The sequence below is a fragment of the Eubalaena glacialis genome, chromosome 1, assembly GCF_028564815.1.
Source record: "Eubalaena glacialis isolate mEubGla1 chromosome 1, mEubGla1.1.hap2.+ XY, whole genome shotgun sequence".
Classification (NCBI taxonomy): Eukaryota; Metazoa; Chordata; class Mammalia; order Artiodactyla; family Balaenidae; genus Eubalaena; species Eubalaena glacialis.
The window spans coordinates 190,762,728-190,834,816 of record NC_083716.1 but is presented as its reverse complement, the minus strand read 5'-3'; positions in this window follow the sequence as shown (position 1 = coordinate 190,834,816).

Genomic DNA, 72,089 nt, shown 5'->3' with positions numbered 1-72,089 from the left:
ACACATTGATTGCAAACGCCCATGGAACATTCTTCAGAATAAATCACATTCTAGGCCACAAAACAAGTCTTGGTAAATTTACGAATATTGAAATCATATCAAGATCTTTTCCAAACACAATAGTGTGAGACTAAAAATCAACTACAAGAAAAAACTATAAAAAACACAAACACACTGAGTCTAAATAATGCTACTAAACAACCAATGAGTCACTGAATAAATCAAAGAACAAATTAAAAATTACCTTAAAACAAATGAAAATGGAAACACAATGATCCAAAATCTACAGCAAAAGCAATTCTAAGAGAGAAGTTTATAGTTATTAAGCCTACTTCAGCAAACAAGAAAAATCTCAAATAAATAATCTAATCTTACATCTGAAGGAACTAGCAAAAGAAGAAAAAACAAAACCCAAAGTTAGTAAAAGGAAAGAAATAGAAGTCAAAGTGAAAGTAAATGAAATGGAAACTAAAAAATAATGGGAAAGATCAATGAAACTATGAATTGGTATTTTGAAAAGATAAACAAAATGTATAAACCTATAGCCAGACTCATCAAGAAAAAAAGAGGGCCTAAATAAATAAAATCAGAAATGAGAGAGAAGTTACAACTATCACCACAGAAATACAAAGGATCATAAGAAATTACTATGAACAACTGTATGCCAAAAAAGTGGACGACCTAGAAGAAATGACTAAACTCCTAGAAACATACAATCTCCCAAGATTGAATTAGAAGCAATACAAAATATGAACAGGTTGATTACCAGTAATGAAATTAATCAGTAATCAAAACCTCCAACAAACAAAAGTTAAGGATCAGAGGGTGTCAAAAGAAAATTCTGTCAAACATTTAAAGAAGCGTTAACAACTATCCTTCTCAAACTATTCCAAAAAATTGAAGAGGAGGGAACATTTTCAAACTCATTCTATGAAATCAGTATTATCCTGATACCAAAGCCAGACAAAAACACAAGAATAAAGGAAAATTACATGCCAATATCACTGATGAAGACAAATGCAAAAATCCTCAACAAAATATTAGCAAACATAACACATATATATGGAATCTAAAAAAAAAAAAAAAAAGGTTCTGAAGAACCTAGGGGCAGGACAGGAATAAAAACGCAGACATAGAGAATGGACTTGAGGACACAGGGAGTGGGAAGGGTAAGCTGGGACGAAGTGAGAGAGTGGCATGGACATATATACACTACCAAATGTAAAATAGATAGCTAGTGGGAAGCAGCCAAATAGCACAGGGAGATCAGCTCGGTGCTTTGTGACCACCTAGAGGAGTGGGATAGGGAGCGTGGGAGGGAGACGCAAGAGAGAGGAGATATGGGGATATATGTATATGTATAGCTGATTCACTTTGTTATACAGCAGAAACTAACACACCATTGTAAAGCAATTATACTCCAATAAAGATGTTAAAAAAAATATATTAGCAAAAAAAATTTAACAACACAGTAAAATGATCTCCACCATGATCAAGTGGGAGTTAGCCCAGGGATGCACAGAGGGTTCAGTATTCACAAATCAATCAAGGTGATATACCACATTAAAAAATGAAGTGTAAAAAACATATGATCACCTCAATAGATGCAGGAAAACTTGTGAAAAATTCAACATCCATTTACAATAAAAATTCTCAAAAAATGGGATGGAGGGAATATACTTCAATGTAATAAAAGTTATATATGCCAAACCTACTCCAATGTTATACCCAATTGTGAAAAGGTGAAAGCATTTCCTCTAAGATAAGGAACAAGACAAGGATGCCCACTCTCACCATTTTTATTCAACACAGTATTAGAAGTCCTAGCCACAGCAATCAGACAGGAAGAAGAAATAAAACAAATCCAAACTGGAAAGGAAAAAAGTTAATATTCACTGTTTGCAGATGACATGATACTATATATAGAAAATCCTAAACCAACAAAAAGTTATTAGAACTAATAAATAAATTCAGTAAAGTTGCAGGATACAAAATTAATATACAGAAATCTGTTGTGTTTGTGTGTTTGTATATGCTAACAATGAACTATCAGAGAAGAAACTAAGAAAATAATCCCATTCACAATTGCATAAGAAAGAATAAAATACCTAGAAATAAATTTAACCAAGTATGTAAAAGACTTATACTCTGAAAACTACAAGACACTGATGAAAAAAATTGAAGAAGACACAGACAAATGGAAATATATGCCATGCTTATGTACTGGAAGAATATAGTTAAAAAGGCCATACTACAAGGCCAATGCAATCTACAGATTCAATGCAATCCCTATCAAAATACCCATGGCATTTTTCACAGAACTAGAACAAAGAACTCAAAAATTTGTGTGGACACACAAAAGACCCTGAACAGCCAAAGCCATCTTGAGAAGGAAGAACAAAGCTAGAAGTGTCATATTCCCTGATCTCAAACTATCGTACAAAGCTCAGTAATCAAAACAGTCTAGTTCTAGCATAAAGACAGGTACACAGATCAACAGAACAGAATAGAGAGCCCAGAAATAATCCCACACTTATACGGTCAGTTAATCTATGACAAAGGAGGCAAGAATATTCAGTGGGGAAAAGACAGTCTGTTTAATAAATGGTGTTGGGAAAACTAAATATTTTCTACATGCAAAAGAATGAAGCTGGAAGAAAACATAAGCAGTACACTCTTTGACATTGGTCTTAGCAATATGTTTTTGGGTATGTCTTTTCAGGCAAGGGAAACAAAAGCAAAAATAAACCAATGAGACTACATCAAAGTTAAAAGTTTTTGCACAGCAAAAGTCACTATTAAGAAAATGAAAGTACATTCTACTGAATGGAAAATGTATTTGCAAACAATATATCTGATAAAGGGTTAATATTCAAAATATACAAAGAACTCCCCTTTTATATCCCCATATATACAAAATATACAAAGAACTCCCCATATATCTCAACATCAAAAAAACAAACAACCTAATTAAAAAATGGGTGGAGGACCTGAATAGACATTTTTCCAAAGAAGAAGACATACAGATGGCCAACAGACTCATGAAAAGATGTTCAACATCACTAATCATCAGGGAAAAGCAAATCAAAATCACATTGAGGGACTTCCCTGGTGGCACAGTGGTTAGGAATCTGCCTGCAAATGCAGGGTACATGGGTTCAAGCTCTGGTCCAGGAAGATCCCACATGCCATGGAGCAACTAAGCCTGTGCACCTCAACTGCTGAGCCTGCGAGCCACACCTACTGAGCCCATGTGCTGCAACTACTGAAGCCTGCGTGCCTAGAGCCCGCGTTGTGCGCAGCAACAAAGACCCAATGCAGCCATAAATAAATAAATAAATAAATTTTAAAAAAAGTAATGTTGCCATATATAATATGAGCCTAATTAAAAAACAAAACAAAAACACATTATCACCTCACACCTGTCAAAATGGCTATCATCAAAAAGACAGGTAACAAGTATTGATGAGGAAAAGGAAACACTCTTGCACTATTGGTAGAACTGTAATTGTTGTAGCCACTATGAAAAGTTGTATGGAGGTTACCCCCAAAATTAAAAATAAAATTATCATATGGTTGAGCAATTTCACTTCTGAGTATTAGATCAAAGAAAACAAAAGCACTGATTTGAAAAGGTATATGCACTCCAATGTTCATTGTAGCATTATTTACAATAGTCAAGATATGGAAGCAAACTAAGCACCTACTGACAGATGAATGGATAAAGAAGATGTGGTATATACATACAATGGGATATCACTCAGCCATAAAAAAAGAAATCTTGTCGTTTGTGAAACATGGGTGTTTCTAGAAGGTATTATGCTAAGTGGCATAAATCAGACAGAGAAAGACAAACACCATATGACATCACTTATATGTGAAATCTAAAAAACAAACAAAAAAGCAAGATGAAAACAGATTCATAGATCCAGAGAACAAACTAGTGGTTGCTGGGGTGGTGGTCGGGGGGGAATAAGTGAAAGGGATTAAGAGGTACAAACCTCCAGTTATAAAATAAATAAGCCATGGGATAAAATATGCATCATAAAGACTATGGTCAATAATACTGTAATAACTTTGTATGGGGACAGATAGTTTCTAGACTTATCATGGTGATCATTTCATAATATATGCAAATGTCAAATCAAAAAAGAAACAATAAAAATTAATAACTGAGTAGTCATAAGATAATGTAGGTTTAACAAAATAGTATTGGAACATATTAGAAGGAGGCAAAGTGGCAAAATTTAATCTGGGCCATGAAGAAAGGATAGGAGTTTGCTTAACTGAAAAGCAGAGGAAGAAAAATCCAGGAAAAGTTAACAGTATAAACCAACACAGAGGTAAGAAAGTATGGATCATTGGCAGAGAATCCAGGAGAAGGAATAATATTCAAGAAAGTCTCAGCATCAGAAAAAACAAAGCATTCATAAAAAAATTCACAGTAAGAAACTGACTTGCCAAATAATTTTTTAAATACACTAGTTGTTTAAAGGACAAGAAACACAATATCATCAATATTGCAGTCTATAGCTTGCCAGTTCATGTGTGGACACAGGAGTTTTCCCACATGATTATTATACTCATGAAGATCATTATCTCTCTTTAGATATTAACATTATTAATATTATCCCTGAAAAGTCAGGGATACATGTGTTTTGTTAGCAACCCATGGAAATGCCAAGGTGTCATTTCTTTCGGAGTGGGAGTAAGACAGAGTGACTGATTTTTTGTTGTCGTAGTTACTGTTCATTTCAGGGAACAAAGTGCAATATCTTCCTAACTGAGGGGTATGATTTGTATCATGCTCACCCTTAATAGCAACAGGGCAAGATGTCAGTTTTGTTTCTGTAAGAGCACTGGTTATTGTTGAATTAATTAAATGAATAACCAGTGATCAGATTGGAGAGTTATGTTGATACCAGATTGTGAAAAAAAAATCTCAACTCCAGATTCCCACTCTCTGAAGGCCTTACAGTTTTCTATTATTAGAATCAGAATCCACAGACACTTTGGCTTTACAAAATTTCCCTCAGGTTTCTATACTCCGTATACAGCAGGTTGCAATTATTAGTTTCTCACTTTAGTGACACAACATCTTGGTGACTGAAGATAGCGTATAGAAAGATGAACATAGCTCCAGTGAACCCTGAACTGAGTACCACAGGATGGTTTAGGCTGAAAAGAGCTACCCAACAGGTAACATACTGCTTCCAGGGTCCACTAGGGGAAACAGCCAAAATGAAATGAATGGAGTCTTATTTATCTTACATTTCAATTTTTTGGTTGAGAATATATTTCCTATAAAACAAATGTCTAATTACATGTTGTCTTTTGAAACTACTCAATCAAACCTTTGGATAAAGTTTAAGAGCCTAATATATGAGAAAGAATGTGTTCCATTTATTTTTTTGAAAGTTTGCAAACAGATATTTTGTCTCGAGAGTTTTATTAATGTAATGTTTTTAATTCTCTCCACCTACAAGCCTTAGGCCAGCTATTCTTGTAGATTAGCTCCTGATCCACAGGAAATAAATCCAAGTACTAGGCTAGAGTAGGCCTTTGCCTCACTTATCAAGGTTTTTCTTGTTAATGGTGAGTACTTGTTTTCTCCTGCTGCTTTCCTTGCTCCTTTATTGCTGACAGATCTTCAGGTTTCTCTTTGCCTGAATACTTGACAAAGACGTTTGCTCTACTTGCAGGATATTCAAACACATGGTTCTTATGCACTTGCTTGGTCTGTGACCTTCTGCCTAACCTGAACCTTCCTTTGTGTAGTTTGTTACCAGCTTATCTACGTAACATTGAGCTGTCTTCCTCTCCTGACCCCCATACTTCATCCATTAATTTTTTTTTTTCCTTTTCCAGACTGTGCTTCTGACCTTTTCTCACCACTGTTTGTGATGCCATGAACCCAGGTTCTAATGCAAGCTCTTCGACCTGAGTAATTGAAAAAGAGACCACCACCACTACCACTCAGGAATTAACATAAATGTTTATAATGAATGTTGTTTAAGAGACAGAGAAAAGAATGAACCACTTGGGACAAGATAAAGAAATAGTTATTAATACTCTATGGATTTACCTAATTATTTTGCTACTTGTGCTATTTTCTTTTTCATGTTTCTTACTAGGCTTGCTACCCAAAGCTGCATGTTTTCCCTTCTTTGCAATCTTCAACTCCCAAAGGACTCTAGTGTCACATTTGCCACCTCTGCGGAAAAGCACTAATTAGGTAATTCCCAACTCCCTTTCATTAGAAACTCATCTGTTATTCTGTCTTGAGCTTCCCTGCCTCTGAAGAAATACCTTCAAATCTCTCTTTACCATGCGTGCTGTGGCCCCCTTAACTGATCTCTACATGACTGATTCCATGGGAATTATAGACATTAGGGAGGAAAATAGTGCCAGTGTAGCAAGGAGAATAATTCTTCTCATAACCAGCAAATATCCTTCTGGGTATTGTGCTCTTGCCTTGAGTTTGCTGCCCTCACTGCAAAGGAAAAGGGTTAAATTCCCCTTTCACTGATTTCACAATTACCTATATTCTCTAAAGGGACTAAATATCTTTGTTTTCACCCTCTCAACTTTCATGCATTTTTGAATTCAAAACAACAGGATCCTTTTTTTATGACTTTCTTTACTTAGTGGTTTTTGTCGGACTCTTCAGGTTATTCACATTTTTCTTTCAATTTAATTAATTGACATAATTAAGGGTCCAAAATAAATCAAACAAAATCTATGCCATATACATTGACCTGAAAAGAGGATTTCATTAGTGTTCAATATATAGTCCTTGTTAAACAGTAGGAAACAATTCCTATCAAAATAATGGACCGTGATCTCTAGCAGGAAACCTTTGAAACTAGTCATTCATTGCTCAGTCAACAATGAGTCTCCTCCCTGTGGATGCAAGTCAGTTCACCACAGTCTCCCATTGTGGCTAAGAATGGAGCCTCTAGGATCAGATTCTCTGGGTTTGAACTTTGGCCCTGCCTCCTACTCTGTGACCCTGAGCAAATTACTTAACTTCTCTGTGCCTGTTTCCTCCACTTCACAATGAGCTCCTAATGTGACTATGTGGAACAGATGATGAAAAGCACTTAGAAGAATACCTACCATATAGTACATTTTTGATGAGTGTTAATAATGAATCTTTCTGACCAAGGTGCTAGTGGAAGTCAGGTATGTGGAGTTTTCCTAATAAAACCAGGGATTCTCGGTCTCCTTTTGCTGTCATAACTGAATTTTCACCCAGCTAATCCTTAGGAGCTGATGACCCCAAATACTTTGCTTTGTGTTATGGTTTGAAATATGTCCCTCCAAATTTTGCATTTTGAAGTCCTACCCTCTAGTACCTCAGAATGTGACCGTATTCGGAAACAGGGTTTTTAGAGAGGTAATCAAGTTAAAATGAGGTCATTCGGGTAGGCCCTAATCCAAAATGACTGCTGTCTTTGTGAAAAGAAGAAATTTGGGGACAGACACACACATGCATCTACAAACCAAGGAACACCTGGCAAACTATCAGAAACAAGGAGAGGCATGGAACAGACACTTCCTCATGGCTTTCAGAAGAAATCATCCCTGCCAACAGTTTGATCTTGGACCTCCAGCCTCCAGAATTGTGAGACAATTTTGAAACAGGAGGCGAGGGGGCAGGTCACAACCTTTAAAAGAATGATATAGCCATAGGACATGACAAAGACTGTTTAGAACCAACTAGGTCCAAGACGGCAGAAGATTCGACTTCCGGTAGGCCTTGAGACTCATTATATGCTCATTGTAATACATTAGCATGCTAAATGACACACCCACCAGTGCCATAAAGGGCCAAAAAGTGGGTGATGGCCCAATTCCTGGAAATCCCCGCCCCTTCCCCAAAATAGTTGGAATCATCCTCCCACTCATTAGCCTGTGAAATTACCCAGCCCATAAAAACTAACCACACCATATTTCATGGTCTCTCGCCTTCTAAGCTGGCCCTCAGTCTGTCTGTGGAGTATGTCTCTCTCTAAATAAATCCACTTCTTACCTTTCACTTCGCCTCTGAATTCTTTCACAACGAAGTAAGAACTTAAATTCACTGGGAACAATTTCTGTTAAGTCATCTAGTCTGTGCTACATTTTTACGGCAGCCACAACAAACCAATATACCTTGTTACCCCATTTCTCTTAGTGTTCATTTTCTAGAGTCTGCTACAGGTACCCTGAGACAGAGGCTGCCCAGTTGCACATTTTTATTTTGGGAGAAGGGGCAAAGCCTGGGACTGAAAAATAGAGAGCTCAGTCAGAATGGTAATATGCAAGTTTCCCCCTAAATAACACAGTGTGTTAAATATGGACCACAGCTGGGTCCAGCTAAGTGTATAGATTAAGTATGAGATTAATAATGCTAAAAGTTCACTCTATACCAGATGGTTTCCATGGCCCTTAGTGATGCCTCAGTTTATACTCATTAAAATAATTTGTTTGGCTTAAGTTTGAAAGGTATTGGATTCTACTACTACAAGAAGGTACAACAATCTCTAGCTGGAATACTTTATATGTAGGAATTTTATAATTAACCTGAAAATAGGGCTTGGAGCAGGAGAAGCATGATAAAGTCTCAGTTTCCTGGAGGGAGGAAATAAAAAGACCACTTAGATAAGAGAAGGGAAAGGGAAAGCAAGTTGTATTAAGGACAAAATTAAGCACTTCACTGTCAACTGACATTGTCAAGTATAGAATTTGTAAACATAGATGAACTTGCTATATAAAGACAAAAAAAATTAGAATAATGTAACCAACAGTGTTACAGTAGGTTTTCTGAAATGACTAATGATAAGTTGGTTTTATTTTCATTTTGTTTTTGTCTTTGTGTTTCTGTATTTAATGACTTTGATTCTCTACAAAGAACACACATCTTCCCCCTTTGGGCTTTGAAACTGTAATTGCTAACTGGGTACATAGGGAAAGAATCAATTTAAACTAACTGGGTCATAAACCACATACAGGTTTCCAAACCAAGGGAGCCAACAGTTTAAAATTGCACTCCAAGGAGATGACTAAATCACAGGTAAAGTTTTGTAAATGGTTTTAAGAAATATTCAGATTTAGTACAGTTATTACCACACAAAGTATTCATTTGCTACTCTTATACTGAGCCACCCACTGATGTCTGCTAGTGACAGAGAAGGGAAAATGAACATTAATAACTTGATCCTAAGGGTCAATTTGTCTCAATTAAAAGTATTATTTGCCCAAAGTGTGCTTTTATTTCAAGACTGTACTTGGGCTTTAGAGGTATTCTTGTTTGCATGGCAACCATTAAAGGTATATAGATTCCAGGCCTCCAGAGCCCTGAAGTAGATGAACTTTATAATTTTAGTCATCAAAACTTCTCAAAACTTTTGTAAAACATTCTAAATCATTGCTTTGCTCTTCAGCACTGTTCCTCAACCCATTATATCACCTGAATTAATTTTAAAAATCTCAGTGCCCAGGGCTTGCCATAGACCAATTACAGAAGAATTTTTAGAGATGTAACATCAGCACCCATGAGCCAGCCCATTAGGGTCTGAGATGCAATGCTCACATTGACTACAGGCTAGAAATGCCCTCAGGCCAGCAACACTGGGACCATCTGAGAACTTTTTAGGAATATAGGCTCTCGGGTCCCACTCCAGACCTACTAAATTGGACTCTGCTCTTTAACATGGTCCCTAGGTGGTCTGTATGCACATTAAAGTTAGAGAGATCCAATCTAGATTAAAGGACCTTGTAACAAAGTTATCTGAAGACTTCCCTAGAGTAATCAGAATGCCCTGGAAAAGCAATTAATTTAAGGGATTATTTTTTCCAGTTTGTACTGCTCAGTCCTTTAGACAACTTGCTAGAAATCCAGACATTTGAAGGATATTTTCAGATATAAAAGGTCAAATACCCTCTAGTATGAAAATCCATATACTACAAGGGATTTCATCTAAGCTTCAAAATGAGTTGACATTAACTAATTCTTTGCCAGGGACACTTGGCAGAGAATTGAGCTTACTTGTACCCCATTGGCTATTTATAAAACACTACAGCTCTGTATTTTAAACATGAATTTTCTTCTCATATACCAAGTCTAATATATTCCTTATATTCTACTTACCTATGTGGGGCATATTCTCATCAGTATTTATAAAAATATATGAGTGATAAAGCCATTAACCACAAGATGAAACAAGGTGACTGACTTACTGATCAGAAATAGTTGGCAATGTGAAAGATAGCTTAAATAAAGGTGTGTTTTTATGGTGGACTCATTTACTTTGAGGTAAGAGTTAAAAAGTTGCTGGAGGAATAAAAATGCATTAGGATTTGAATTATATTACTAGAAAAATTATTGTATAATGAGCTTCTGTAAATAATGTGTTAAGTCAAAAAGCAATAGAATGGACAAAAGCAATTTATTTTTCATAAAGAACATCAAAGTTGTGAGTAATTAACATAAGTTCCATGACAACTGTAAATGATTCCTGCTGTAATAAATTAGCCCATATGCAGCTAACAGAATGTATTCAGAAGGTCCAGTTAGCATAATTAATAATTTCTAAGAAATGAACTAATCTTTTTGACAGGTAAATAAAATGATAATTTGTTGATTATTTCTTCAAAACACTTAATTTTCCTATAATTAGCAGCCATAGAAAATTTAATGAGTAAAAAAAAAAAACCTGTTCATACTCTACTTGTAACAATACATTAAATTCTAATGAAGTAAAATGTTAAAAGAAAATGTGAAGATCTGCTATTACAAGATTAAAAAAAATACTGGCCACAGTTCTTCACTCAATAGGACTCTTAAGTGTGCCCTTTTCCACCTTGTAAGCTCACTCTCCCCTAATTTTAAGTTACTCTGGTTACTTATATAGCCAGGGTTGATTCTAATACAAAAATCTTCATTTTTCCCCCCTCCCTGTTCATATAAAAAAACACCTTCATTTTGTAGTGCTCCTTTCCTGTCTCAAATTTTGTGTCCAATATATCAATATTTTAGCAAGTCATTTTACACTATTTGGGTTCTTAGAATATGCTAGCACAGCCACAGCCTGGTTTCATAGCTGAAACCCATACATCCCTTAAGTTGCTCTCTGTCACTTCTTTCCCTGTGTCAGGGCACACCTCTGTCTAACATCTGTGACACTACATGGCCAAAACTGTGACTTTTGCTTCAGACACTGGCATTACTTCTTGGTTAAGGATGAATGACCTCTCTCTTAGTATAACATGCAGGAAAAGCATGTCCCATGACAAAACGGGCCAAGTTTGCCACTATTACAATTCTCTAGATTTAATCATGTAATCTGAGTCTCTGTTACCACAGAGGAGACTTTTAAAATGAACCTCCTCAGGAAGGGGTGGGTGAGTGGGATGAATTGGGAGACTGGGGTTGACATATATACACTACTATGTGTAAAATAGATGAGAAACTAATGAGAAACTACTGTATAGCACAGGGAACTCTACTCAATGCTCTGTGGTGACCGAAGTCGGGAGGAAATCTAAAAAAGATTGGATATAGGTATACGTATAACTCAGAGGTCCCCAACTTGCAGGCCACGGACCACTACTGGTCCACAGCCTGTTAGGAACCGGGCCATGCAGCAGGAGGTGAGTGGCGGGTGAGCGAGCGAAGCTTCATCTGCCGCTCCCCATCGCTCCCCATCACTTGCATTACCTCCTGAACAATCCCCCACGCTCCCGTCCATGGAAAAATTGTCTTCCACCAAACCAGTCCCTGGTGCCAAAAGGTTGGGGACCGCTAGTGTAACTGATTCACTTTGCTGCACAGCAGAAACGAATACAACATTGTAAAGCAACTATACTCCAAAAAAAATTAACAAAAAATGAATGAATAAACAAATAAAATGAACCCCCTCAAAAGATGTTCACATCCCAATCCTGTAAAAGTTATTTCATATGGCAAAAGGGATTTTGCAAATATAGTTAAGGTACAGATCTTGAGATGGGGAGAGTATCCTGATGTATCCAGGTGGACTCAATGTAATCACAAGTTTCCTTATAAGAGAGAGGCAGGAGATCAGAGTGAGTAGTAAGAGATGTGACTACAGAAGCAGGAGATTGAAGTATTGATAACAGGGAGCCACGAGCTATGGAATGCAGGTAGCATTCAGAAGCCCAAAATGTTATGTAAATAGATTATCTCCCAGCACATCCAGAAACTGATACCTTGACTTAAGCCCTATGAGACTCATTCTGGACTTCCAACCTCCAGAAATGTAAAGGAATAAATTTGTATTGTTTTATGCCACCAAGTTTGTGGTAATTTGTTTCAGCAGCAATGGGAAACTAACACAGAGGCCCAGTAAGTGGAAATTGCAAGGTAACCAAAATCAACAGGTGATATCATGTTATTTCAGAGTTGTTTGCTTGTTTTTTCAAAGCATTTGAAGCAAGGAGAAATAGATTCTAGAGTTACCTATAAGTAAGTCATGGGAGAAAATACAGTGAACCCTTGAACAACATGGGTTTGAACTACATGGGTCCACTTATACTTGGATTTTTTTTTCACTTAGATACATGCTACAGTAATACATGATCCATGGTTGTTTAAATCTGTGGATGCAGAGCTGTGGATACAAAAGGCCACCTGTAAAGTTATACACAGATATTCAACTGCATGGAGGGTTGGCATTCCAATCCCTGCATTGTTCAAGGGTCAACTGTATCTGCAAAAGACATCTGATGAAAGACTATTATTCAAAATATATGAAAAACTCTTAAAATTCAACAATAAGGAAACAAAAAACCTAAAGAAATGAGCCAAAGACCTTAACAGACGCCTCACCTAAGAATATATACAGATGGAAAATAATCATTTGGTAATATGCTCCACATCATATGTCATCAAATTAAAACAATGAGATACCACTACACACCTGAATGGCCAAAATCCACAACACTGACAATACCACATGCTGGTTAGGGTGTGGGGCAATGGGGACTCTCATTTATTTTGGTAGGACTGCAAAATGATACAGCTACTTTGGAAGACATTTTGGCAGTTTCTTACAAAACTAAACATACTATTACAATACCATCCAGTGGTCACGCTCCTTGGTATTTACCCAAAGCAGCTGAAAACTTACATCCACACAAAAACCTGCACACGTGTGTATAGTAGTTGTATTCATAGTTGCCAAAACTTGGAAACAGCTGGGATGTCATTCAGTGAGTGCATGAATAAATGAATTGTGGTACATACAGACAATGGAACACTATTCAGCACTAAAAAGAAATGAACTATCAAGCCATGAAAAGTAGTGGAGGAAACATAAATGCACATTACTAAGTGAAAATGCCAATCTGAAAAGGCTACATATTGTATGATTCCAACTATATGACATTCTGGAAAAAGCAAAACTGTAGAAACAGTAAAAGATCAGTGGTTGCCATGAGTTGGGGAGCGAGGGTAGAGAGGGATAAATAGGCAGAGCACAGAGGATGTTTAGGCCCTGAAAATACTCACTATGATACTATAATGGTGGATACACATCACATACGTTTGTGTAAACCTGTGGAATGTACAACACCAAGAGTGAATTCCATTGTAAAGTATAGACTTTGAGTGGTGATGATGTGTTAATGCAGGTTCATCGATTGTAACAGATGTATCACTCTAGTGGTAATGGGGTGTCTATGCACATATGGGAGCAGTGGGTCATATGGAAACTCTCTGGTTTTTCTACTCGATTTTACTGTGAACTTAAAACTGCTCTAAAAGATGAAGTCTATTAAAAATAAATACGTAAATACCTCTAAAAGAGGAGTCAGACTTAGATTCATCAGCTTCACTACTTATTAAGTATATAAATTTGGGCACACTACTTAACTTCTCCTAATATTTAAAATGAGAAAAATATAAATTATATCACGGGATTTTGGAGATGACATTTTTGAAACCCCATGCAATTATATATCTATTATTCACAGTATATCTAGTTTTACAGCATTTATCTATGTGTCTTTCTCTGTTTTAATAAGGTACTTTTTAAAAACATGTATTATTTTCAAAACACATCTGTTACTTGTGGAAGTCACTGATCTCAAATTGTTCTCGTTTGTCTTTTACATTCTATACAATGATTCAATAACACAAGCAGTAGGCTTCAAAACACTGGATTCTTTTAAAATTCACATTTGCTAGAGGACTTCCTTTCTCCTCCCATCATTGTCTAATGAATTGAGGATAAAGCTATAAGGATAAATATGAAAATTAATTCGATGTTTCAAAGTTCTCTAATTCATTCAAAAGACATTATAAATATAAGAAGTAATTTTCTAAATTTTTAGTTTAAATTTGTAATCTTTTGATACTATTTATTTCAGTTACTTAATTTTGTTTCATTCACAAGAATATAATGTATGGGAAATCAAGCAACAAATAATGTTTTATACTAAAGCTTTATATCATTCTAACAGTTTAGAGAAAATGCCTTTTTATTATATTGTACAGCTGATTTTCTATTCAATTTTCTATTAATTAAGATAGTTACTTATGTAAACATGATTAAAATACATTTAAGAGTGAAAAGGGATGTCTAACATAATAGATTCAAAAGTTTAATTAATTTTGCTTATTTAGTATCAACCTGTTTTTAATCACCTGAAGAAAGTTACATTTTTTTACATTTTATTAAATTTTCTTTATATTGACTAATTAGTTGTGAAGAACCATAAAAAATGATTCCACTTGATACTCTATCTCCTCTATATAAACTTATTGATTACAATTTTGAAGTTCTCAAATATACATATTGTATATTGTTTCTGTCTCATAGTCAACTGAACTCTTCCTTGTAGCCTAAATCCATAATTCTTATTCTTGCCATCAGAAAAAAAAGATAATTCATATACACAAAGGCATTACTAAGTCATGTATCAAAAGAAAAAATAAATAAAAAGAGAGGCATTTTCTAAGATCTTTAACCTGGAGTAGTTCTCCCTGCTGGACTTAATAGACCTTTTCCTGCCAGTTAAGGGTTCCTTAACTCTATTTGTCTCTGACTCTGTAATAATAATTTACTTATTTTAATCTTTTCTGGCTTAACACAATGTTAAATTTACTTTCTATTCTTTTACTGTTGTATTTATTTGAGTTCTATTAACCAAATCAGTAGGTGTCAAACCAGGGGACATAACAGAATCAACTAGAAGCTTTAAAAGAAATAATTGATGCTTATTCCAAGACAAATTAAATTCTGGATAATTTGAGTGTGACCCAGGCATCTGCATCTCATAAAAGCACTTCTAGTGATTCTATGATCACATAGGTATTAGAAGAAGTGCTTATGACATCAGGTACAATTATTCATTTTGAAATATTATTTTTCATACCACAACTTTTTAATTATATGTAGAGTTATCTGATAAAAGCACTTTGATAGCCACAGTTTAGTAAAAAAAAAAAAAAAAAAAAAAAAAAAAAAGTTTGGGGAAGAAATGTAGAAAAAATTAGCTACATAAGAGAAACATATAAAGTATATACTATGTGGAGTCATTTTCCACTGAAGTTTAGTTTTGAGTCAAAGCTGTTAAAAAATAACCCATTTGGATCATTTTTCTACCATAATTTATTAAGACAAATATTTATACTTTCTGCAAATATGTTGTTTTTCTTTACTTCATATTTTGAACCAAATTTTAGTGTGTGATATCATTTACCAATATCTCTATAACACAAGAAATTAACATGAGAGCAATAATCAGAAACCTCAGAATTATACACATATGAATAATAATTGATAAGATTCCAGATCTATTTGAAACGCAATTATAAATGCTTAATAGGCAAGCTTCAATATGTGAGGTAATATTAGTCTCTCTGTTTTTGCCTCAATCAAAATTGTCATTAATCTTCAAACATCTATTTTCTCATATAAATTCAATAACTGTGGACCTGGGACTTTCCATATCCACAAAAAGGACAACGAATTATCTGATTTTTTAAATGGGTGCTGCTCTTGCTACCTCCTGAACTTTCTTACCTGCGTGGCTATATGTCTTTCTTGCTCCAGTTAATTCTAACTTTGCACACTGTGATTGACACCTAGTTTTTAAACAATTTAAATGTATACATATTTAAATGTATACCTCATTCTGGAATCTCTCATTTATATCTCTTTTATTGTCATCCATGTCCAAGCTTCAATTGCCTGAAAACTGGTTTAATTTAGATTTTACAATTAAGTATTTAGTGAATACCGTATGCTGTGCCTTGTACTGGGTGTGGGAAGGCATTATTAATACCCACCTAAATAACACTATGACTTTGAAAGCAAGGTGCTTTGACACTAGATTTTATTTATTTCAACTATCCTTTACAGTGTTTTTCTTACTTGACTAAAATTTCCAGATTTCACAGGCTTAATAATAAAAAACTGTATTTATTTTAAACTTGCAAAGCTATATTACCACCTTGTCACAGCCTTTAGTGACATCTGACAAGATAATTATGATCAATGCATCAGCAAAGAGAAAACAAAGTTTTAATAGACTGCTTCCTTAATCAAAATCAAAAGTTACTTCTATTGACTTGATTTTCAAAAAAAAAAAAAAAGATTACAGGAAGATGTAAATTAAATCTAACATAACACTCTTAATTGGGAAATAGAATGTAAAAGGAGTTTGAAACATATTTAATTTTTTGAAAACTGGAAATTTATATTATACCATTTATATAACTAGTAATACTAGTACCGGACACTGAGGAGATAATGAACATGATATCAAACATTTATTGAGAGCTTATTATGTGCCAGGTATTTTGCTCGGGACTTCACTTATTTAAACACTATAAAACATTATGCATGGATGTTATTCTATGCCTACTTTAGAAAGAAGTTTTTTGAGGTTTAGAAGGAAAGGTTGAATAAATTTACTAAAGTTAGTAGGTTGTAAATTGAGGATTTAATTTTAAGCAATATAATTCTAAAGCCAATATCAGTCATTATCAGTACTTCCTTCATCATTCTTAACTGATATTTATTTACTTTGATATTTTCTCAGTAAGTCAAGAAATGTTGTTTAGCTGAAAATCTATTCTTTTATTTTAGGGGAAAAAGTAAAATCAGAAGATGAGAAAAACATATCACGTAGAAAGCTTGCTTCAATAACTTTCTCCTTTATCAGGTATCAAGTTAATCCTGACATGGTGTCTGATTTTCTAGGGAGCCTGCAAAGAGGATTTTCCTTTCATATCTAGGGCCATTGACCTGCTTTGTTGCTTTGCTTTTTTCCTCCCCAGCAGCTTTGTAGTCAAGCGGAGAGAAAGTCATACTAAAGATTAGTATTACATTCCCAAGCCTGACCTTAGTTCCAAAATAAGAGATGGCCTTAAGTTAGGAAAAAAATAGAGTGACAGTGACTTTATAAGTTTGGGAGCTCCTCCATTAAATTCTATGAAGAAATTGTGTCGATGAAAAGAGGAGGAAAATATAGATTATAAATATAAATGGATAAATATATATGTAGCAGGGAGCTCCTTCCTGATAAGATAGGCCCTCAGAACTGTATAGCTTTGATAAATGTAAGATAAGAAAACTATTAATTTTAAATTGTATATAGTATTTATTTCCCATAAAATCCATCTACTTTATATATCTGACAAACCACCGTACTAGATTCTTTAACAACACAAAAATTAAAATTTATCAATATGTGTTAAATGGGAAAAAAGATGAGTCAAAGTTTAAAAGAAGGGAAATGTTTAGACTAAATGTCCAAAGGTCTGTTTTAGCAGAGCTATATAATACCACAACTAGTTATTTCTCTAGAAAAATGTGGACTAGAGACTTGATGACCTATATAAAGTGCTATTTAAAGCCAAATTGTCTCTGGCGATAAAAGACTAGCTTGTATCAGACCAACCGTCCTGGAGTGAACAACAATAAAGTCTCAACAATATACAAAACTAACCAACCAACCAAAAAAAAAAAAAAAAAAAATGTGGTTTGAAAGTGTCTGGGTAAAACAATATAACCAGAAATGGATAGGCTAAAATCCTGGATAGAAGGGAAGCATATTAAGGTGAACATTTACCTCTTATATCCCCTCAGGATGTATTCCAGTACACTAGGCTGGGGACTGAGGCCAATCAAAAAGAGTGCTTAGGGTTTGCTGGGCTGAAGAGACAGAGTTTAGAGCATACAGATGTGTCTGGAATAACCAACATACCCTACAGAAAGAGATCGCAGGGGCTCAACCCAGTATTCTACCTGCAATCATTTGTCAAGGTGACTTCCCTTCTCAAGCATTCTGTGACCTGAGAAAAATTAAGAATGGAGCTGGCAATGTGCTAAAGGTCTGAGCAGAAAGTCCTATAGTCTACAAATGCATAAGAGTTAGAGATTGAAGTTCAGAGCATGAATAAGTAGAGAGTCCTACGAAGCAGCCCAGTCTTTCAGTTGAGACCCCTTCAGGGATATGCCTCAGGAGTAAGTGCAAACCAGAGAAAGAATATCCCTCACAAAGTCTGAAACCCAGCCTTGATTGCACTAAGATGACCTGCCAGTATTCTAGCTTTATGAGAAAATTAAATTCTTTTTGGAGGGATATACCATCATTTAGAGTCTTAGTTTCTCATACAGAATGTTTGAAATTCAAAAACATATTTCACCACTCATGGAAAACAGGATTAAATGACCAAAATACAAGGAATAAGTAGAAAAAAGAAATAAAATCATAAGAGATCCACATACTGGAGTTATCAAACTCCAATGGTTGAAAATGACCATGGATGATATGTTCAAGAAAACAGAAAGATGGAAAATTTAATTACATAACTGGAATATATAGAAGTGAATCAAATGGATTTTCTCCAACTGAAAAGTATGAGATAACAATAAAATACAATATAAACAGAATAGACACAGGAAAAGAGAGAATTAGGGAACTGGAAGAGGACTGAAAAAATTATCAGCTTGAAGTACAGAAAGAAGATATAAAAAGACAGAAAACATAAAACGGGCACAAGTGACACATAAAATAAGGTGAAATGCTCTAACACACATGTAAATTTAGGCCCACAGACTGAAAATGAAAGAAGGATGCAGCAATTTTGTTGAAAAAGTAGATCAGATTTTTCAAAATAGTTAAGAAACATTACACATTTCAAGCAGTGTAAATTCAAAGAAATAAGCATTTGAAGTATCACACAGTGAAACTGCTAAAAAATAAAGACAAAAAGAAAATATTAAAAATAGCCAGAGTTAATCAATGGCATTTTTCACAGAACTAGAACAAAAAATTTCACAATTTGTATGGAAACACAAAAGACCCCGAATAGCCAAAGCAATCTTGAGAAAGAAAAACAGCTGGAGGAATCAGGCTCCCTGACTTCAGACTATACTACAAAGCTACAGTAATCAAGACAGTATGGTACTGGCACCAAAACAGAAATATAGATCAATGGAACAGGATACAAAGCCCAGAGATAAACCCATGCACATATGGTCACCTTATTTTTGAAAAAGGAGGCAAGAATATACAATGGAGAAAAGACAGCCTCTTCAGTAAGTGGTGCTGGGAAAACTGGACAGCTACATGTAAAAGAATGAAATTAGAACACTCCCTAACACCGTACACAAAAATAAACTCAAAATGGATTAAAGACCTAAATGTAAGGCCAGACACTATCAACCTCTTAAAGGAAAACATAGGCAGAACACTCTGTGACATAAATCACAGCAAGATCCTTTTTGACCCACCTCCTAGAGAAATGGAAATAAAAACAAAAATAAACAAATGGGACCTAATGAAACTTAAAAACTTTTGCACAGCAAAGGAAAACATAAACAAGACAAAAGACAACCCTAAGAATGGGAGAAAATATTTGCAAATGAAGCAACTGACAAAGGATTCATCTCCAAAATTTATAAGCAGCTCATGCAGCTCCATATAAAAAAAACAAAGAACCCAATCCAAAAATGGGCAGAAGACCTAAACAGACATTTCTCCAAAGATATACAGATTGCCAACAAACACATGAAAGGATGCTCAGCGTCACTAATCATTAGAGAAATGCAAATCAAAACCATAATGAGGTATCACCTTACACCAGTCAGAATGGCCATCATCAAAAAATCTACAAACAATAAATGCTGGAGAGGGTGTGGAGAAAAGCGAACCCTCTTGCACTGTTGCTGGGAATGTAAGTTGATACAGCCACTATGGTGAACAGTATGGAGGTTCCTTAAAAACCTAAAAATAGAACTACCATACGACCCAGCAATCCCACTACTGGGCATATACCCTGAGAAAACCATAATTCAAAAAGAGTCATGTACCACAATGTTCATTGCAGCTCTATTTACAATAGCCAGGACATGGAAGCAACCTAGGTGTCCATCGACAGATGAATGGATAAAGAAGCTGTGGCACATATATACAATGGAATATTACTCAGCCATAAAAAGAAACGAAATTGAGTTATTTCTAGTGAGGTGGATGGAGTTAGAGTCTGTCATACAGAGTGAAGTAAGTCAGAAAGAGAAAAACAAATACTGTATGCTAACACATATATATGGAATCTTAAAAAAAAAAAAAAGAGTTCTGAAGAACCTAGGGTCAGGACAGGAATAAAGATGCAGATGTAGATAATGGACTTGAGGACACGGGGAGGGGGAAGGGTAAGCTGGGACTCGGACGAAGTGAGAGAGTGGCATGGACATATATACACTACCAACTATAAAACAGATAGCTAGTGGGAAGCAGCCGCATAGCACAGGGAGATCATCTCGGTGCTTTGTGACTACCTAGAGGGGTGGGATAGGGAGGGTGCCAGAGAGAAGCAAGAGGGAGGAGATATGGGGATATATGTATATGGATATATGACTCACGTTGTTATACAGCAGAAACTAACACACCATTGTAAAGCAATTATACTCCAATAAAGATGTTTAAAAAAAAAATGAAAAGGCAAGCCACAGATTGGGAGAAAACAGATGTAAGATATGTATTTGACAAATGACTGTTATTCAGAATATATAAATAAGTCTTAAAATTCAGCAATAAGACAAACAACCCAAATAAAATATGGCCAAAATTTTAACAGACGCTTCACTAAAGAAAACAAATGAATGGCAAGTAAGTGCATGAGAACATGTTCAACATCACTAATCATCAAGGAAATGCAATTTAAAGCCACAAGAAGATACAACTATATACCCAATATAATAGCTAAAGTTTAAAAAGACTGACAATACCAAGTGTTGGTAAAGAGTAACTGGAATTTGCATACACTGTTGGAGGAAATGTAAAAAACTACTTCACTTTGGAGAACTGTTTAGCAATTTCTTATAAAAGTAAACATACACTTGATCATATCACTCAGTCATTCTGTACATAAGCATTCACCAGAAAAATAAAAACAAATGTCCCCAAAATAAAGAAATAAAATAAATAAAAATAGCCAGAGTTAAAAGGTAAATTACTTTCAAAAGAGGAAAATAAGAACAAAAGCTGACTTTTTAATAAAAATTAGGGAAGCCAAAAGGCAATCTTCAATTGCTGAAAGAAAATGAATAACCCACTTATAATCTTAGCCCCAGGGAAAATGCTTTTTACCAAAAAGTAGCAGAATAAAGAGGTTTTCAGAAAAAGAAAGAGAAAATATACTACCAATAAACCAGTTGTAAAAACAATATTAGGGCTTCCCTGGTGGCGCAGTGGTTGAGAGTCTGCCTGCCAATGCAGGGGACACGGGTTCGAGCCCTGGTTTGGGAAGATCCCACGTGCCGCGGAGCAACTAGGCCCGTGAGCCACAACTACTGAGCCTGCGCGTGTGGAGCGTGTGCTCCGCAACAAGAGAGGCCGCGATAATGAGAGGCCCGCGCACCGCGATGAAGAGTGGCCCCCACTTGCCGCAACTAGAGAAAGCCCTCGCACAGAAACGAAGACCCAACACAGCCATAAATAAACAAACAAACAAACAAACAAAGAAGTGGAGAATTGTTAAAAAAAAAAATTAAATGATTTTTTTCAGAATAAAGGAAAATAACCTTGGTTGCAAGAAAGAAAATAATAACTAAAAGGGTATTAGGGTAAATGTAAATGAATATGTCTATTTAAAGCATTAAAAATAACTTCTTGTGGCTATCAAACATATGTAGAATTAAAATACAATGAACCCTTGAACAACACAGGGGTTAGGGACTCTTCTTGCGGTTGAAAATCTGCATATAATTTATAGCTGGCCTTCCACATATGCAGCTTCTTCACAACCATGGTTCCACAACCAAGGTTGCACCAACCACAGATCTTGCAGTACTGTAGTATTTATACTGGGAAAAAATCCATGGATAACTATTTATCCCATGCAGTTCAAACCCATATTGTTCAAGGATCAACTCTACTTCTCACACTCATACACACACAAGGCATAAAAGCAATAGGGTGGTAAGTGGACCTAAACTATTGTAAGATCCTAGGATTGATCAGGAAGTGGTAAAAATATTTATTTATAGACTCTGATAAATAGTAAATATTATAAGTAACCTCAGCAATAATATTAAAAAGTGTATAACTAGTAATAAAAACAATATTTGATTAATTCTCGTTCTGATACAGTCTAAGTTAGTAGTATTCTCTGTATCAGGTATCTTGCTCATTATCATCCAATCTTCCGTAAACTAATGTTAAATGTCATAGTCTCGTCTCTATTTTTGTTGTCAGGCTGAAAAGAAGAGGTAAGAGTGACTGAAGGAGCAATGGGGCATCCCCTTTCTGACATTAGTGTGGTAGTAGCAGCCAACTGTACCCAGAAGTAGAATAAGTTGTGTCCAATAGAAAAGCAATCTAATGTTCAGTAATAGTAGTTAGCCAAGCAGAATATATAGAATTTTTTTTCCTTGCAACAACAGCTGGAGGGTTCTCAGAAATAATAGACGGTCTCTTTGAGAAGCCCTTCTCATAATTCATTCAGCCATTTATTTCTTCATTCAACAAATATTTATTTGAATGCTTATTATGTAAGAGGTGCTGTTCTATGATCTATAGGTTTTGCAATGAATAAAGCCTCAGGCAGAAGGTAGGGATCAAAAATAAAAGGATAATCAAATAAATATGTAAATGTCTGTTGGCCATAACTGTCAGAAGAACAATAAAACAGGGTGAGGAAACAGCACGCTGAAGCAGCCTGGGGAGAGTTGTTCTTTTAGGTGAGGTAGTTGAGAAGGCCTCTCTGATAAGGTGGCACTACTGCAGAGGCCTGAATCAAGTGAGATTTCTAGTTATAGGGATGTCTGAGGACAGAGCATCCCAGGCAGAATGGAAACATCGAGGACTTGATAAAGTTACATTTCGTGTGTTTGTGGAGACAGCATATAGCAATAATGGCTGAACCCACTTTGTTTGTGGGGAGGAGGGATGGGTAAGATAAGTGGGGAAGAAGGAGCCAGAACCGGCTGGGGTTTATATTCTAAATGAGATGGTCAGCCACTGGAGGGTTTGTACACATTTGTATAGCTGTTGTTTGAACAATGGATTGTGGAGGGAGTAACAGTGGGGGATGAAAGCCATTTCAGAAATTACTACAGTCCAGGCAAGAGACAGAGTGGTAGCTGTAAAGATAGTAAGAAATGGTTAGATTCTAGATAGAGTTTAAAGATGCAATCCACAAAATAGGCAGAAAGATTAGATGTGAGTGGGAAAGAAATATGTAAGAATCAAACCTAGATTTTTGTCTTCAGGAATAGTAAGAGTGATTTGGGAGCAGACTGAAGGGAAAATTACAAATTCTTTTTTGGATATACTAAGTTTGAGACAAGGACTAAATATTATACATGTATTCAGTACTTAAGTACTGAGTGCCTTTTCCATGACTAATACTTTTCTGGGTGTTGGGAGTAGAGCAAATTATAGGAGCGGTAAGGTCTCTGCTTTATCAAGCCCTTTAGGCAGAGAGACCTATAAAAATATAAGTAAATAGCACATAAGTAAACAGGACAAAGTCAGACTTGCAGTTGATATGAAGGACATCTATAATGTGACTAACTCAGTTTAGTGAGAATGAGTTACCATTTAATTTACCTTTTACTATTGGTTGTTAACATTTTCTAGTATTTTGACAATGATCATGTAAAAAAAAAAAGCCTGCAATTTGAAAAACTAATTCTGTAGATTCATTTCAATAATTATATTTTATGCTTTTACCTCTTTCTTATCAATGAATTATCATTATCTTTACTATTTTTATGGTTTTTATTTCAACCTTTTAATTTTTTTTAGTTTTTTATTAACCACTTTGATCCAAAGTTTAGAAGACAATTTATAATATATACATAAGCAAAAAGCTATAGTTCTATCACATTCATAGAGATTTCTGATCTTGATGAGATAAAGACATACAAATTTAGTTAAAGAAAGTTCACTTAGTAAAAGTAAAACCATACCAAACAAAAATACATACCATATTTTGTGCAGACTTCCCTATTATTATATGTAAAATATAGACACCAATTCATTCTGTTTATAAACACAGAAATTTTGGTTTTTGGGGAAACATAAACTGTTATTTGAGACATATGACATGTTCTAGAAAATATTTCTTCAGCAGTCAGCATAGTTTCTAACTGATGCAGCAATATTTTTCTCCTCGGTGGTAAGCATTGTCATTCAGCTTTCTTCCCTCTTTTGAAAATTTTGTGATGATTCATAAATACATACATTTGACCTGTGTATGTTATAGTTTTAACCATGTCTTTTTTAATCTTTCAACGTTATATAACTCACACTTATTATGGGGCTTAAACTGATAACAGGATAAGGTCTGAGTATTATTCTTTGCTTGAGGAAATAGAAAGGCAACAGGATACGTCAGGATTCACTGATGTAGTCGCTGTTGTAATTTAAGATTATAAATTGGAAAGGAGGTTTTCAGATGGAAAACCTACTTATTACTTCTCTCTTTCAACATCTCAAAAGAATAAATGTCTTAGAGAGCATATAATGCCTCTTATCTTACACCCACCTAGACTTGTTTTCACCAAGGTAAACAGGGGCCCTCAGGTATGCCGGAATTTAACAATAAATTTGAATTTAAAATTAACACTTCCTTTCTTCTGCATAAGTGATGGTATATGCCATGAATGGGACTGGACAGGGTTAGAGGAGATGAAAGGAAACAAGAGGTCATCATGAGGCTGATCTTTCTTTTCTCATCTCTCAATGCTACCCAGACCTGCCTTTAGACCCACAAACAGAATGTTTTTAGAAACTAAATAAACAAATATGTAGTCATCATGCAGAAGAAGCCACATATACAGAGCACTTGCATTAAAAAAAAAGAGAAAACTAGAGATTATGAAACAATTCTGACAGTTAACAAACTAAGGCCCTTCATGTTTACTAATAACTTCTCTAAAACAAGAAAGTGGCAACCCAGTTTGCATGAAAGAAGCATTGGGTTACTCATTGAAAATAATCCAGGGACTTCCCTGGTGGTCCAATGGCTAAGACTCCACGCTCCCAATGCAGGGGGCTCAGGTTTGATCCCTGGTCAGGGAACTAGATCCCACATGCCGCAACTAAGAGTTCACATGCCGCAACTAAAGATCCCGCGTGCCACAACTAAAAGATCCCACATGCTGCAGTGAAGAACCTGCATGTGGCAACAAAGATCCCACGTGCTGCAACTAAGACCCGGTGCAGCCAAATAAATAAATATTAATGTATAACTTAAAAAAAATAAAAATAAAATAATCCAGTGTCACCAAAGATTTCCTGCAGTAAGAGTATCTATCATTCCTTACTGAGAAAGAAGTGAGATTGCCATGATAAATCATGCATTTATTTTATAGGTCACTGTATACAACTATATCTATAATATCATATCTATAATTCTTAATTTCAATGTATAGTTTCAGTTATTCTCAAACTTTATTTTGTCTTATCTATAAAGTATCTAGGAACATTTCAGAAATTATTATAAATGCATAAAATTGATTAAAAATACATGACTTATTATAAATACTGTGGAATCTGTTGTAAAGCAGATATATTATAGAGTTCATGGCCAAAGAGCAGGAAAAAGTGACTCCCTTCTTGACAGGCTCTGAATTAATTAATTGGTTCTTTTCATAAGGCATTGAGCCAATGACTCATAAATTCATGAGAAAACATTAGTCAGATGCTTTCTACTTAAAATAATGTTAATATTTATTTTATGCATTGAGTTTTAGTCCTTTTTTAATAGATTTCATTCCTATTCCTGTGGCCACTTATATAAATTTTCTTTGAGGATTGTTACTCTGGTAATACCAGTTATGCTTCAGCATTAAGTATAGGGAATGATGGGCAGTACTTTTCAAAGGTGTGCTGGCATACCAGGTAAAAAGTATCCATTATAGAACACTGCCGTTATGAAGCACATTCCTTCATTGATTCCAGCATTCGCCTACTCTTTATAATCATTTTAATTGCAAACTTTCCATGTGCCATTATGATTATACATAGTCATGACTCATTCTTTTTTATTAAATTATTTTTCCATGCACCCATTTAGCATTAGCATTCTGCATCATTACAAACTAATCAATTTGACTGATTTTCCATAAGTTTCCTCAGAAAATAAATGCTACAAGCTCTGTTTGTCTCTAAATACTGTATCTTTATGGATTCAGTAATTACTGTAAAACACCATGGGAGGTACCTCTGTACCCAAGTTCAATAAAGCCATAATTTACAGTTCCTTTCTTAGAAGAGGTCCTTCTAGATAATGAAGTGATAAATTTGATACTGTAGGACAAATGACACCAGGTCATTTTTAGTGATTTCCCCAGAATAAATTGTTTCATATTTTGGCTTATAAGATATATATATGTGTGGGTGTATATACATATACATATATAATATATATTTTAAAACAAATTTCCTATAAAGGCAAATAAAATTATGTTAGAGTTTTCCTCTTTCTTGTTTTTTGTTTTATAATTACTTTATTCCCTTCTAATTTTATTTTCTGTTAAGGCTACTAAAGTGAAATTTTAATATAGTCAAAATCAAAACACTTATAGTCAAAATCAAAATCAAAATTTTAATATAGTCAAAATCAAAATTTTAATATAGTCAAAATCAAAATTAATAAGGATATTAATATTTTTTATTTCCTTTTTTTCCTCAAAAGTAACAACTCTACCACTATGTTTTTATACTAAATAAGTTTTTTTCTGGAAGTCCCTAACCTGATCATTAAAGATTGGGTTTTGCAGAGGAGTTACTTCTTTTCTGGAGCAACTGACCATAAATGAAAGTCTTTAAGCTAATATCACATATCTTCTTATAGATTTCTTACTTTTGGTCATATTTCTTATAAGTATCTATAAAAATGAAAATATTTGTACATGAACATCACTATTGAAAATGAAATCTAAATACTTTGTATCAAGGAAATATTTAAATTGAAAAGAAGCATTATAGCCTTAATATATGATAAAAAGTAAAATTTCAGATTTAATATAATCTTATTGATATATATATATATATTTACCTTAAATGTATTCTTCTTTCCACTAAAATTTCTCTTGCTAATAAGTTTTCTCCAAATTTTTTAATGTCTTCACTGGTTTTCACCTTTGTGCCCTTTTCACTACATTTGGAATAACTTCTGCAAGCTTCTAAAAGCCAATTTGTTCTCTTCCCTTAATAATCTCCTCTAAATTTTTACTTCACTTTTCTGATTAATTGTATCCCTATTCTCTAAATATTGAGGATCATACTCCTTTTTCATCCTTCTTCTCCTAGTCTATATATTTTTTAATAACTATACTCTTTAATTTTACTACCCTCATTGAACCTTATTTCTTTAACTTGTCTTTTTTAATTTCAATGAAAGTAGATGGGTCATAAATACATATTAAGCATTTTCTCTATGATCAGTCATTTTCAGTCACACTTCTTATTTTATGATGTTTACCTTCAGTCTACTCTCTTTCTAGTCATAGTCTAAGCAATTATCTTTTTATTTACTGAAGTTTACACTTCTGGCTAAGGTGACCATATAATTTCTCTCTCGAGTTGGCAAACTTTTGAGAGTGAAGAAAGGGACTATTAATAATTATATAAGGATAGCTGAATTTAACCAGATCTGTCCCAGGCAAATGAGAACATATGTTCATATTATTGGGTTGGCCAAAAAGTTCATTCGGGTTTTCTGTACCATCTTAAAGAAAAATCCGAACGAACTTTTTGGCCAACCCAGTACGTATGAAAGACTATAAAGAGTCAAGAGTTAAGCCTTGCTTTATCTCATCTGTGCTCACTTACCAATAGCTGTAAAAATTGTCACTTCTGATTTACGTGGGGGAAAAAAGACCACACACACACAACCTCTTAGCCCGAAGAAAATAGATACAGCTTTTCCTTTCTTTTCTTCACATCAACAAGTTTAGAAACAGAAATTTGCTGGGCAGAGAATAGGAAAATTAAGGAAGAGCTAGATGAAAAGATCATGATGTCATAGAAAGCTAGAGGAAAGCTTCCCTTATTCTGCAAAGTAGGGAATCACAGCAAACAGATGTAGTGTAATGGAACTCTTGAACCAGGTATGGTCATAGATCTGTCGATAGAACAGATGGTTCTAAGCGTGAGAGAACTATAGTGATATATGTCTTGCTGGGGTAAGAAGCTTGGTTGAACTTCAGGTAATGTCTAATTTTTAAAATGGCAGGTTTGCATAAATAGAGCAATAATGCATCAATTAGGGCAAGAAAATAGGAAATAAGAAAGTGGTTTCATTGCTAAAACTGAAGCAAAAGGCAGCAATGTGGTCCCAGGATCACCTGATCATTAAATAATGAAAAACACCCATTAGTATTGTGGACTTAATAGCAAGCTACAGAAATGTTTACTTGAAATCACCCTAACTCAGAACAAAAATTGTGCATAGGCTAGAACGGGTCTGAGTCAGCAAGTAGTGACTTAATCATGGAAAATATCTACAAGGGCTTAGAACTAGGCACAGCTTTACAATGAAGCTTGGCCACCAGAAGGTACTAATTTCCTGTCATAATTGGAATTCATGGGAGTTTAGAAGGCTATATTTTAAAAAGATTTTATTTATTTAGAGCATTCTAGGTTTACAACAAAATTGAGAGGAAGGTACAGATATTTCCAATACACTCCCTGCTCCAAAATTTGCATAACCTCCCTCATTATAAACATCACTCGCCAGAATGGTACATATTTTTTTTTTTTTTAACTGAGATGAACCTACACTGACACATCATAATCATCCAAAGTGCACAGTTTACCTAGTATTTCACTCTTGGTGTTGTACATTCTGTGGGTTTAGATAAAAGTATAGTGACATACATTCATCATTATAATATCATACAGAGTATTTTCACCATCTTAAAAAATCTCCGTGCTCTGCCTATTCATCTCTCCCCTGACTCTCACTCCTAGAAACCACTGATCTTTTTATTGTCTTCATAGTTTTGCCTTTTCCTTAATGTCATATACTTGAAATAATATAGTATGATTTCTGACTGGCTTTTTCATGTAGGAATATGCGTTTAAGTTTCCTCCACGTCTTTTCACAGCTTAATAGCTCATTTCTCTTTAGTGCTAAATAACATTGCACTGTCTGGGTGTACCACACTTATTCATTCACCTACCAAAGGCCATCTTGGTTGCTTCCAAGTTTGGGCAATTGTGAATAAAGCCTCTATAAACATCTGTGTGCAGGTTTTTGTGTGGACATAAGTTTTCAACTCTTTTGAGTAAATACCAAGGGGTATGATTGCTGGATGCTATGATAAAAGTGTGTTAATTTTTTAAGAAACTGCCAAACTATCTTCCAAAATGGTTGTATCATTTTGCAGTCCCACCAGCAATGAATGAGAGTTCCTGTTGCTTCACATTCTCATCAGCATTTGGTATTTCAGGATTCTGGATTTTGGCCATTCTAATAGTTATGTAGTGATATCTCATTGTTGTTTTAACTTACATTTCCCTGTTTATATATGATAGGGAGCACCTTTTCATATGCTTATTTGTCATCTGTATATATTCTTTGGTGAGATGTCTCTTTAGATCTTTGGCCCAGTTTTTAATTGGGATTTTTTTTTTCTTATTGTTGAGTTTTAAGAGTTCATTGTATATTTTAGATAATATCAGATGTGTCTTTTGCAAATATTTTCTTCCAGTCTATGGCTTGTTTTCTAATTCTCTTGTTATTGTCTTTCACAGAAGAGAAGTTCTTAATTTTAATGAAGTCCAGATTAACAATTGATTTTTCTTTCATAAATTATGTCTTTGGTATTTTATCTAAAAAGGCATCACCATATTCAAGGTCATCTATGTATTTTCCTATGTTATCTGCTAGGAGTTTTAAAGTTTTATGTTTCATATTTCAGTCTATTACCTATTTGAGTTAATTTTTGTGAAAGTTGTAAGTCTGTGTCTAGACTTATTTTTTGCATGTGGATGTCCAGTTGTTCCAGCACCATTTGTTGATGTGACTGTCTTTACTCCAATGTATTGCCTCTGCTCCTTTATCAAATATTAGTTGACTATATTTATGGGGGTCTATTTCTGTGCTATTTATTGTTTGATCTTTTTATCTATTCTTTCACCAAAACGTCACTGTCTTGATTACTGTAGCTTTAAAGTAAGTGTTGAAGTTCGGGTAGTGTCAGTCCTCCAACTTTGTTATTCTCCTCCAATGCTGTGTTGGCTGTTCTGTGTCTTTTGCCTCTCCATTTAAACTTTAGAAACAGTTTGTCAATATCCATAAAATAACTTGCTGGGATTTTGATTGGTATTGCATTGAATCTATAGATCAAGTTGGGAAGAGCTGACTTCTTGACAATACTGAGACTTCCCATGTATGAACATGGAATATCTCTCCATTTATTTAATGTTAAAATTTCATTTATCAGAGTTTTGTATTTTTTAATATAGATCTCTTACATATTTTGTTAGATTTATATTTAAGTATTTCATTTTGGGGGGTGCTACAATAAATGATATTGTATATTTAATCTCAAATTCCACATGTTCATCGTTGATATATAGGGGGGAAAAAAGCTATTTTTAAATTATTTTTTTGAATAGCTATTTATACCCAGGTCAAAATTTGTAAATTATTTTTCTCATTAAGCTTCTTCCTACTGAATTTTATAGAAGGCTATTATGCCTTTGCACAATATTTTGCTCATCTTTATTATTATGAATCCAGAAAAACTAAAAGTTCTATGCTACACAAAGAAGAATTTCTATATATTCAGAGGTTCTCGTATATGTATTTTTATGTAAATATATTTAATATAGAGCTTATATATTTACTATATGTAATTTACACTTATTTCCTATCTCACAAAAAATGAAAAATAGATTATTTTGTAGTTTTTCCTAACACTTTAGACCTATTTGAATGTTTTAAAGATGGTTTGCTCTTTTGCCTGCTAACAAAGTCTGTGGAGTTACATTGTTTTAAGACAAAATACAAAGCAGAATATAATACTATGAATTTTCCTTAATCATTACTATTAAGATCTACATAAGTGTTGATAGATACATAAACAAAGTATCTAATAACAAAGGTGTAATGATTTGGTGCAAAAATAGTGAAAATCTGTTTTCTACAAATTGTTCTAACTATTGACATAAAAAACACACAAAAAATTATATACATTACTTCATCTCACTAATATTCATGAAATACCATCTGGGAATGCCTTTGTTATTTGTGCAATTGTATGTTATTCAAAGATAAGTAAATATTTAGTAATATAATTATATCGCTTGTAATATAGTTTAAAATGATGCAAAAATAATGAATAAACAAACATCATGGGTTGTTAAACAGATGTATTCTAAATTTTTGAGGTAACTGTAAGTCAGTGTACTTGGGGCCTGCATAAAATAGAACATTTTAATGACAAATGTTGAGATTTATAAGATTTTATTTTGGGTAATACAAAAGGAACCGTACAAATTATGAGACCTTAGATTTGAACAGAGACTCAATGAAGATTTAGTTAAATTTATCCCCTGGTTGAGAAGACAGATCTGGAAATTCAAGGAGTCTCAAATCTTTGGCAAAATCATACAGTCATTCAGTAATGGGATCAGGTTTAAGACATGGGTAACTGACCCTTTTTCCCTATTTCTTGTTATTTACATTTTAACTGCTGCCTCACATTTAATTTTGATTGATATGAATTTAAATTTGCTTCTGCTAATGTCAAACTATTTCAGTATAGATAGCTGATTTCATTTTAAATCTCTCTCTCTCTCACACACACACACACACACACACACACACACACACCCCTAAAGTATCTGTATTAATGAGCAATCGATGATAAGGAAAAACTAAATAAATCTAAAAAGAAAACCATCAGCAGTTAATTTATTTAATATTTATTTTACTCATATTATTAAACTAGATTTCCATGATATCTGTTGTATTTGGTGATGATGATATGCTTATATTTATAATATAAGGGGTTTTGTTGTTTTGTGAAAAAACAAATATTAACTTTTGAGCTACAGTTGACCCTTGAATAATGTGGGTGTTTGGAGAACTGACCCCTCTGCATAGTCAAAAATCCACGTAAAATTTTTGACTCCCCAAAAACTTAACTACTAATAGCCTACTATTGACCAGAAGCCCTACCAATAACATAAATAGTTGTTTAACCATATTCTGTATGTTATATGTATTATATACTGTATTTTTACAATAAAGTAAGCTAGAGAAAAGAAAATTTTATTAAGAAAATCACAAGGGAAAATACATTTACAGTACTGTACTGTATTTATCAATGCCATAGGTTTACATCATCTGTTTACAAGGTGAACCAGGGAAAATACATTTACAGTACTGTACTGTATTTATCAATGCCATAGGTTTACATCATCTGTTTACAAGGTGAATCATCTGTCAGTCCCTACATCGATATTGTCTTATATGATACAAAACACTGTAGATGGTATACATAATACTAACCCTAGACATCAAAAATGAAAAGATAATCTGAAAAGAAATTCATATTTATTTACAGTTATAATGATTTATGCATTGATAACAAAGCAGCAATATGATTGTTTAATGGTAGCCCAGTATAATTGATATGATTGCTTCACAGTAGTTAGCATATGTACTAATGAATGAATAATTATATAGAATTTTTACAGCATACAGTATTACAGTCATATTTATTATAATACAGCATTGGAAATATTGTTACTTTTTAAAAAAAATCACCTGTGATGAAAGGCTGATACACAGTTTCTCCAATTATGAGAGAGAGGCATGCTGTATGGTAATGTAATTCTTTGAAAGTAAAATTATAAAACAGTAAAAAAAACTAACACATTATTAATTTTATATTAACTATCACTCACCTTATACCTATGTAAGGATAGGCTATCCACTTTAATACAACTCTTGCACACGATGTTCTATACCTATATTTTTGTGTATTTATTTTTAAAAATCTGCATATGAATGGACCTGTGCAGTTTAAACCTGTGTTGTTTAAGGGCCAACTGTATTTAGAACATTAGTCTCTGCTCTTCTTTTGCCAAACACCATCAATAGTTTCTCAATTCTGTATTTTATGTTCCTTATGTATACTCAGGTTAACAACAACAGATTACTCAGTGCACTGTGTAACGGGGAAATATTTACAGTTCATTGATGATATATTATATAAACCTATTTATTACACCCTGATATAATTTTTATTTTAAATTTTAAGTGAAGGAAAACTACTAAGTCAGAATTAAAACATTAGAATATTAAATTTAAATATTAAACCTTGTTCACACATATCCATGTTTTAGAAAGTCATACTTTGAATACATTAGACATGTAGAAAAATGTATATTTTTATTATTCTGACATTTATTACCAAAGAGTAATAGATTAAAAACTCAGATTCTGATACAAAAATAGATGCATTGACCTCATTCTGAAAAAAACTTAAGATTCTATTAGGAATATGTAGCTTGATCAGAATCCAATTAGTGGCAGTCTAAATATTTGTTCTCTTAAGGTTTTTGTGGAAGTAGATGTCACTTATATTTAAATTTATTATAAAACATCTATCAATGTAGAGAATGTTCATGCTAGAAATGTGAAGTCCTGATTCTTTTATAAAGTATACATAAACACTTCAAACAATGTTTCTTGAATTATGCAAGGCACTGAGCTCACTGCAAAGTAGTTTTAATATTATTGTTTACTGTGATATACATAGATAAAGTCATAAAGAATAACTGCAATTATTGAATCTCAAAAGGTATCATACAGGTTAATTAATCATCATTTGACAGATAACTGTATATCACTTGGAATGTTGCTATCTGGAAAGAAAGGGTTAACAAATTGTTATGGAGTTTTCCCCCTAACTCCAGGGATATATAAAAAATTGATCTTTAGTTGTGTCCTTGAAATATTAAGTAAAAAATTTATAAGTATTCCTATATTAGATCCAAGATAAATAAAATTTCTGCCTAAATTACTATGTACCAGAACAAGCATCCATACTTCATCGTCAAGATCATTTATATTGTATATATATTTGTAAAACAAAATGGTATTTCATTGTGTTCTACTTTGAACTCAAGATTTTCACGTCATTTCATTTATTTCTTAAAACAAAAACATTTATTCCTTATTTTAAAGGTTCTTTCTGATATAAGACTTTTCCCCAAATCTGGAGGCCACTGAAATAATCTCAATACTTAATTTTGTTTTATATATATGACATATATTATAGAAAATAAATCACTCTACAAATTGCTCAATTGGTCTTGCCCAGTTTGAAAGATTAATATCATTCAAATATTTAGGATTAAAATTAGAGTAAGCATAGATTTTTCTTAATATAGGTTAAATAAATAAAATTTTCAAAAAAGCAAATAAGCCACCTTATTAGAGAGCAAAAATGCACATTCTTGCTAGGGAGATGTATCAGAGGGCCTTTAAAATCCTTTCTGCTTTTTAATTAAAAATTATACAACTCTTTCATTAATGAATTTTACAAGAGAAAGCAGAATTTTAAAAATCCCTACCTCTCTAAAATTCTCAGATCCTGAGCAGTTTAAAATACAATAGAAAAAATAGGCAGAAGACCTAAATAGACATTTCTCCAAAGAAGAAATACAGATGGCCAATAGGCACATGAAAAGATGCTCAACATCACTAAGTATTAGAAAAATGCAAATCAAAACTACAATGAGGTACCACGTCACACTGGTAAGAATGGCCATCATTAAAATGTCTACAAAAAACAAATTCTGGCGAGCCTGTGGAGCAAAGGGAACCCTCCTATACTGTTGGTGGGAATGTAAGTTGGTTCAGTCACTGTGGGAAACAGTATGGAAGTTCCTCAGAAAACTAAAAATAGAATTACCATATGATCCAGCAATCCCACTCCTGGCCATGGATCCAGACAAAACTATAATTCAAAAAGATACATGCACCCCTATGTTTGTAGCATCATTATTCACAATAGCCAAGACATGGAAACAACCGCAATGTCCATTGACAGATGAATGGATAAAGAAGATGTGGTACATATATACAATGAAATACTACTCAGCCATAAAAAAGAATGAAATAATGCCATTTGCAGCAACACGGATGGACCTAGAGATTATCATACTAATTGAAGTAAGTCAGAAAGAGAAAGACAAAACCATATGATATCACTTACGTGTGGAATCTAAAATATGACACAAATGAACCTATCTATGGAACAGAAACAGAATCATGGACATAGGGAACAGACAGGTGGTTGCCAAGGAGGTGGGGGTTGGGGGAGGGATGGAGTGGGAGGTGAGGGTTAGCAGATGTAAGCGCTTATATATAGAATGGATAAACAACAAGGTCCTACTCTATAGCACAGGGAACTATATTCAATATCCTATAATAAACTATAATAGAAAAGAATATAAAAAATGAATATATATATATATGTAACTGAATCACTTTGCCGTACAGCAGAAATTAACACAACATTGTAAATCAACTATACAATAAAAAATATTGAGAAAAATAAAATGAAATAAAATACAATAGAAATGTATTCTTGGTTCCTTGTTTTTCTGCTTAGCATAAATTATAGGAAAATGAACATCTGCAATTCAAAAATTACTGTTAAAAAACAAGTAGACTGTATTGCTTTTCACAGGATTTATGTGGTTTCAGCTAATCTACATATAGACATGCATATTATGTATGTATGTGTATAAATTTATTTTTCAGCATTTATGTATCTGCAAATGGATAACTTTTATAAACAATTTATTTTTGCCACACACAGCCAATCAATCTTCCATTAATAATAGAGAATACTAAGTCCTTAATGACAATTCTTCATAGGAATGGAGAAAGCTAACAGCTTAAATGTGACAAAATGTCACAAACTATTTTTCAGGTGTTTTTTTTAATACCACACAACTTTTCTAATAATGTTAAACCCTTTCATTTCACAAGACAACTCAAACTTTATGCTTATCACTCATTCTTATATAATTCATCATGGCTTTATTTAGGAGAGGTATTCAATAGTCCAAAAGATTTATAAATCTTTGCAAAATATGTTCTGAACATAATGTATTGGGAGGCAATCAGAAATAAATACTACAAAAATCTGAATAGGTAAAACTATAAATTACATTTCACATGTGGAACAGCCATCTTTTATTGGTATCCAAACATTTATTTCTAGAGCTACTAATGTCAATTATTTACGTGTTGTGAAAGAAAACGATGTGCCCTATTTGCACACGAGCACCAGGAATAAAGGCAGTACTTTGTTTTAGCCTAAGGACATAGTTGGTTAAAAAAAATGATCTTTGAAACGTCATGTATTCAAGTACGACAATGATACAAACATTATATAGTAATTACAGTAGCAATTATTTATTTAATTCTTGCTATTTACAAACACAGAGATAGGTTCTTTCTGATATTATATTTTATAATTCTTAGAGCAACCCTATGAGGTAGGTAATGTTATTATCCTCACTTTCAAGATGAGGAAACCAGAGAGTTGGGATAGGGAGGGTGGGAGGGAGGCTCAAAAGGGAGGGGATATGTGGATATATGTATGCATTTGGCTGATTCACTTTGTTTACAATAGAAACTAACAAGTATTGTGAAGCAATTATACTCCAATAAAGATGTATTAAAAGAAAAAGAAAAAGAAAGTTTAGTGATTTTGCCAGTATATAGATAGTAATTGACTAAGGCAGAAATCAAACTCTTATCTATCTTAACTGAACATCAGAGTACTTCTAGAGTACCATTTTTTTCTCAGCTGAATGAACTGTTTAAGAGACTTGTTTTGGGGAAGGGGTGTTATGTGTGTGATATAATTGGTTGAGAAATAAGAAGAAAATAAATAGGAGGACACATAATAATGAAAGATTACCTAAAGGCAAAGTGAATAGCAATTAATGAGAAAAAAAAACCTGTTAAATCAAGATAGTGAATCAATATTGATGTTTATCTCTTCAAATTTTTATTAAGAATAATTTTCTTTACCAAGAGTCATGAACCTGTATTAATTAAAACTGCTTATGGCTTAGATCAGTATTATTTGTAGTTCAGTAACTAAGTTGTTGTGTGGAAGAAAAAAGGGTAAAGAGATTATTTTGTTTCAAAAAATATATGGCTCCTCATAGTTTTCATATTTTACATGATAACCTTCTATTTTCAAATACATTTTGCCAGGTTGATTGATAGTGCTAGAAGTGGCTGCACAATAATATGTTTTATCTATCAGTTCTAGAACATAAATATGTCTGCTTATTTGTTGTTGTTTTCAAATATCCTTATGACCATAAAATTTATGTTTGTTTAAAACATGTTCAAGTTTGAAAATTACATTGGAAGCTCATTACAAACACCTTTGAATACTCATCTTTATAGATGAATAATCAAACACTGTTGGGAGAAAATTACATTCAGTGACTGTTTCTCACTCTGGTTAGACAGACATGTGTGACACTATTTCATACTGCCATATGGAAAAACAGATATTTCAACTTCATGTCTCTCAGACGTTGCGTTTTCCTAAATCATTAGGTTACTGGGTTTGGTTTTCTGTATTTATCAGATTAACAAAAAATCAACAACTCTCTAATTCATTTTATAGATACATTTGATGTTGTCTATATATGTCTTAACATTTTCCACTGGAAAACAAAACCCAAAAAATAGCATTTCCTACATCTGTTTGTATGTGTGTGCATGTGTGTCTGTTTGAGTATGTTAATGTGTGTATGTGGGTGCATAATTTTTGAAGCTTAGTGTGGGGCACTAAGTTTATTTTAGTCTGAGACTATAGAAGGTAACAGATTATGCCATGGTAAATTGGTAATTGGGATTGCCTGTAATATCTCTGAGAGACTAAGCTGTTTCCTATCACACTTTACATTTTCATGAGAGAGAAATGGTGAAAGCCATATTTTAAAGTTCCCTAAGGAGTCTGAAAGAACTAAAATGCATCAAATTGGATTTTTGTGTGTGTGCTACACACCTTCCTCATATACTGCAAATAGATCCCTTTTTAACAAACCTTTGGTGGGAATACCAATATCTTTACAATCATCTTCTGTCTATTTCAATCACTTCACATGATTTAAACATTAAAAAAATATAGTGTATTTTTTGATATTGCCCTAAATTATTCAGGAGTAAAGGAGGGACAACACCATTCAATCAATAAGTAAAATCAATCTTAAATTAAAAGTTTTGTGTACTATCCCCTGCTGATATAGCCAGCAACATGATTGATATGTCCCTGCCTGCATCAAGATCACAAAGCTACTTGTAAAACTTCAATCACCTTAACTCCATTCCAGGTTTAAGTAGTTTTGTAGATTTTCAATAATTCCAGTCACCTTTTGCAGACTCTGTTAATCACTTTAGTTTTGTCTTATTTGAGCATTTCTAACTGCTGAAAATGTCACCTCATTAAACATGACTATCCTTTTCATAGTTCTAGAGTCTTTAGTGGTAAATGGTGAAGAAGTGAACCAACATTTATCGAATCCCTAATATATAGTTAGTGAATCAAATAAATTCTCTCAATAATTACTATCATAGTTCCAGAAGGTAAATACTACCATTCACATTTTATAGGTTAGAGAACTAAGATGTAATGAGATTCAATAGATTGCCAAAAAACAAGAGCTATTATGTATCAGAGCTACGGCTTATTTCTAGGTGTCTCTTGTCCCAATCAGCCTATACTACACTCTTTTAAAATACTTTTGAGTAATTGTATTAATTTTGATTTTACTTGCACTGTAAAAATGGATCCCATTTAACTGAACATATGAGAGCCAGTTTTATTCATTTAATTGTTCACATGCTTAGCCCAAACCAGCATCTGATGAAACATTACTCTTCTCCTTTGAGAAGTTTATGTTTATATGATGTCACAAAAACAATTAGGTTAGTTTAATATAACTTCAAATTGTAATTATCAACAAACAATTTTATATCAATCTTAACTGTAAAAAACTTGGCTGAAGAATTCTCTTACAGTTTCACAAAGTATGGTACGGTGCTTTAAAAGATCAGACAAACCACTCCAGGGAGCCCACTCTCAATACAATTTAAAAAAAAATAAAGCTGACTTAGCCTGCTCATTCTAGACAAGTTTTGATCACTGGACAAATTGAATATTTTGTTAGCTCACTTTTACATTATTTATCTAAGAACTGACATTTCTCTGATCTACTTCCACTTTTCCTTCAATAATCAGACACACATTCCTTTCTATTTCTTTTCCCTAGTGTTGTACTAACTCAGGGCAAAGCTGAGACCAACACCAATATGTCTTAATTTTCAAAATCTTTTTATAATTAATCTCCCTGGGCCATACCTACTCTAAAATTATATGGTTTTAAAATTTTTTGTATTTTTACTTGAAACTCACAAAAAAGTTTTTCAAATTTCATCACTCAGAATATTTCCTTATATTTATAAATGGCAGCATAAAGTGAAGAATTTGAGTTCATTTCTATATCAATTAGATAATGGAGACCCTCAGTATTCTTTCTCAAAGATGAGATGATACAGAGGCTAGCACTTTTGAATACTAAGATCTTCTAAATCTAGTTTTTTATTGTTTATCAAATTACAGTTCTTTTGTTGACACATACATCCTGCAGTTGTCTCAGTGATTGAACCCAATGGTGATTTTTATGTCACTTCAAATAACTAACTCTTTGAACCTACCCACAAAATTATTCTTTGCTGTGGTTGCTTGAAAGATCAGTAAGAACAACAGAAAACTCCTGCAAAATGCAAAGGCTAAAATTTCTTTCAAATCACCTCTAGTATTGCCAAGTGTCACTTCCTTTATAATTCAACCCATTAGTTCATTGCTAACATATACCATAATGGTATATGGCCATTACTGGATAGCTCATGAGGACATGAACTTCAGCTGTTGTCAGAAACAGTCATTTCTATGGAAATTAAACAAAGATTGGCAAAAAATTGAAGAGGATTCTCTCTTGAAAAACTGCAACAGCACTGGGCAAAAGTGAATTTTATGTACTTCTTGCTTGGGCCTACTTCCAATTTTCCCTATTCCCACCTCTCTCTGTGAATAAATTCCTCTCTCTCTCTCTCTCTCTCTCTCTCTCTCTCTCTCTCTATATATATATATATATATATATATATACAGTTGAGTTGACAGAGGACAAAAGCCTTAGAAGTATGATACTATAAACTGAGTGTGCCCCTCCTAAATTCATAGGTTGAAGCCATAATCCCCAATGTGAGGGTATTTGGAGGTGGGACCTTTCAGAGGTAATTAAGTTTAGATGAGGCCATGAGGGTGGACCCCCATAATGGGATTAGTGTTATTATAAGAAGAGGAGGAGAACAGAGTGCTCTCTCTCTCTCTCTCTCTCTCTCTGTACCATGTGAGGATACAGTAAAAAGGCCTCCAGCCTCCAGAACTGTAAGAAATAAATTTCTATTATTTAAGCCATACATCTATGCTATTTGTCATAGCAGCTCAAGCTAAGACAGATGAGACACCTTATCAAAATCTTTCCAAACCACTGGTTCACCACTAAACACACAGGCACAACTGTCACCCTCTGGGAAATAGTACTAAAAATAAAAATAAAAGCATTAAAAAAATTGAGCAGAGAAATCAGTGACAGAATATTTTGAGGGACATAGATTGTACAGTTTAAGTCAGTCAAGGAGAAAACTTCTCTCAGAAAAATAAAACAGCTGCTGTAATATATTATCTAAAATGACCAACTGTCAACCCAAAATTATTAAACATGCAAAAAAACCCAAAAAGCATATACATGCTTTCTGTCATTTCTTAATTTTCTTTAAAACAACAGATGATTGTTTAAAGCAAAAATTATAGCACCACACAGTTGGATTTTTAACATATTTAGATGATATATATACAACAGTAACAGCACAAAGAAATAAGGACAAAATAGATCTATACTGAACATAGTTGCTATAATTTATCAGAATTAAGACTGTATTAACCTAAAATGAACTATAAGTAAATAAAAAACATATATTGCAATCCTTGGATCAACTACTAAAATTACTTGAAGATATAGTAAACATTCAGGAGAAAATGAAATGGTATACTAAAAATATTTAACACAAAAGAAAGCAGTAAAAGGAGTTTAAAAATAGAAATAAAAAGGATATGAAACATATAGAAAACAATTAAAAATTGGCAAACCTTATTACAAAAAATATAATTATCTTGACTGTAAATGTACTAAATACTCCAAATAAAAGACAGAGATTGCCAGATTGAACAAAAAAGTAAATATAAAACTATAGGCTATGTAACAGAGAAGCAATTTAATTTCAGAATCACAAATAGGTTGAAAGTCGAGGCAAAGAAAAGAAATATAATGCAATCAATAAATAACCATAAGAACTGGGGTGGATGTATTAATAACAGATAATCTAGACTTTAAAACAAGCGATATTTCTACATACAAAGAGAGATATTTCATAAGGACAACAAGACAACAGAGCCCCCAAATAATGCAGTGAATATGACAGAATTTTAAGATAGAAACCAGTAAGAATATGGGAAACTTAAACTTTATTAACTAAGTTGACTGAATTGATTTATATCATAAACTCCAAATAACACCATAGAATATACATTCTTTTTAAGTGCACTTAGAACATTCTTGAGGATGGACCATATGATAAACTTTCACAAAAACTTTCAGTAAATTTTTAAAGAATTAAAATTAAACAAAGTGTGTTCTCTGAGCACAGTGGAGTTAGGTTAGAAATCAGTAACTGCCCAATATGGAAATCAGAAATGTGAAAATTAAGCAGGATACTTCTAAGTGTCCATGTGTCAAAGAAGAAATTATACGGGGAATTGTAAAAGAAGCTTAGAAAAAATTAAAATGCTACTCTAAATACATGGTATACAGCCAAAGCAACATTTACAGGGAAAGTTATAGCTTAATGCTTATACTAAGAAAGAAAGAAAAGACTAAAATCAGTAATCTATGTTAAATGTAAGAAATTATAAAAAGAATAAACATAAAAAGTGGAAAGTGGTAAATAATATAGAAATTCAATGAAAGAAAACAAAAAAATCACAAAAGCTGGTATTTTTTACAGATTGATAAACATTTAGTCAAAGAAGTAAATTATAAAATTAATAATCAGAAATAAAAGAGGGGATGTCATCACTGATTCTACATTAATTAAAAGAACCATAAAGGAAAATTATGAAGAGTTTTATGCCAACAAATATAATAACTTATATTAAATGAACAAACTATTAGATACAAAAACAACAACAAACCCAAAACTGACTCAAGATAAATGCAAAATGTAAATAGACATTTATCATCTGGCAGAATTAAGTGAATATTCTATATCTTACTACAAGTCAAGTCCTGGCACTTAAGACTTCACTGGTGATATCTATCAAACACTTAAGGAAGAAATTATGCTATCCATATACATAATTGTTTTTCAGAAAAGAGAGAAGTAGAGAAAAGTGTCCAACTCCTTCTATGGAGGCAGTATTACTCAAATACCAAAGCCTGATAAAATATTACAAGAAAAGAAAACTGAAGAACAAATTTTCTCATAAATATAGATATAAAAACCCTAAACAAAATACTAGACAGCAAAATTCAGCTATATATAAGGGGGATTACACATTACAAATAAGTGAGATATATCACAGGAATGGGATTTAGATTAATATTGATAAATAAGTGAATATAATACTTCACATTAAAGGATAAAGACAGAAACCATATGACAATCCTGACAGAGGCAGAAAAAGCATTTTACAAAAACTAACATCTATTCATGATAATAGCTCTCAGCACTAAGTAATAAAAGCAAACTTTCTCTACCTGATAAAGCTCAATAAAAAAATCAATAGCTAATATTATAGGTAGTGGTAAAAAATATAATGTTTTAAGATTGGAATAATGCAGAGATATCTGCTTTCACCACTTTTATCATAATTAGTGACCACAGCTCATGCAATAAGGTAAGAAAAAAAATTAAAGGAACAAAAATTGGAAAGGAATTAAAGCAATCATTATTAGGAGATGACGAGACCTTGTAAGTGGATAATCCTAAGGGATCCATAAAAAAAAAAAAAAGAGCTACTACAACTACAAAGCAAATTTAGCCATATGTCTGGATACAGAGGCAATATACTCTTGTAAATTATACTTCTGTACACTAAAATAAGCAATCTGAAAATAAAATTTTAAAAAACTTTCATTTACAGTAGTACAAAAAAGAAAGAAATACTTAGGAACATACTTTACAAAATAAATGTAAGACCTATACACTTAAAACAACAAAATATTGTCAGATAAAATAAAAAAGACTTCAATAGAGAGATATGCTATGTTAATGATTTGGAAGTCTAAATACTGCTAAAATGACAATTGTCTCTAAATTGACTTATAGATTCAAGGCAATATTTATCAGAAGCCTAGCAGCTTTTTAATAGATATTAAAATGATTCCCTAAGATGTATATGGAAATGCAAAAGATCTATAATAAACAAACAAAAACAATTATAAAGAAGAACAAAGCTAGAAGATTAACATTACTTGATTTCAAACATTAAAATCTAAATAAATCAGGACAGTATAGTATTGTTATAAGTATAGACTTATAGATCAACAGAACAGAGTAGAAATTTCATTAACAGACCCTCATTTATGGTCAACTGATTTTTCACAAAGGAATAATGATAACTCAATAGGGAAAGCATAGTCTTTCTACAAATGAATGGAAACAATTAGATATCTATAGGCAAAAATATTCAGCCTTCCCTCCACTATAAACAACAATTAACTAAACATGGAACAAATCTAAATGTAGTTGCTAAAACTGAAAAACATGTAGAAGAAAATGTAGGAGAAAACCTTTGTGAGAATATGTAGAGATTTCTTCAATATGACACCAAAACATGACTAACAAAAGAAATATTTGAAAAATACAACTTCATCTAAATTAAAAACTTCTGCTCTTCAAAGACATTGTTATGAGAATAAAAAGAGAAGCTCCAGGTTAAGGGAGGGAAGTAGAGGGGAGGGGAGGGGAGGGGAGGAAAGAGAAGGGAAGATATAGATATATAGACTTTTATACAGAATATACAAAAATCATTACAATTGAAAAAGAAGTTGACAAACAACTTAATAAAAATAAGTGGACATTAACCAATAAATGGGTAAATGAACTGATACTTCATGAAATAAGATACATGGATGGCAAATATGCACATGAAAAGATGTTTAACATCACTAGTTACTAGGGTAATGCAAATTAGAACCACAATGAGATAACACTATACATCGCCTAGAATAGATACTATAAAACAGATTGACAATATGGAGTACTGGTGAGGATCTGGAACAAGTGTAATCTTCATACATGTCTGGTAGGAATTTAAAATAGTACAGCCATTTTGTAAAACACTTTGGAATATTTTGAGTTAAACATAATGTTTACCATACTCTCCAACAATTTCACTCCCAGATATTTACCCAATACAAATGAATTCATATATCTACAAAAACCTTGTACACAATGTTCACAGAAGCAGTATCCCAAATAGCCCCCAAATAGAAATAACCCAAATATTCATCTAATGTCAAATAGATAAAATATGACCTGGAAAATGACAGAATATGGAATACTACTTAGCATAAAGAACAAACTATTGATACATGCACCAATATGAATGACTCACAAAAATTATGCTAACTGAAAAAAGCAAGAGACAACTATATATTGTATGATTCCATTTATATGAAATTTCTAAAAAAAGAAACAGCAGATCAGCGCTTTTATTTGGAGCTTATCGTGGGAACAGAGACTAACTGTAAAGGGTTGGGAGGATGCTTTTTGGGGGGGTGATTTAACTATTCTGAAGCTGGGTTGTGATAATAGTTGCATAACCTTATGAATTTACTGAAACTCATTGGATTGTAAACTTAAAATTTGTGATTTCTTTTAGCTGAATGTAAATTATACTTCGTTCACCTTGTAAAAAAAAGTTGAGGGGATATAAAACAGTTATTGTTAGGCTATTTACATACACTATTTGAAATAATCATCTCATTTTACCATCTTTCATGTAAGTAGAAATAAAACTAGTAAAAGTGATGATATTTGGATGGGTTAATTTAGAGCCTCTCTTACCTCATATGTGCACTTATGTTGACAGAAAAGATCAGCTCAATTAACTAAAATTACTTTGCATATAAAATAGATTCAGAAGCTTAGTCATTAATGCTTCCAAGTTACATTTCTTTCTATGTTTCTTTTTTTCCATTACAGCTGCATTTCAAACTAAAAATAGAGCCTGAGCTGAATTCTTTTCTCTAAAGCCTTCTTTGGTTATTGCATCTGCCTCCAGTAAAAAAAAATTAATATGAATCATACACCAAGAACAAATATTGTGGAGTGCCTGAAAGAAAACTAAAGACATTTTCCTAGAATCTATATCTTTTTTAAAATGAAGACTTAAAGCATTGTTTGTGGGAAAAGAATTAAACCAAAAGCTGAACCTCCCAAAATGGAAGTTATTTTTAATAAGAGTGACTACTAAATAAAAATTCTCATCATCAAAGATTACTTCTTTACCCTCATTCCAAAAAACAAATTTAAGGTGCATGTTCATGCAATATAAGAATATAAATTCCTGGTCAGTTTTTTCTACAAAAAGTAAATGTGTTTAAACCCAGCCTAATATAATCTTATTTACCAAAGTTAGATCATTTATGTTTCCGTATCTGGAAACTATTGTGCCATTTGCAGGTATGTTCTAAGTTCTCGTTCTCTAGTTTAGTAAAAAGAAGACTGTCACCTTAATATGTGAAATTAGTATTTTTCTGATGCCTATATTTAGCAAATAATATAACAGCCACAAAACTACATCTACAATAACAAAAGTATTTATTCAATACTTATGACATAAGCCCTATATATGTCATTACACTTAATTCTCACATCAATTCTGTGAGGCAAGTGATAGGAACTCCACAGTGAGTTTTCCTAGTGGAATCAAGGAATAATCTCCAGATCAGAGGTAGTGGAAGATAAATGAAGATGATTTTCTTTTGGCAAATAATTAATAAAAGAAAAATAAATCATCTGGGTTATTTCTCCACATTTATAGCAACTGTGATATTTGCACCCTAAATCAAGCACTACATATTGTATCATTCCATTTATATGAAATTTCCAGAAGAAGTAACAGAAGATCAGTGCTCTTATTTGGAGCTGGTGGTGGGAGTGGAGATTCACTGTAAAGAGTTGGGATGATGCTTTTTTGTGGGGTGATTTAACTATTCAGAAACTAGTTTGTGATTATAGTTGCACAGCCTTCTGAATTTACTAAAACACATTGGATGGTAAACCTAAAATTGGTGATATATATATATGATAGGAGGACAAAAACAAAAAAACCTGCCAAATGTGCATTGGATCAAAAAAAAAAAAAAGGTCATGTCCTTGCCAACTTAGAGCTCACCTGAAAGATGTGGACCCTCTCACCATATCCAGAAAGCAAACTGGTTTGTTAGGACATTGCACATCCTGACAGCATGTAGCTCACCCAGTATTAATTCCTGCCAAGAAACATCACTACCCTTCTTCACACTCCCACAACCCCGCCCACAGCCTTACACAAATTTTAGAGGCAGAGCTCCTCTAAACAAAACTGACATTCACTGCAAGAGAAAAGAGATTCTTACTTTGACTAGGGAAATACAATACAAGTACAGGTAATCTTTCATCTGAGTACTTCAAAAAGAAACACTAACAGAAAATCAAAGATAGATCATATTTAAGAGAATCCGACCACTGAAGAAGGGCACCAAACCTACCTGAAGACAAATACTGAAGCACAAATAAAAGACATTGAAGAACATTGAAAACAATATAGAAGACGTATCTACAGAGATTACTTTTCTCCCAAAATGCTGTTGTACAAAAAGAAAATAATCAGAGGTGTTGGAAATTAAATATAATTGCCAAAATTTAAGAAAAAAAAGACGTCCAAATAATAATGGAAAACATGCCTCTAAGATTAAATTAGCACAAGGATCTGGCTGAGGAATCTTCCCAGAAATCAGTGCATATAAACAAAGACATAGAAATCATTAAAGCATTTACTAGGAAATTGAAAGTTAGATTTATGCGCTCCAAAATCTAGCAGCAATTCTAGAGAGAAGAGAAGGAAGGAGGAAGAGGTTTGAAAATATGTGGTTTATATAAATTACTCCCAGTCAAAGAAGACAACTCGCCCAAGAATGAAGGCAGTATGTATCTGAGCCACAATCAAAAGCCTGTGATGTTCACATACATACATACATACATACACGTGCGTGCACACACACACACTTTCATATGTTATAATTCTCTAGACTTATTGTGGTGATCATTCTGTACTGTAAAGAAATATCGAGTCACTATGTTGTGCACCAGGAACTAACATAGCATTGTAGGTCAATTATACTTCAAAAAACAAACAAATTCATAGAAAAAGAGATCAGATAAGTTGTTACCAGAGACCTGGGTGAAGAGGGTTAACTGGATGAAGGTGGTCAAAAGGTACAAACTTCAGTTATAAATAAGTTATAAGTAAGGGATGTAATGTACAACATATTTACTATAATGAACACTGTTGGATGTTACATAGGAAAGTTGTTATGAGAGTAAATCCTAAGAGTTCTCATCACAAGGAAAAATTTTTTTCTTTTGTATCTATATGAGATGATGGATGTTCACTAAATTTACTGTTCTAATCATTTCATGATGTATGTAAATCAAATCATTATTCTCTACACCTTAAACTTATACAGTGCTGTATGTCACATATCTAAGTAAAACTGGATGAAAAAAAACCACTTTAACGTAATTTTTCCTAACCTGTGGCTGAAACTTTCTGTGCCCTAATGTAAAACCTTCATTTTCTACTCACTAAAGAGTTGCTCCCACCATCTCTGCTACTTCAGCTGGTGTTCTGGGTGTTGGAGAGCTTGAAAGGTCAGCATATCTAAATCTATATAATTGCTAAGGTCGGAGCCTCTTCTAGGCTAAGTGATAATTAGGTGCCTCTTGTTAACTGGTTCAATGCTCATTGAGAGTAGCTGAGGAAAAACTGATTCTCTAATGTTAAAATAGGAATAAAATTTGTATGCTTAATATACTGGATATTTAGCCTGGATTTGCCATCTGAAGTTTTAAGAACTATATAATTTCTTAGGAAGCATATTAAAACATTATCTTTTTAATTTTTTAATTAAAATGACGGTACCATCTTCCATTCCCACCAAAATAGGACTTCAGTTGCTTCGCCAAAACTTTGTATTGTCTGTTTTCTAAATATTGTTTTTTAAAAATTTAGCCATTCTAGTAGGTTTTAGTCATATTTTATTAAGATATTAATTTGAATTTTACAAATGGTTAATGATGAGCATCTTTTCATGTACTTATACGCCATTAGTGTGTATTATTTGGTCACTTATCTGTGTGAAACTTTTGCCTATTTTTTTTTTTTTCACACACACTGTATTTTATTTTTACAAGAGATAAATAGACTGACACCAAGCATTGTACATGGATGACCACAACAAAAGCAACAATGATTGCAATTACCAAACATGAAACACACTCATACTATGTCATAATATTGACATTCAGTCCAGTAATCCTCCACTGTAACAGCTCCTTTACTTTGCAGTGAAAATTGATTTGTATATTCTTTGCCTCTGAGTTCTTGTGGGATTTTTTCTTTTTTTAAATTCAACCAGAAAGTCACAAAAATTATACTCATCCTCATCAGTTCACTCAGTCCCATGTAATTAATTTTTTTTTTTTCATCTTGATCTTTTGTTAGCACTTTTATGAGCTCATCAGTTTTTCATTAGAGTTCTGAAAATGCTTGTTCATTCAGTTCAGCAGTACAGTCAGGTACCAGAAACCTGTACTTGTCAGAGTCTTTTCCATGAATTTCCTGAAGATGAAACCCTTTTATAGGAACATATTTACAAAAGCATCAGAGTACACCCAGAACTGTCTGTAAATGACAAAAGACTTAAAAATGACCACGGTTAAAGATTTGATGAAAGTTCATAATAATGCAGTTGACAAGAAAATTAGTTATTTCTGAGATATACATTTTAAAGTAATAACTAGGATTATGACTTATAACATTATACCAGAACATATAAGATTTTTAGAAATTTCATGTAATGTCTGAAACATTTATATTAACATATTTCCATACAAATAACCCAATGAAAGTTTAGTATTAGTTGTTTTGTTTGTTTGTTTATACTGCAGGTTCTTATTAGTCATCCATTTTATACACATCAGTGTATACATGTCAATCCCAATCGCCCAATTCAGCACACCACTATCCCCGCCCCACCGCAGTTTTCCCCCCTTGGTGTCCATATGTCTGTTCTCTACATCTGTGTCTCAACTTCTGCCCTGCAAACCGGCTCATCTGTACCATTTTTCTAGGTTCCACATACATGCGTTAATATACGATATTTGTTTTTCTCTTTCTGACTTACTTCACTCTGTATGACAGTCTCTAGATCCATCCACGTCTCAACAAATGACTCAATTTCGTTCCTTTTTATGGCTGAGTAATATTCCATTGTATATATGTACCACAACTTCTTTATCCATTCGTCTGTTAATGGGCATTTAGGTTGCTTCCATGACCTGGCTATTGTAAATAGTGCTGCAATGAACATTCGGGTGCATGTGTCTTTTTGAATTACGGTTTTCTCTGGGTATATGCCCAGTAGTGGGATTGCTGGGTCATATGGTAATTCTATTTTTAGTTTTTTAAGGAACCTCCATATTGTTCTCCATAGTGGCTGTATCAATTTACATTCCCACCAACAGTGCAAGAGGGTTCCCTTTTCTCCACACCCTCTCCAGCATTTGTTGTTTGTAGATTTTCTGATGATGCCCATTCTAACTGGTGTGAGGTGATACCTCATTGTAGTTTTGATTTGCATTTCTCTAATAATTAGTGATGTTGAGCATCTTTTCATGTGCTTCGTGGCCGTCTGTATGTCTTCTTTGGAGAAATGTCTATTTAGGTCTTCTGCCCATTTTTGGATTGGCTTGTTTGTTTCTTTAATATTGAGCTGAATGAGCTGTTTATATATTTTGGAGATTAATCCTTTGTCCATTGATTCATTTGCAAATATTTTCTCCCATTCTGAGGGTTGTCTTTTCGTCTTGTTTATGGTTTCCTTTGCTGTGCAAAAGCTTTGAAGTTTCATTAGGTCCCATTTGTTTATTTTTGTTTTTATTTCCATTACTCTAGGAGGTGGATCAAAAAAGATCTTGCTGTGATTTATGTCAAAGAGTGTTCTTCCTATGTTTTCCTCTAAGAGTTTTATAGTGTCCAGTCTTACATTTAGGTCTGTAATCCATTTTGAGTTTATTTTTGTGTATGGTGTTAGGGAGTATTCTAATTTCATTCTTTTACATGTAGCTGTCCAGTTTTCCCAGCACCACTTATTGAAGAGACTGTCTTTTCTCCATCGTATATCTTTGCCTCCTTTGTCATAGATTAGTTGACCATAGGTGCGTGGGTTTATCTCTGGGCTTTCTATCTTGTTCCATTGATCTATGTTTCTGTTTTTGTGCCAGTACCATATTGTCTTGATTACTGTAGCTTTGTAGTATAGTCTGAAGTCAGGGAGTCTGATTCCTCCAGCTCCGTTTTTTTCCCTCAAGACTGCTTTGGCTATTCGGGGTCTTTTGTGTCTCCATACAAATTTTAAGATGATTTTTTCTAGCTCCGTAAAAAATGCCATTGGTAATTTGATAGGGATTGCATTGAATCTGTAGATTGCTTTGGGTAGTATAGTCATTTTCACAATGTTTATTCTTCCAATCCAAGAACATGGTATATCTCTCCATCTGTTGGTATCATCTTTAATTTCTTTCATCAGTGTCTTATAGTTTTCTGCATACAGGTCTTTTGTCTCCCTAGGTAGGTTTATTCCTAGGTATTTTATTCTTTTTGTTGCAATGGTAAATGGGAGTGTTTCCATAATTTCTCTTTCAGATTTTTCACCATTAGTGTATAGGAATGCAAGAGATTTCTGTGCATTAATTTTGTATCCTGCAACTTTACCATATTCATTAATTAGCTCTAGCAGTTTTCTGGTGGCAGTTTTAGGATTCTCTATGTATAGTATCATGTCATCTGCAAACAGTGACAGTTTTACTTCTTCTTTTCCAATTTGTATTCCTTTTATTTCTTTTTCTTCTCTGATTGCCGTGGCTAGGACTTCCAGAACTATGTTGAATAATAGTGGAGAGAGTGGACATCCTTGTCTCGTTCCTGATCTTAGAGGAAATGCTTTCAGTTTTTCACCATTGAGAATGATGTTTGCTGTGGGTTTGTCATATATGGCCTTTATTATGTTGAGGTAGGTTCCCTCTATGCCCACTTTCTGGAGAGTTTTTATCATAAATGGGTGTTGAATTTTGTCAAAAGCTTTTTCTGCATCTATTGAGATGATCATATGGTTTTTATTCTTCAATTTGTTAATATGGTGTATCACATTGATTGATTTGCGTATATTGAAGAATCCTTGCATCCCTGGGATAAATCCCACTTGATCGTGGTGTATGATCCTTTTAATGTGTTGTTGGATTCTGTTTGCTTGTATTTTATTGAGGATTTTTGCATCTATATTCATCAGTGATATTGGTCTGTAATTTTCTTTTTTTGTAGTGTCTTTGTCTGGTTTTGGTATCAGGGTGATGGTGGCCTCATAGAATGAGTTTGGGAGTGTTCCTTCCTCTGCAATTTTTTGGAAGAGTTTGAGAAGGATAGGTGTTAGCTCTTCTCTAAATGTTTGATAGAATTCACCTGTGAAGCCATCTGGTCCTGGACTTTGGTTTGTTGGAAGATTTTTAATCACAGTTTCAATTTCATTACTTGTGATTGGTCTGTTCATATTTTCTGCTTCTTCCTGGTTCAGTCTTGGAAGGTTATACCTTTCTAAGAATTTGTCCATTTCTTCCAGGTTGTCCATTTTATTGGCATAAAGTTGCTTGTAGTAGTCTCTTAGGATGCTTTGTATTTCTGCGGTGTCTGTTGTAACTTCTCCTTTTTCATTTCTGATTTTATTGATTTGAGTCCTCTCCCTCTTTTTCTTGATGAGTCTGGCTAATGGCTTATCAATTTTGTTTATCTTCTCAAAGAACCAGCTTTTAGTTTTATTGATCTTTGCTATTGTTTTCTTTGTTTCTATTTCATTTATTTCTGATCTGATCTTTATGATTTCTTTCCTTCTGCTAACTTTGGGTTTTGTGTGTTCTTCTTTCTCTAGTTTCTTTAAGTGTAAGGTTAGATTGTTTACTTGAGATTTTTCTTGTTTCTTGAGGTAGGCTTGTATAGCTATAAACTTCCCTCTTAGAACTGCTTTTGCAGCATCCCATAGGTTTTGGGTTGTCGTGTTTTCATTGTCATTTGTCTCTAGGTATTTTTTGATTTCCTCTTTGATTTCTTCAGTAATCTCTTGGTTATTTAGTAACGTATTGTTTAGCCTCCATGTGTTTGTGTTTTTTACGCTTTTTCCCCTGTAATTCATTTCTAATCTCATAGCGTTGTGGTCAGAAAAGATGCTTGATATGATTTCAATTTTCTTGAATTTACTGAGGCTTGATTTGTGACCCAAGATGTGATCTATCCTGGAGAATGTTCCGTGCGCACTTGAGAAGAACGTGTAATCTGCTGTTTTTGGATGGAATGTCCTATAAATATCAATTAAATCTATCTGGTCTATTGTGTCATTTAAAGCTTCTGTTTCCTTATTTATTTTCATTTTGGATGATCTGTCCATTGGTGTAAGTGAGGTGTTAAAGTCCCCCACTATTATTGTGTTACTATCAATTTCCTCTTTTATAGCTGTTAGCAATTGCCTTATGTAATGAGGTGCTCCTATGTTGGGTGCATATATATTTATAATTGTTATATCTTCTTCTTGGATTGATCCCTTGATCATTATGTAGTGTCCTTCCTTGTCTCTTGTAACATTCTTTATTTTAAAGTCTATTTTATCTGATATGAGTATAGCTACTCCAGCTTTCTTTTGATTTCCATTTGCATGGAATATCTTTTTCCATCCCCTCACTTTCAGTCTGTATGTGTCCCTAGGTCTAAAGTGGGTCTCTTGTAGACAGCATATATATGGGTCTTGTTTTTGTATCCATTCAGCAAGCCTGTGTCTTTTGGCTGGAGCATTTAATCCATTCACGTTTAAGGTAATTATCGATATGTATGTTCCTATGACCATTTTCTTAATTGTTTTGGGTTTGTTTTTGTAGGTCCTTTTCTTCTCTTGTGTTCCCCACTTAGAGAAGTTCCTTTAACATTTGTTGTAGAGCTGGTTTCGTGGTGCTGAATTCTCTTAGCTTTTGCTTGTCTGTAAAGCTTTTGATTTCTCCATCAAATCTAAATGAGATCCTTGCCGGGTAGAGTAATCTTGGTTGTAGGTTCTTCCCTTTCATCACTTGAAGTATATCATGCCACTCCCTTCTGGCTTGTAGAGTTTCTGCTGAGAAATCAGCTGTTAACCTTATGGGAGTTCCCTTGTATGTTATTTGTCGTTTTTCCCTTGCTGCTTTCAATAATTTTTCTTTGTCTTTAATTTTTGCCACTTTGATTACTATGTGTCTCGGCGTGCTTCTCCTTGGGTTTATCCTGTATGGGACTCTCTGCGCTTCCTGGACTTGGGTGGCTATTTCCTTTCCCATGTTAGGGAAGTTTTCGACTATAATCTCTTCAAATATTTTCTCTGGTCCTTTCTCTCTCTCTTCTCCTTCTGGGACCCCTATAATACAAATGTTGTTGCGTTTAATGTTGTCCCAGAGGTCTCTTAGGCTGTCTTCATTTCTTTTCATTCTTTTTTCTTTAGTCTGTTCCGCAGCAGTGAATTCCACCATTCTGTCTTCCAGGTCACTTATCCGTTCTTCTGCCTCAGTTATTCTTCTAGTGTAGTTTTCATTTCAGTTATTGTATTGGTCATCTCTGTTTGTTTGTTCTTTAATTCTTCTAGGTCTTTGTTAATCATTTCTTGCATCTTCTCAATCTTTGCCTCCATTCTTATTCCAAGGTCCTGGATCATCTTCACTATCATTATTCTGAATTCTTTTTCTGGAAGGTTGCCTATCTCCACTTCATTTAGTTGTTTTTCTGGGGTTTTTTCTTGTTCCTTCATCTGGTATATAGCCCTCTGCCTTTTCATCTTGTCTATCTTTCTGTAAATGTGGTTTCTGTTCCACAAGCTGCAGGACTGTAGTTTTTCTTGCTTCTGCTGTCTGCCCTCTGGTGGTTGAGGCTATCTAAGAGGCTTGATGGGAGGCTCTGGAGGTGGGTAGAGCTGACTGTTGCTGTGGCGGTCAGAGCTCTGTAAAACTTTAATCCACTTGACTGTTGCTGGGTGGGGCTGGGTTCCCTCCCTGTTGGTTGTTTTGCCTGAGGCAACCCAACACTGGAGCCTACCCGGGCTCTTTGGTGGGGCTAATGGCAGACTCTGGGAGGGCTCACGCCAAGGAGTACTTCCCAGAACCTCCGCTGCCAGTGTCCTTGTCCCCACGGTGAAACAGAGCCAGCCCCCGCCTCTGCAGGAGACCCCCCAACACCAGCAGTTATCTCTGGTTCAGTCTCCCCCAGGGTCACTGCTCCTTCCCCTGAGTCCCAATGCACACACTATTTTGTGTATGCCCTCCAAGAGTGGGGTCTCTGTTTCCCCCAGTCCTGTCGAAGTCCTGCAATCAATTCCCACTAGGCTTCAAAGTCTGATTCTCTATGAATTCCTCCTCCCGTTGCCGGACCCCCAGGTTGGGAAGCCTGACGTGGGGCTCAGAATGTTCACTCCAGTGGGTGGACTTCTGTGGTATAAGTGCTCACCAGTCTGTGAGTCACCCACCCAGCAGTTATGGGATTTGATTTTACTCTGATTGCGCCCCTCCTACCGTCTCACTGTGGCTTCTCCTCTGTCCTTGGACGTGGGGTATCCTCCTTGGTGAAGTCCAGTGTCTTCCTGTCGATGATTGTCCAGCAGCCAGTTGTGATTCTGGTGTTCTCGCAAGAGGGAGTGAGAGCACGTCCTTCTACTCCGCCATCTTGGTTAATCCTCCTTTTGCCTATTTTTAATTAGTATTAGTTTGTTTGCTGTTTACTGAGTTTTGAGAGTTCTTTATACATTCTTGACACAAATCCTTTACAGAGATAGGATTTAAAATATTTCTCTCAACCTGTGGCTTTACATTTCTTTCTCTTAACAACACCTTTTGAAGAGCAGAAGTTCCTAACTTTGATGAAGTTACAATTTATAGTATTTAATCGATCATGCTTTGGTGCTGTGTCTAAGGAATCTTTGCCTAACCAAGATCACAAAGATTTTTCTCCTATGTTTTCTTCTAGAAGTTTTAAAGATTTAGATATTACATTTTGTTGTATGATGCATTTTTTACAGTTTGCATTGATGCAATGTAAAACGTTAATATTTTGATAAAAATTTAACCTTTTCCCATTAAATACCATTATTTTATACACTGTCAATTTTATTATTTTGACTGACAGTGATGGTCAGTTGTAGGAGACTTTTAAGTGATTGATGACTGCACAGATGCAGAATATAGCTGCACTTTACAGCTTGCACTGGTATATGGCAAAGCATTGTTTAGAGATAAGTAGTCAATAACTAAGACTGCTTTCTTATTTTTATTTTGAGGAGTTGTCTATCACTGAAAGAATGGCCAAACGTTTAACTTTTTTTTAGTGCAAGACATAAGAAGTATTGAATATAAAACTGAGTGATGAATTAGGAAAAAAATTAAGATTGATCATTCTGAGAGGTAAATTTAGTACCATAGCAATAACTGTGGCATTTAAAGATTTTTTCCAATATCTCCAACTATGATACATTCTTAGATAGATTTAATAGTAGTAATTTGAAGACACTTTACTGAAAAGAGGAGAGATAATCCTTAGGAAACAATATTCCCACCTCTGCAACTTGTTTTGTCAGTTGGATTAGATTATTGTTTTATACAACGAACAAATCTTTGTTTAAACTTAACAACTTAAATTACAAATTACATTTTAAAATGTAATCATTTGTTGATTACAAATGTAATCAACATCTTTTCATTACAATAAAATATTTCTAATTATTGCTTTTGTACCAACACTTAATCATGCGATAACTGAAAGCTAGTGAAGAAAAAGTGTTCCAATGGATGCTTTATTTCTCAGACCTGCAAGTGTAAGTCAGAGATGAAATATCTGAATAAAAACTTCCCCAATACTTTGTAACTTATGTGATTTATTTTCTAATCAACCTTGTGCAACATGGAAGAAAAACCAATTGTGTATCATTTGCTTGACTGTTATAAGTCTAGACATTTTTTAATATTGAAAGCATATGCCTAAAGGGGGAAGGTAAAGAATATAATACGTTGCATTTGTCTGATCCTTTTGATGAGTTTTTTTCCTTTGAAATCATTTTTTTCCAGATTTTTATATATTTGCTATGTTTAATATGTTTCTATTCAAAACTCCTCTGATTCAAAACTAATTTAATTTCTATACAAACACGAACCATTGTATAACTTGAATATAAGGTTTATGACTTATTGTCTTAATTTTTACAACATTTTTTTTCTCTGAAATTAGACATTTCATACTCTCATTTCTCTCCTTTCTCTGTTTTTTTCAGTTGTTGTTCTGTGATGTTGTACATACACACACACACATGCACACACACCTCTTCTTCACTTGGCTTCACAACCAAATGTTAAGTAAAACAACTGAGTCAGCATATGAAATCCAAAACTTCCCCCCTTCCCCAAGGTTAGTAGTTGTACTTATTTATGTAGACATTTGAGCTTCTTTACACTAGATCCATGATTTGGGTATGCTAACCCACATCGTCCATGACAACATCAATATTGCCTCCCCCACAGAGCAGATGGCTTTAAAACTTCCGGCAATGTTGACTTTATCCCACAAGGAAGGGACTGGGAACAACATAGACGGACTTTTTGTCTTTTCTTCTAAACTTACCATTAGAATAAGTGTTTCCTGCTCCTCGGGGAGGATTGAAAGAGAGAAAGGAGAGATGCCGGAATTTTTGCACTAATGGACTAACTTCACGTTGAGGGAAATAACAGATATGGGAGAGAAGGTTCACAGATTTCCCACATGAACAACGGGAAATATAAACAAGCAGAAAATATTTGACATTAGGGTGTTATTCAGAAGATAGCCAAACCACAGTCAATAAGTGGGGGTTAATAATAAGAATCTTGCCTTTCAGATACATGTTTCATGGATAAGATGTAAGCACATGTAGAGATTTTCATTAGTCATCAAGATAATGTAAGTTAAAGAGCCAGGGCTAGGATGAGGTGAGGCACTCCTCCAGAAGAAAATTTAAGGGAGTGACAAAAAACCACAGTGATCAAGATAAATGATATTTTGATGTAACCTTTCACAAAATAAAAAAAGAAGAATAACAAACTTATATCAAAAGTTTAAATAAAAGATAGGACCTATTGTCTGGGCCACAATGAGATATCTACTGAAATGTATAAAATTTTAAAAGATCAGCAATACCAAGTGTTGTCAAGGATATAAAGCAACTAGAACTTTCATGAGTTACTGGTAGGAATTTTAACATTTACAACCATTTTGGAAAACATTTAAACAGTTTCTAATGAACTTAAATGTACACTTACCCTATGACCCAGCTAACCCAGACTCATCCTGGTATATCCCAAGAGAAATGAAAACATATTTTTACAAAAAGACTTATGCAAGTTGCTCATAACAGCTATATTATTAAGCTACAGACTGAAAACAACTCAAATGTTTATTACAGAAGAAAGGATAACCAAATCATGCCCTGTTCATAACATGTAATCTTCACAGAAACCATGTGGAAATAAAAGGAACAGAAGATTAGATATTGTACAATTCTATTTATATAAAGCTCAAGAAGAGGCAAGAATAATCTATCGTGATAGAAATTAAACTAAAAAATACAAATATTCATTTGCTTCTGTGAGGGTATCACTTGGAAATGGACTGACATGATGGAATTTTTTTTTTTTCTGCTTTAGGTGTGTGCATCTGCCAAACCCATTCAACTCCATAATTAAGATCAATACATTGGATTACATAAAATATGTACCTTCATTTCAAAAGAAGGGGAAAAAATGGAAGGGAGATTAGAGCAGTGTTTCTCGACCTTTTTTTCATTATTCCTTCCTTAAGTAGCTTTTTCTGAACACCTTTTTCCTAATCACACCTGCATATATGAAATTTTAATGCCACAGATATATCTATTTATATATATTCATATAGCTGTGCTTCATACATAATACACTAAAGTTTTTGGCTCTCTCCCCAGTAACTCATTTTCACTTGCTTGGGGAAAATATTACTCCCACTGAGAATGCATGGGCTAGAGTTGAGTGGGTTACACAGTAGGTTGTCAGAACCATCAAAGTGAAATTTAAGAATTATTCATAACTCCTTTATTCCCCAAATGAGAAATTGGCCCAATAAATAAAGTAGTCAGTGAGAATATAATTAATTTCCTTGCAAAGGTGAGGTAAGGAAACTGATATTTAAAATGTTAGGACAGCAGAAGCAAGAACTACAATCCTGCAGCCTGTGAATGAAACCTACATTCACAGAAAGATAGACAAAATGAAAAGTCAGAGGACTATGTACCAGATGAAGGAACAAGATAAAACACCAGAAAAAGAACTAAATGAAGTGGAGATAGGCAACCTTCCAGAAAAAGAATTCAGAATAATGATAGTGAAGATGCTCCAGGACCTTGGAAAAAGAATGGAGGCAAAGATCGAGAAGATGCAAAAACATATTTAACAGGGACCTAGAAGAATTAAAGAACAAACAGAGATGAACAATACAATAACTGAAATGAAAAATACACTAGAAGTTCTCAATAGCAGAATAACTGAGGCAGAAGAATGGATAAGTGACCTGGAAGACAGAATGGTGGGAATCACTACCATGGAAGAGAATTAAAAAAAAAGAATGAAAAGAAATGAAGACAGCCTAAGAGAACTCTGGGACAACATTAAATGCACCAACATTCTCATTATAGGGGTCCCAGAAGGAGAAGACAGAGAGAAAGGACCCGAGAAAATATTTGAAGAGACTATAGTCAAAAACTTCCCTAACATGGGAAAGGAAATAGCCACCCAAGTCCAGGAAGTGCAGAGAACCCCAGGCAGGATAAACCCAAGGAGAAACATGCCGAGACACACAGTAATCAAACTGACAAAAATTAAAGACAAAGAAAAATTATTAAAAGTGACAATAAGTACTAGGAATATAATGCACAGCATGATAAATGTAATTAACACTGCTTTATGTTATATATATGAAAGTTATTGAGAGAGTAAATCCTAAGAGTTCTCTTCATAAAGAAATTTTTTTTTCTTTTTCTTTTATTTTATATCTATATGAGGTGATGGATGTTCAGTAAACTTGTGGTAATAATTTCACAATGTATGTAAGTCAAATAATTATGCTCTACACTTTAAACTTATACAGTGTTTTATGACAATTATATCTCAATAAAATCAGAAAAAAAGGAAGAGAAAAATGACAAATAACATACAAGGGAACTCCCATAAGGTTAACAGCTGATTTCTCAGCAGAAACTCTACAAGCCAGAAGAGAGTGGCACGATACATTTAAAGTGATGAAAGGGAAAAACATACATCCAAGATTACTCTACCCAGCAAGGATCTCATTCAGATTTGATGGAGAAATCAAAAGCTTTACAGACAAGCAAAAGCTAAGAGAATTCAGCACCACCAAACCAGCACTACAACAAATGCTAAAGGAACTTCTCTAAGTGGGAAACACAAGAGAAGAAAAGGACCTACAAAAGCAAACCCAAAACAATTAGGAAAATGGTAATAGGAACATACATATCAATAATTACCTTAAATGTGAATAGATTAAATGCTCCAACCAAAAGACACCGGCTCGCTGAATGGATACAAAAACAAGACCCATATATATGCTGTCTACAAGAGACCCACTTCAGACCTAGGGACACATACAGACTGAAAGTGAGGGGATGGAAAAAAGATATTCCATGCAAATGGAAATCAAAAGAAAGCTGGAGTAGCAATACTCATATCAGATAAAATAGACTTTAAAATAAAGAATGTTGCAAGAGACAAAGAAGGACACTACAAAATGATCAAGGGATCAATCCAAGAAGAAGATATAACAATTATAAATAAATATGAGCACCTCAATACATAAGGCAAATGCTAACAGCTATAAAAGAGGAAATCGACAGTAACACATTAATAGTGGGGACATTAACACCTCACTTACACCAATGGACAGATCATCTAGACAGAAAATTAATAAGGAAACACAAGCTTTAAGTGACACAATAGACCAGATGGATTTAATTCATATTTATAGGACATTCCATCTGAAAATAGCAGATTATACTTTCTTCTCAAGTGCCCACAGAACATTCTCCAGGATAGATCACATCTTGGGTCACAAATCAAGCCTCGGTAAATTTAAGAAAACTGAAACCATATCAAGCATCTTTTCTGACCACAATGCTATGAGATTAGAAATAAATTACAGGGAAAAAAACGTAAAAAACACAAACACATGGAGCTAAACAATACCTTACTAAATAACCAAGAGATCACTGAAGAAATCAATGAGGAAATCAAAAAAACCTAGAGACAAATGACAATGAAATCTCAATGATCCAAAACCTACGGGATCAGCAAATGCAGCAAACGCAGTTCTAAGAGGGACGCTTATAACAATACAATCCTACCTCAAGAAACAAGAAAAATCTCAAATAAACAATCTAAACTTACACCTAAAGGAATTAGAGAAAGAAGAACAACAAAATCTAAAGTTAGTAGAAGGAAAGAAATCATAACGATCAGAGCAAAAAACAAACGAACAAAAAAAAAGAAATAAGAAAACAATAGCAAAGATCAATAAAACTAAAAGCTGGTTCTTTGAGAAGATAAACAAAATTGATAAACCTTTAGCCAAACTCATCAAGAAAAAGAGGGAGAGGACTCAGATCAATAAAATTAGAAATGAAAAAGGAGAAGTTACAACAGACATCACAGAACTACAAAGCATCATAAAAGACTACTACAAGCAACTCTATGCCAATAAGATGGACAACCCAGAAGAAATGGACAAAGTCTAAGAAAGGTATAACCTTCCAAGACTGAACCAGGAAGAAATAGAAAATATGAACAGACAAATCACAAGCACTGAATTGAAGCTGTGATTAAAAATCTTCCAACAAACAAAAGTCCATGACCAGATGGCTTCACAGGTGAATTCTATCATTCATTTAGAGAAGAGCTAATACCCATCCTTCTCAAACTCTTCCAAAAAATTGCAGAGGAAGGAACACTCCCAAACTCATTCTATGAGGCCACCATTACCCTGATACCAAAAGCAGACAAAGATACTACAAAAGAAAGAAAATTACAGACCAATATCACTGATGAATATAGATGCAATATGCTCAACAAAATACTAGCAAACAGAATCCAACAACACATTAAAAGGGTCATACAGCATGATCAAGTGGGATTTATCCCAGGGATGCAAGGATTCTTCAATATATGCAAATCAATCAATGTGTCAATTTGTTAATCAACACCATATTAACAAATTGAAGAATAAAAACCATATGATCATCTCAATAGATGCAGAAAAAGCTTTTGACAAAATTCAACACCCATTTATGATAAAAACTCTCCAGAAAGTGAGCATAGAGGGAACATACCTCAACATAATAAAGGCCATATATGACAAACCCACAGCAAACAGCATTCTCAATCGTTCACCACTGAAGTGAAAGCATTTCCTCTAAGATCAGGAACAAGACAAGGATGTCCACTCTCGCCACTATTATTCGACATAGTTTTGGAAGTCCTAGCCATGGCAATCAGAGAAGAAAAAGAAATAAAATGAATACAAATTGGAAAAGAAGAAGTAAAATTGTCACTGTTTGCAGATGACATGATACTCTACATAGATAATCCTAAAGAAGCCACCAGAAAACTACTAGAGCTAATCAATGAATTTGGTACAGTTGCAGGATACAGAATTAATGCACAGAAATCTCTTGCATTCCTATACACTAACAATGAAAGATCAGAAAGAGAAATTAAGGAAACGATCCCACTGACCATTGCAACAAAAAGAATAAAATACTTAGGAATAAACCTACCTAAGGAGGTAAAAGACCTGTCCTCAGAAAACTACAGGACATTGATGAAAGAAATCAAAGATGACACAAACAGACAGAGAGATACACCATGGATTGGAAGAATCAGAATTGTGAAAATGACTATACTACCCAATGCAATCTACAGATTCAGGGCAATCCCTATCAAATTACCAATGGCATTTTTAACAGAACTAGAACAAAAAAATCTTAAAATTTGTATGGAGACACAAAAGACCCCAAATAGCCAAAGCAATCTTGAGGGAAAAAAACGGAGCTGGAGGAATCAGACTCCCTGACTTCAGACTATACTACAAAGCTACAGTCATCAAGACAATATGGTACTGGCACAAAAACAGAAATATAGATTAATGGAACAGGATAGAAAGCCCAGAGATAAACCCATGTACTTATGGTCAACTAATCTATGACAAAGGAGGCAAGGATATACAATGGAGAAAAGACAGTCTCTTCAATAAGTGGTGCTGGGAAAGCTGGACAGCTACAGGTAAAAGAATGAAATTAGAACATTCCCTAACACCATACACAAAAATAAACTAAAAATGGATTAAAGACCTAAATGTAAGACTGGACACTATAAAACTCTTAGAGGAAAACATAGGCAGAACACTCTCTGACATAAATCACAGCAAGATCTTTATTGATCCACCTCCTAGAGTAATGGAAATAAAAACAAAAATAAACAAATAGGACCTAATGAAACTTCAAATCTTTTGCACAGCAAAGGAAACCATAAACAAGACGAAGAGACAACCCTCAGAATGGGAGAATATATTTGCAAATGAATCAAGGGACAAAAGATTAATCTCCAAAATATATAAATAGCTCATGCAGCTCAATATTAAAAGAACAAACAACCCAATCCAAAAATGGGCAGAAGACCTAAAAAGACATTTCTCCAAAGAAGACATAAAGATGGCCAAGAGGCATGTGAAAAGCTGCTCAACATCACTATTAGAGAAATGCAAATCAAAACTACAATGAGGTATTATCTCACACCAGTTAGAATGGGCATCATCAGAAAATCTACAAACAACAAATTCTGGAGAGGGTGTGGAGAAAAGGGAACCCTCTTGCACTGTTGGTGGGAATGTGAATTGATACAGCCACTATGGAGAACAGTATGGAGGTTCCTTAAAAAACTAAAAATAGAATTACCATATGACCCAGCAATCCTGCTACTGGGCATATACCCAGAGAAAACCATAATTCAAAAAGACACATGCACCCCAATGTTCATTGCAGCACTATTTACAATAGCCAAGTCATGGAAGCAACCTAAATGCCCATTGACAGACAAATGGATAAAGAAGATGTGGTATATATATACAAAGGAATATTAGCAATAAAATGGAATGAAACTGGGTCATTTGTGGAGACGTGGATGTACCTAGAGACTGTCATACAGAGTGAAGTAGTCCGAAAGAGAAAAACAAGTATCGTATATTAATGCATATATGTGGAATCTAGAAAAATGGTACAGATGAACCGGTTTGCAAGGCAGCAATAGAGACACAGATGTAGAGAACAAACGTATGGACACCAAGGGGAAAAAGTGGGGGTGGGGGGTGGTGGTGGTGTGACAAATTGGGAGATTGGGATTGACATGTATACACTAATATGTATAAAATGGATAACTAATAAGAACCTGCTGTATAAAAAATAAATTTAAAAAATGGAATTCAAATAAAACAATAAAATATTAGGACAAATGTTACATATAAAATAATGCATGAAATTTTTATAGACAAAAAAGATAATTGATTTTATCCATTAACAGCCATCTGTATTAAACATTTTGAATATTTTTAAACTGAAAGTTTATTCTGCCTCAGAAATAATGCCTCAAGCAAAGTGGGTAGGGGCTTCCCTGGTGGTGCGGTGGTTGAGAATCTGCCTGCCAATGCAGGGGACACAGGTTCGAGCCCTGGTCTGGGAAGATCCCACATGCCGCGGAGCGACTAGGCCCGTGGGCCACAATTGCTGAGCCTGCGCGTCTGGAGCCTGTGCTCCGCAACAAGTGAGGCTGCGATAATGAGAGGCCCGCGCACCGCGATGAAGAGTGGCCCCCACTTGCTGCAACTAGAGAAAGCCCTCGCACAGAAACGAAGACCCAACGCAGCCATAAATAAATAAAATAAATAAAATAGTGTTTAAAAAAAAAAAAAGTGGGTACAGAATTTTATAATCTTGAAATACAGAGAACTCTTTCATAAATTTACTTCAACAGGTATCTATGTACCCTTAATTTTTTTCCCCTTTCTCTATTGTAAGTCTTCCTTGAAAAAATAATTTAAATGAAAAAGCTCTTTCTACTTTTACATTGCTCAGAGCTGGATATATTCCAGCAATAAAAATGAAGTTTTCCTTTTACCATTTGTTTACAATAAATAGCTTTAGCAACTCAGTGGTCATCAGAGTTATAACCAAATATTTATTCCATATTTCTTTTTTATTATTTAAATTTTACATCACTGGCAAAGCTATACTTTAAAGTTGTAAGCTTTATTATGCTGGTATATCAGGCAAATGAGTGTTTGATGGGGTGTACTAATGTGAGCTAAAAATAAAATCCCATCTGTTCACCTTTCAGACTACACTGCATCAGTACCCTGCATATTGGGTACTATGTAATTTAATGAAACACAAATAAAAATTTGCTTATTTTTAATCTGTCTTTAACAGTAAAAGCAGGCTACTTTTAGAGTAAACAATTCATGTATGGTTTTCTGGAATGCAACAAATTTGTATATTTGTCAAGATAAGCCAAATATAAATAAAAGTAAACAATCTAGTGACTGTTTTAGGTCCAAGAAAAATAAAATACTTAAGAGTGTGTACCATTAAAGTTTCATCAACTCGCCAAGTGCTTGAATAACATATAATACATTTCAAAGTAAATACATAACCAAATATTTTTCACATATAGAATAACTTATCAATTGGAAAATACATATCCTTGCTTATGAATTATTATGTTACCTGGCTAAGTAAGCCCTATTGCTTCATTTATTTTACTTTTACAATCAGTCCTCATATTCCTTTATGCATCAAACCTGTTCCTTAATATTTTCTATGCCGTAAATGTCCTTGTTGGGCTTTAGTGAGTAAACAGCCTGATGATAAACAGAAAAAAATATTATTGCAAATCCATCGTGTTGTTCAATGTAAATCCACAATGTACTTTTGTTAAAAGCATTTTTAAATTAACATTTAATATTTAACATTTGCTATGGATATTTTACTATCCTATGATTAGGAGACACATTTAAACTCAAATAGGCATAGTCCTTGCACCTATTTTTCATAACCAGTTCTGATAGCTTTCATTGAACTACTAAGACCACAACCATTATTTAAAGTATTCCATTTTGAGGTATAACACTACTCAGTGTATGCATAGGATGGTAATTCTATTTTATACCCAATATACTACTTGATAGAAGTTTATATACATGTTTTTCTCTTGAGGCATGATTATTTTCTTTTGCATTGATGATTGTATTTCTATCAAGGATAGATATAAACATACTCTCTAGATCTTTTCCTTTCCATTTGCTATTCACTCACACACAGATATTTTAGTCAAAACCAAAATAACCTGAGATGCAATTTCACAGAACACTGTTGGAAATACCTGCTCTCTAGTAATAGAAAGATGCTGAATCATCATCTTTTAGCCTATCTTTCTGCCTGAGATTTCCTGGTTTCTCACACCACATTGCTTTGACTATGTAAATTGGTTTCTATTTTCTTACCTAACCCACTAGTCTGATGGGTCGGTTTGACCATTATATTTGGTTTGACAGAGTGTGCATATTATTACCTCAATAAGGACATTTTCAAGCATGAAATGGAGCCCTAGTATTAAATAAACTGGAAAAAGAAGCATAAGTCAGGTCTGTCCTGGGAAAACTTGGCTGAGTGGTCAAATTAAGGTCTGATCATACTAGGACAGGATTTCTGGTATCTGTCTTTCATCCCCATACATTTATGCCATTTGAAACCCAGTACTTCTCACTTGACAAAAGGATGGATGGAACAGTCCACATTTAATTTTCTGTGCCCATCAGGAGGGATGGATATGATGTTTCTCAAATAATCACTTTTATGCTCTGTCTTATAAGATCTTCAGGTCAATTTCTCCTCTAAATAGCTCATGTCGCCTGCTCTGATTTAGCCTTCTCTGCAAGCTCTCTGCTATGTTCGAAACTCTAGAATTGACCTCTTCACCTTTGGAAGTTTTGAGAAAATGGTAGATAAGTCCATTATCTAAATGGACTAAATGGTAGATGCTATACTTTAATGTGGAGATTCTTAATGTATGGTGGAAAAGAAGGAAAGTTTTCTTTTTTCCAAGCAAAGTTTTATAATTTTATATTAAAACAATATATTTACATATCATAAGGGACATCATTAATTGAAAAATGTTATCTATTTTATATGACTATCATGGGATTTATATTTTTTAAGTTTTTAAATAAAATATAATCAAATTGTGTACAAACCAAGAGGGAATTGATAGATGCCTGGATGGAGACTCTCTTTCAGTGCAGTTCTTGGCAAGAGTAGATAAGTATTTAGAAATAAGATTCTTACTGTTGTGGTACACCAGCAATACTTCAAGGCAATAAATCTTGAAATTAAAACCATAAAAGTGAATAATTTTGAGTCTAATGTTTTATGAAACAATACAAGCAGTTAAGTCTTTGTAATCAGAGAAGAGGGGTGTTTAGACTAAGATTTCTGACTAGCTGGACTATACTATTACATAATTATAGCACTCAGTTATAGTCAAATAAACGACAATATTTTAGTGGATAATCTACAGGGTTTTTTTGGTATTAGCACTAAACTGAGAGATGTGATAGTGAAGGAAAGAACAGATTATTTTAAAAGGACTATAACATAATACAACTTAGCATTAGATGTACAAGTTAGTGTTTTTTAAAGTACAGAGCATAGCACAAACTTCTTTTTAAAAATGTATATTACTTATTAACTTTGAAGTGGATGTACATTACATATTTACAGTTTGTGTGTAAGACTTTTAAACATACGGCCCATTTTAATTTTAAACATGTGTCCTGTTTTGCTCCTGAGATATCTAAACACATATCTAAACACAGAGCCACACACTGACTATTTAATAAGTGGTGCTTACTGCCAGGCCAAATGCCAACTGCCAGTGCCATCTTGTGATAGTATCTATCAAAGTATAAGAGTTGAATAACCTGTACTTTGTTTTCTTTTTACTAAAAATTCAGAAGCTTTTTTTCAAAAGTAAAAGAATATGACCTCAGGTCATATTCTACTGAGGTTATTTGAGATGCTGTTCTTTAAAGTGAATCTACCTCCTTATCACCATTTTATTGGGCTCAGCCTTTCTTCCATCTTACTGAGTGTACCTTGTCTTATTTCCTTATATCTTCTTTCTCATTTCTGTACCTTTTGTCTTTAACCTATCAACTGTCTACTATCCTGCACAATCCGATTTATTGTAATTTGAGAAAAATGTTACCTTGTATAATTTTCTTTCTTTATTTTGACAAGAACAATTAGAACTGATAGCCAGATGATTCTCTAAAGAGCTGTTTAAAAGCCCTTTCTTTTTTCCCTGACTCTCATTGTATAGAAAAGAATATGCTTTTCTACCTAACTCTCACTGTGTAGAAAAGAATATGTAGAGAAAAGAATATTACTTACATATGATGTAAGTAATTAAAATGATTACTTACGTCATTTATAGCATTACAATCAGTGCAGTGGATAAAATCACGTTGTTTGTAGACAACTCATTAACTAAACAGGATCTGACAGTAATAACTGGACAGTTCATTTACCACATGGGAATTATTTTCCATTGAATAATACACTTAAGAGGAAAAGTTTTCAGTGAAAAAAATATATATGGGGAAAACCTTCTTGTCTTAAAATATAATTTAATTAAGAAACCAATACATGCATATATACATTCTCATCTCATCCAATTAAAAAAAAATAGAACTTATGTTATACCAGTACGTTTTTATGTTTTGTTTGCTTCTTCTCTGATCCCCTGAATTACTACTTTCTATCTTAATAAATGTAGTGGGTAGTAGTAAAAATCAAAGTTAAATGATATGTGTTTATTTTGCAGTTGGACAACCTGCTATTAATTGGTGTTATGGCTTACTATCCAACATGGAGTGATGGATTACTAGAATAGAATTGAAATAATGCTGGATGTGAGTTCTAGCATACTTACTAGTACAAAATTTCAGGAAACTGGATATTTTGTATGTTTAAATTGAAGGGAAACAACCTTTATATCATCAAGAGCCAATCGGCCTTTTAGTAAAACTATTTAGGACATTGTTTAGCAAAATGTTTGCTGTTGAATAATATCACAGATTATTGCATATTATTTTTACATTCCTGAATGTTTAGTCCAAATGTATGTGTGGCACATTTAACATGACTATAAACATATAAATACTCTTGTTCAGGTATGCAACATGTGTTTTTGTGTATGTATATGAGGTGTGTGTGTGTGTGTGTGTGTGTGTGAGAGAGAGAGTATACATGGATTTGCTAAAGCTATATTTTATCATCCCGGCACAGACCTTACTATCAGATAGAAGGGTCCATATTTGACCTGTTATAATCTGTTTAATAATACTGTTTCTGTGTTCAGTGTATTATAGTGGATATAATGTTGCCTTGGGAAGCAGAGATCTGAACTCTTTATTCAGTTTTCAGAACTTACTACATGGCTTTTAATGAGTCATTTAACTACTCTGTGCCTTACTTTACAGACCATAAAATAAGTTTATAGTTAAGTGTATAGAAAGATGATTTCCCCAGTTTTGAATTTTTATGATTTTCTATAGCAAAAAGAAATCCCTTTTCAACTTTTCCACTGTAATTTAATTTCTTCCAGGGCTGGATTAGAAAATAATCCTCTGTAGTCATAAGCACAGAAACTAAAATTAGAAATTTCCATGAGGGAACACAGAGAAGAATGGATATTAAAAAAAAAAAAAGTTTACCAGTTTTATTATTTCCCTGGCTTGACCAAAAATTTTGTTGAACATTTCTAATTTTATGGCACCACAATATGTCAGCGGGAGGAAAAGCATTAAAAAAAAAATTCCAGTGTCCTTCATTGCTTAGATGTAAATTAAATTTATATTCTGAGTTGTATTTAAGTATATTTTTTAAAAAAAGCAGGGATAATGATAGATAACATTCACTGAGTGTGTACTATGTGACAGTTACTGTGCCAGGAATGTAACAAGGTCTATTTCATTTAATTCTCAAAACAACCCTATGAAATTGATTATATTAATTTGGAAACAGACTTTAACTCTGAAAAAGTGGTAATCCTACTACAAAAAAATTTTTTTAGTCTCATAAAATCATAGACCTAGAAAGTCTTCATCCATTTTCCTGCCTCTAGGCTTGACTCTACATAAAACATCCCAGAAAAATTAAAATGTATCATTTTTTAAAAAACCTTCAGGGAAAGCAATTAACTTTCCTCCCTTGGAACTTAAGCAAGTTTTACGATCAGCAAATTACTTTTCTATCTGGTCTTGATCCTCTTTTACCCTATTCTAAAACTATAGCTTTTCTAAATTTCATGGAATTTATAAAATATCTATTAACATATTTCACATAATGAATTGTGCAGAGAGTGTTAATTGTGATAATTGGCAACACTGCCTTTATTTGAGCTAGTGGCAAAAATAGCCCACTAATGAGAGATCAGAGAATTTAAGATCCTGATAACAAGTTATAGATACTTTAACTGGTTGTAGCATTGAAAACGGAGAAGGTAATAATCATGGCACATGGTTCTGCAAATAACTGACCTGAATAGAGGGAAGGCTAAGGGAGAAGTTCAAGTCCACAGACAACCTTGGGAACTCAGAATATGAAATCCAATGTGATGGATCTCCCACAGGGCAACATTTTAATCTCCTTTCTTCTCCCCCTCCCTGCCTCATTGCCTCAGATTTGTTGGATTTTTATTTTTTTTATTTGTTTGTTTTTTCTTTTTGGCTGTTTTTAGGAACAATTACTATCCAAGCCTTTATTTTCCATTTTTGTCCCTTTTCTTCCTTGTTTTACCATTTCTGAAAAGAAACTAGTTTCTATAGCTGGGCTTAAGCAGTAGGCAAAGAAAATTGTGGTTACAAGAAAAAAGGTTATTTTTTGTTTGTTTTACTGCATGAGTCTATACCTAAACAAGCCATTCCTTTTAATATTCTTAAAATGTATTCTGGTTCAGTTATGAGAATGTGTTGCTGATAAATATTGCTTTATTTCTAATAAAAAATTTAGTATCTTTAAAAATTTCCCTTACAGGTTTACCTAAAGTGAGGATTAAGTAATATTATATATGTAGACAGATACATATACACATATATCAGTTAATCTTTTACTAATAGATTTTATAATAATTACTTTATTGATAACTAAGCCATAGTTTCCCAATAAAACTAAAAGTAAACAAGAGGAAAATTATAAAAATAAATAAAACCTGAAAATTAAAAGAGAATTTTAAAAGTGATCCCTATGTTAAAGTGGAAAAAGAACTCTAAAATTTCAAAGCAAAAATGAATTAACACAAAAAAGAGACTATTCAATGTCAAAACCTAATGCTGTAACAATAAAATTTATCTGGGTAACATTTTACTGAGTTGCTTTTAATATCTACAACAGAAAGAATGAAAATGATTAACCTAAGTATTAAACTTAACCTAGAAGAGGAATACAATAAGTCAAAAGAAAATAGGATGGAATTATTAAAGTTGAAATTAACAAAATACAAGAAAAAAAAGTAGAATAAAAACATAAAATTTGACCCCATAAAAAATGAATAGCATGCATAAACCCTTGGAAATTGTAATTTAGACAGAGGGAAAAGAAATTAAAAAAAAATACACCACCAAGAACAAGAAATCAAATATAAGCATTGCCATAGAAGACATGAAAAGTAAGTGCTACATAAACAATAAATGTTAAAATCTAAAGGAAATAAATATTTTCTAGTAGAATATAAATTGCCAAAATTGACAAAAGAAGAGGTTGGTATCATGAATTATAGAATTTAGCCAATACTCACCGATGAAAACCAGCAAATCACTAATGACTTTTAACTAGCACGACAGGGCTTTTTCAAAGGGGTTATCTCAGCAAGTTTA